Genomic DNA, 72,089 nt, shown 5'->3' with positions numbered 1-72,089 from the left:
GTACCAAAACGAGCTTTGCGAAAAATCAATTCAATATTCGTTCTTCTTACCTATATAATAAAATTAATACAGAAATACAAATCTACCCGAAAACTTACCATGAATGTAAATCCTCTTTAATAAAATGGATAAAAAACTTAACATACGATGAAGTCGAAACTCTTCTTCGGCATTCCTAATTACACATTAGCTATCACGCGCATTGCACATACGCACATACTCACACACACAGACACACTAACATACGCTCATACACACACGCACACACACCTCACCCTCTTACACACACCACACACACTACACATAGATTTGAATTAGCACAAGTCTGTCCTCTGTTAGCAGAGGTTGCTACCCACTGTTCTGTGGGGAGCAACCTCTGATCCCAAGACAATGTCGTAGGGCTAGCACACTCAGACGCACATGCATGCTCTCTCTCTACTAACAATAACAATTATTTGTTATACCTACTTAGTGTCTTTTTGTTTATTTTATGTGTATAACCTCTGCTATGAAGGAGCGGAGTTTCCTGGCACAGGCATTACTATGCTTAATAGGAAACTCCAGCTACTAGTTCTAAATGTACACTATTGTTAATGCAAATAAAATATTTTTATTTTATTTTATTTATTTATTTATTCTGAAAATCATTCGTCGACAGTTTCTGAATGTCAAAAGGTAATTTGTTGAATAATCGCACGCACATACACATACTACCAAGATTATATTTTCGTGTCCGCGGCGTTTCTTCGAAAACTAGTCTGAAGGGGTTTCTAACACTCCGAGAGTTTGAATGTACTTCAAAGGCTTTTGTAAAAAGATCAGGATGTTGTTTTACAAACACACATGAGTCATAAATATATAAGGCCGGTAGTGGCAGCAAACCAAGTTTCAGGAAGAGCGGCTTACAACTCTCAAGTGGTGGTGTACCAGTAAGAGCTCTGATACATTTTTTTTGTGATATGAATGCACGTTGTAAATTTGTCCCACTGCCCCACATAACAAGTCCATACCTCATGACTGAGCCCATATATGCATGATACGCAGAAAGGGCAGTATTATTGTCTGTTAAGTTCTTAAGGCGTCTAAGAGCATAAGCAAATTTATTTAATTTATCACTAACATATTCAATTTGAGTTTTCCAATTTAATTCTTTGTTAATTTTTAATCCTAAAAATTTAGTTTCATATACGTCATCAATAACTATATTATTATATTTTACATTTAATTTTCTTATTTTTATTGTATTATTGAAATTAATATAATTAGTTTTTTTTTAATTGATATGCAATTTGTTAGCGTCTAGCCATTGTATCACAGATTTTAATGTTGTATTAATGTCAAGTTCATGTTTATCTATTTCATCGTTGGTGATGTTATTCTTAGATGTTACAATAACGGATATGTCATCTGCAAACATCACACATTTATGTGTCAATATTTCAGGCAAGTCATTTATAAATAATAAAAACAGAAAGGGACCTAGAACACTGCCCTGCGGAACTCCACAACGGTTGAAATCATACTCAGAGGCTGATATTACTACTTCTTTCTTTTCATCTATGTTAGATATAACCACCTTCTGAGTTCTATTCTGCAAATAAGAGTGTAACCAGTTAAGAGGTACCCCACGCACTCCAATGGCTTCCAATTTTCTCGTGAGGATTTCATGCGAGACAAAGTCGAAAGCTTTGCTTAGGTCTAAAAATAGCACTGTAGTTAATTGTTTCTTGTTCAAACTTTTAAGGACGTTTTCCAGTAATGAGTGTATGGCAAGTGTGGTTGATTTCTTTTTTTGGAAGCCGAATTGCTCGGGTCTAATTATTTCAAACTTATCACAAAATTCTCTTAACCGTTTCAACATACATTTTTCAAAGATCTTTGAAAAAACTGATATTAGCGCTATAGGACGATAGTTATTAAGGTCACTTTTATCGCCTTGCTTGTGAAGTGGTTTAATAATAGACTTCTTCAAAATATCTGGAAATGTGCCAATTTCAAAAGATAAATTTATCAAAAAAAGTCAATATCGATATCATATTATGTATGGAAATTTTAATAACCCTTGTACAAATATCGCACCCTTCGTGGAAAAACGCAGTAAGTTGATTTTATCAACTTTTCAGGAGCTAAAAAAAACTGTCCTACTAATTAGTTATAAGTCCTGGAAATAACCTTCAAAGAGAAAATAATAGCAAAATGTAGCCCGGATTGACCCATATTTATAAATTTTTAATTAATAGTGTATATTTGAAAAAAAATTAAAAAAACACGATTGCGTAGATATTCCACGAAACTATAATCAAACGTTCCGTTGTAAGTACAGACACTGCTTTATTATTACGTAGTGCAAACAACATTGACAGTTGTAACTTTACCTACAACGTTGTTCACCTTCCGATTTCGCCTTACTCGGATGTTGTAAGTATTAGTTACTTCGTTCTTACACGAAAAATTTTAACAAAATATTTTGCGTAAGTTGAGAAACCTATTTGTTCCACGTGAAAGTAAATGATCTTTGATAGTGTAACTATAGAAATTGCTTTTTTAATAAGGAAATATCTCAAAATAATTGTATGTATCTTTAAATACTTGTTTGTTGCAGGGGTTAGTCTAGAATGTAGAAGTATGTATGCTCATACATTATACAGGGTGGTCCAGAACTTCAAGTTCAAAATGAAAAATTAGATAGAGTGGCTCATTGGCTACTAGAAACACCCCCATGTATGTTCAGCCATAATTTATTATTATTTATAGTTTAGGAGATATGACCTATTTTGTACCTTTTTCTAGATTTTCTAGCTTACTGCAGTAATCATTATTTTGTCACTATCCCTTACTTAATAATTATTTTACTTTACTTCATAACTATTTCTAAAAATATATACCGGTAGGTAAAAAAATAAAAACAGTCAAATCAAAGACAAAAAAAAAGTTATTGGAAGTCAAAGTGAGAAGTGGACCAAAATTGTCACAGTTGTTAAAACTTCGCCGAAGAATAATTAACACATGAGATTGGCATGGACACTGAAAGTAGGTATCTCTAAAAAACTGCTCCATTTAATAGGCGGCTTTTAGACACATCCAAAAAAAGTACCCTTAATAGAAGCAATAAACTAAGTAATTAGACCTCAAAGATTGCAAGATAGACAGATTTGAAGGAAAAAATTTCATTCTCATACAATGTAGGTAGCTGCTTCTTTATAACGTTGTTAAAGGTGCTCAAAGACACATTTTCAATAAAAAGAATCACGCTCATAATCGCTAACAGGGTAGACATAGCAACAGTCTGAAGACAAAACTTGCAGTCACTTTTGGTATTCATATTGTAATGAAGGAAAAAGTTATCCCCAAACACTGTTGGTGATTCATACTATGAGATACTAAAATAAAATCTGTCTGTCTTGCAATCTTTGAGGGCTAATTACTAGTTTTATGCCCCTATTAAGGGTACTTTTTTTGATGTGTCTAAAAGCCTATTAAATGGAGCAGTTTTTAAAAACACTTTCAGGGTTCATGAAAATCTCATGTGTTTATTATTCTTCGGCGAAGTTTTAACAACTGTAATAATTTTAGACGAATTCTCACTTTGACTTCCAACTTCCAATGACTTTTTTATCTTTCATTCGACTGTTTTTATTTTTTCACCTAGCGATACACATCCTTAGGCATAGTTATGAAGCAAAATAATTAGAAATTAAAAAGAAAAAATTAGAATTATTAAGAAAGGGATAGCGACAAAATGATGATTTCTGAAGTAAGATAGAAAATCAAGAAAAAGGTGTAAAATGGGTCATATCTCCTAAACCGTAAATAATCGCTGAACATATATGGGGGTGTTTCTGGTAGCTAATGAGCCCCTCTATCAAATTTTTCATTTTAAACGTGAATTTTTGGGCCACCATGTATATTGAAATAAATTAAATCAGTGTTATATTAAGTGTTTATTCTAATTTGTATTAAAAACATGAATATTTATTTACTAGCTGTGCCAAAAGTCGTTTGACCCGCATGGGTTTTCAGTTTTCAGGGAGTTATTTCTATTTGTAATTAAAATCCAACTTTTAATTTTAAAACGTTTATTAATTACTAGCTGGTACCCGCGACTTCGTCTGCGTACTTTTAATTTGAATATTAAGGATTATATAAAAGGAACGGTATAGCATGTGATTAAAAGAGAGTAAGTAGGTATATTTAAAAAAAATAAAAAATATCTGTTTACAGTCGTTATAAAGTACCTATGTATTCCATTGAGTGGCAGAAATTACCTAGGAATATTTATCGGTCCCTTATGTCCAAGACACTTACAGGGGTCAGCGTCACGTTGTGTACAAAAATATTTTAAAATGACCTAATTTAAAACTATTTTGTACGTTTGCTATTTTGTTATTATTTGTTAAAATGTAGAAATTGTTTGGACTCGACACTCGCGAGCAGGCCACGTATACACCACGTGCGCTCCCCCACCACAAGACAGCGCCGTTGACTGCCGCCACACTTCGGCGAATGTGCGCGACGACGAACGACGACCGACGGCAGTGGCGGCGATGCAGAGTATTCGTTAAAAGGAACTTTATCTACAAAAGCCAAATTTTTTTAACTTGATACACCCAAAACTACTAAATATCATGTTCCTAGGTTCAGTGGTTAATATTTTGTATACAAAAAGTTTGGCTTCGTAGTTCCCGTTCCGAATCCGTTCCGTTCCGTTCGAATTTCGGAAAATCCGTTTGTTGAAAAACTCTGCACATCCTAAGAGACCTACGTACCAAGTTTCATGGTTTTATCTTCAAAAATGACGAATACCCATACAAACATTCAACCCGTATTTCACCCCCATACTGGTAAAAATTTCAAAATGCTTGAACAAACGATTTTTTGTTTGTTATTTAGTGCCTAAACACAAAATTTAATATTTTTATCTTGAAAAATGACGAACCTCATAAAAAATTTCAACACCTATTTCATCCCCTCAAAGATCGAATTTTCAAAAACGCTTTAACAAATTGTTTTTTTATTTCTTATCAAGTTCCTAAATATAAAGTTTCGTGGTTTTATCCCCAAAAATGACGAACTCCCATACAAACTTTCAACCCTCATTTCACCCCCTCACTGGTCGAAATTTCAGCAACGCTAGAACAAATGTTTAATTATTTTTTATCAAGTGCTTAAATATAAAGTTTCATGGATTTATATTTTAAAATTAAAATATCCCATACAAACTTTCAACCCCTATTTCAATCTCTTCGTCCCTTCTTTTCGCAATAAAAGGTATCCTATTTTCTTTCTCAGGGTCTAAAGATTGTCTGTGCCAAATTTAATCAAAATCGGTTGAGAGGTTTTAGCGGGAAAGCGTAACAGACAGACAGACAGACAGAGTTACTTTCGCATTTATAATATTAGTAAGGATTATTTTCCCTCGTTAAATAGTAAACAAACTAAGTGTAGGTGTTATAATTTCGTTGACGAACTGATTACCTATCCGTTTCTTTGTCTAAAATGAGTATTACCTTATTACTATGATTGATTACTGGGCTTAAAGTTCGTATAAATGTCTATCGAATTACCTCCTCAAGTTTAAAGCGTAGCTAGTCATGTAGTACTATATTAATTATGTGGTGTAAGTAATTAGATTTTATCTGTATGTAATGTAATAGTTAGTTGAATAAAAAAACTTATACAAATCAGATCAATTAATTGGCGTAATGTGATTCTAGAAAGAGTTTTAATGTTAATAGATAGCTAGCTATAGCTATGTGTAGGTTCCTGTAGGAATGAGATATAACTGTTTAATAAAGACAGTTGCATCAAAATTTTATCATAAATTCCCTAAATTATGGCGCCTACCTACCCTCTAAGTTAGAAAAGTGATCAAATACTAACTTGAGGTCACTCAGTTTAAAAAAAAACATCGAAATCATTCCAGTAGCTATGGCGTCATGCGCTTCTTGACACGATCACGAAATCTAGATTTCCGCGGGAATGAGGTATTTTCCCGCCATAAAAAGTAGCCTGTGTCCGTGCCTAAGATCCTATCTTTAAATTAACTAAGTCTTATAAAATTCCGTTCAGACGTTAAGGCGTGAATGAGGCAAACTTTTAAAACAAACAATTAAAAATCACTAACCTAGTTTTCTGTCTACTGCCTACGCCTTAAGTACGATAGCATAAATATTAATAGGCCATATCCTTTTCTAGATTACTATCTATCAGCTAACTAAATTTCATCAAAATCCGTTGAGCCGTTTAGGCATGATAGACAAAACTCCCAGCAAAAACCATAAAAAAATCACTAACTCAATTCAGTTTTCTGCCTACTTCCTACCCCCTAAGTACGATGACGTGATCAATTTGATCGTACAACCGTTTTTAGATAACCAACTATTACCTTACTAAATTTCATTAAAATCCGTTCAGCCGTTTAGACGTGAAAGAGCAAAAGTCCCAACAAAAACGACTACAAATCACTAAATCAATTTAGTTATCTGCCAACTGCCTACCCCCTAAGAACGATGGCGTGATTATTTATAGCCTATGACCATTTCTAGGTTATCATCTATCACCATACCAAATTTCATCAAAATCCGTTGAGCCGTTTAGGCGTGAAAGAGTAACAGACAGACAGACAGACAGACAGACAGACAGACAGACAGACAGACAGACAGACAGACAGAGTTACTTTCGCATTTATAATATTAGTATGGATTACATGCATAATCACAAAATAATATTAATACGGTATGGCATTTGCCTTTATTAGAAAAACCTTCATTTTCAGTTATTACAGTTAATCATTAAGCGTTTTCTTGAACATTTTGCTCCTTTCCGATCACCCCCTCTTTGCTTTTCGGTAGAACCTGCAAAAGACAAAATATAAAAACTATTCAGTATGATAATAAATTACTAAAAAGAAAAACAACCATTAATACCTATTATAGTAAGCTTAGAGATGAGCCAATTTTCCAACGTATCCGAAAAGCGACAGAGTCAGTGATAAAAATGTATGTGATTGACATAAGGTTACATGTCAATCTCTCAAATCACTGTCACTGTCGTTTTACGTACTTAATCGTTGCAACTTGGCTAAAACCCCATAAAAGCCAGTTGGTTTGCATAAGAGATAACTCTAGAAAAAACTACATTAAGCAAATCAAAAATATATCTGTGGTTGTTATGATAAGAGGAAAATGACAGAATAATTATACCACAAATACACAGGCACTGACTATTTCAGAGAAAATTTACCACGCGCCGCTTCCAGGTTAGTAGGTAAATACCTATATCAATCTAGAATACAAATACTGAAAGGATATTTCGGCATACAAAACAGGGAACGTTTTCAGCTGCTTAGCTTCCCGGCCAAGTCGTAAATCAGAAATGGTACTAATATTAATTTTAATATTTAATATTAGTACTATTTCCTAATTACCGACATACATAAGTAGTCAAAGTGACACCCATATCGCAGCCGAGCGGCGAAATCACTAGGACATTGCAGTCTGGTTACCGGATGGCCCAAAAGTAAGATGATCTGTGAGTATGTGTTTCAGTCAGCTAGGTAACGCTGCGTCAGTAGATGGCGTTACTTCTGCAGTTTTCGTATTTTTTTCCATTTATTCGTTTAGTGTTGAGTTCTGACCCAGTGAAATGTTAGGTGGCGAAATCTTACATACATTATCTTTAAGTTAAGATACAATTTTGAAGTATTTACTGAAGATATCATATTGAAACATTGCATCAAAAGTTGGTGTCATTTCAATTTGTGTACAAACACGAAGCTGTCACACACACATGCGAACTAGGTTAGCTATTAAAAGAGATACATAATTTGAAGTCTACTTCTAACTTCTAAATGGCGCATTTGGTAAAGCAGTAGCCGCCATTCTTAAGGTTCACGGTTCAAACCCAACTGCATGTTTTAATTGTTTTTACTTTTTGTATTTTTTTTTACAATTGAATTTGGCGAACCCGTCTATTTGTTACGGAATTTTCAAAAAGTATCACTTTTACCAATAATATTATAATTAAGTATATACAATAATTTACTTTGCACTAAAGTACCTTCCGTAATTTCCGTATTTTTTATTTTGTAAAATTCTAACAGGCATTAATCGCATCAGTGAACATGCGGCTAACTAAAAAACTACTGAACGGATTTTCATACGGTTTTCACCAATGAGTAGAGTGATTCATGGGCGTGCTTTAGGGTATATAATTTATACAAGTATTTTTTGTTTGTATAAAATGGTTCAAAAATGATGATGAATATCAAACATAATTATCGTTACAAATATAGCCGACTTGGAGCTTTCGGCGAAAACGCTGCCTGAGCCCATTGAGATAGAACAAAACAACGTATGGTTGAATTGTTCCATTTTTGTAGGTCTACCGGAAAGTCCACAATATGTCATAATAATTATATTGTGTATAAAGAATTGTGTATATGTATTGTATGATTTTACAAATAACGATCACAGTACAGTAATAATAAGGTAGATTTTTCCTAAATTGCGTCGGTTCAAACTTTGACGCATCGCGTTTGAAAGATGTAATAGCGCTTCAGGACGTCCCGCAAGCACGGCGCTGATGTCGCAGTATCCGCATATAATTATTATGACTTGTCATTTAGTTCCAATAAAATCCGCAGGACTTCATACGTATGTCAGTGACAGCTGGTGATAGCATGCGGGACACTTAGCAGCTAATCGAATTTTATGTTGTTTTCGCGCCCAGTCCAGACTACTTGCAGCGCATTTCTGGACTTATATTTACGCGTGGTGTTTATTGTTAGGTTAATTAGTTCAGGTTAGGACGTTTTTTTTAACGAGGACGTTAAAAAATGACGAGGCTGGGACGTGTTGAAGTAGTATTTCCATATATACGCGGCCTGAAATGGGCTGTTTCGGGGACCTGAACTGGTTGCTGTCGAACTTATTATCACGTTTTCTTGATTAAAATTCATAAATAAGTCAAATAGAAAAAAGAAAAAAGATTTTCGTTAGTTTTAGATCTGTCATGATGTCTGTGATGTTTGTTTATTATACATAAGAATTTCAAAATTTATCTTATTTTTTTTCCCAAAGGGCGAGGCAAAGGGAACTATGCCCATACAGCCATGTCTTGTGTTTTTTTTTCTTGATGATGATTAATGAAATGATGAAACCTAAGCCCCCACACAGACTCTTACTCCAAACCCCAAACGAAGTAAGCGGCTTGTTGGCGCAAAGCGAAAATAGATAGGTACACTTTGTTTATTGAATATTCCGATTTAATAATACTATCGGGAATGTTTCCCGACTAACTCTTTCTTCCGTGATCGCGTTGAGAGCGGACGTGTCGCTGGCTAAACTTCTAAATCCATAATTGTAATATTCCAATTACGTTCTTAGTGCGTTAAACAGAAGTCTCAAATCGTCGTACAGTGTTGTTTCTCAAATAATAATATTTTTTCTTTGCGCTGGCGCGCAAGTGCAGCCGCAAGTGTGAGTGCCGACCCCTATCAGAGGACCCCTCACCCCCGCGAGTAAAAGAGAAAACTGCATAATTGCTATCTACGACAACCTCCACTACGTTTACGTCGGACTGTTGGTTTCGTACCTACAGAGCTACAGTAGGAGGGGAGCTCGGACTACTGGACGGAATACGAATTTGTATGCAACGGCAGCGACCTAACCAGCGAGCAAGACCCCCGCGTTCTGTGCTTTAAAACAGCGCATTCATAAACAATTTTGCATCGGTTCCTAAATACATTGTATACTTTACAAATTGTTATTACAATACAGAATGGATAGGTCTATGTCAGAATCGAACCTGGATAAAACACCACCAAACTTTGTGTACACACGCACCAAGAGAAGGCGGGATGATGAAGCAGACTATGCGCAGGAACTGTGTTCATTTAAAGAAGACATGAAAAACATGATGATTTCCTTGTTTAACCAACACAAACAGGAATCTAAAGATATTATGCCGACCCTCAAAGAGATTCAGCAAATGAACTCAAACATTAAGAACTCCATTGCTTTTCTGACCCTACAAAATGAAGAGTTCAAAAAGAGGATAAATCTATTGGAAAATCAAGCCAAGGAAGATAGAAAATACATAATGCTACTTGAAGAAAAAATGGAGGATTTACAGAAAGGACAGCGAAAGAGCAATTTCGAAATTAAAAACGTGCCAATAAAAAACAACGAGACCAAGGAAGACCTATTGGAAATGGTCTTGTGTTTAGCTAAGACTACTGGCTGTAGGATGAGTACTACCGATATAAGAGACATTTACAGAGTGCGTGGAAAAAAGGTCGAGGTTCGGAATACGTCCATTGTAGTCGAAACTAACTCGACCCTAATTAAAACAGAGCTGATAAAATCGACTAAACAATTCAACATTAAGCATAAAACAAAATTGTGTGCGAAACACCTCGGATTCCGCACCGAAGAAGATACTCCAATATACATAACAGAACACCTCACTCGACTTGCATCCAGACTCCACTTTCTATCACGAGACCTGTCCAAATCCAAAGATTACAAGTACTGTTGGACCGCGTACGGTAAGGTGTACGTAAGAAAATCTGATACTTCGCCCATTATAAATATCACCAGTGAGGCTCAAGTTCAACATCTGTTTACTAGTGAAAAGTGACTATTTCAATCTTACGATGCGATATCAAAAATATGCGCTCTAATCACTCAGACGGACTTTGACCTCCGAGCAGGTTATCGTGAATTTTTTCAACTTCCTTCTGTATGCCATTTATGCTTATTATTAATTAATCTCCCTATTGTAATATACACTTTACATTTAATCACACATAACATATTAATATATACCTTATACACACAACTATCAACTAACAAAATATTCAACACACACAGAAACACAATCATATTTAAACACTTCGTATTTTTTTCTACTTTTATACTGGTTACTCTTGTCTACATTCATAAATACATCATTCTCCAATCGATGAATAAATCAAACTCGAACCATATGCGATTCATACGTAAATTAAAATGCACCCGCTTACCTCGTAACAGAATCTTTCTACCCTACTATATAAAAAAAAATAAAAATAATTATGTAATCATGACTGGAATCTTAGTAGTAAAAATTAATATAATCCGTTTCCGTAGACTTGTGGATTATGGCTAATTCACTACATATATTGAACGAAATAGACAATTTAAATATTGCTAGAACTATTGAATGCGACTCCACTGAAGTAACAAAATACTGTAACATAAACAAAAATGATTTTACAATAATTTCTCAGAATATAAATAGCATATATAGAAACTTCACCGACTTCACAATTACTCTGTCTGGTTTTGCTTTTGACCTTGACGTCATAATATTAACGGAATGTTGTCTCAGTTCAGATAAACCTATCCCTACTTTAAATCACTACCTTTCGTACTCTACTACTAAACACCTCAATAAAAATGATGGGGTGGTTGTTTATATAAAAGACACACTAAAATCTAATGTTAGGGAAGTTGTACTATCCGGAGCATCATGTCTCCAGGTTGATATATTAAACAATATTATCTTATGTATTTACCGTTCACCCTCAAATAAAAACGCTGAAAATTTTACTACCTCACTATGCAGTCACATAAATACACTAAATTCACAAACAAACTTAATCATTGCGGGAGACATTAACATAAATCTTATAACTAAAATTAATGAACAGTATTACAATTACAAAAACAGGACGCAATACCTGGATATGCTATCACTTCTTGGAGTAGTTCCCGGACATATTCTGGCAACTAGGAAAAATAGCTGCCTCGACCACTTTATGCTAAAAATTAACATAAAAAAGGTTTCTGCGTTTATTGCCATTTTACCTACCACTACTACAGATCATTTCACAACTTTTCTATCATTGAGTAAAATAAAGAAGCGCCCGATCACAAGTAAAACTAGCACTACTATCGACTTTGAAAATGCACTTAAATATTTACAAGAACAAAGCTTATCGGATCTATTATTCTGTAAGGATCCAAATTTAGTAGTTGATAGCCTTATTAAAAAAATAACTGATTCCATAAAAAAAAACACAATAACCAAAACAATACCTAAATCAAAACGTATCATCAAGCCTTGGATCACGCCCGGAGTATTAAAATGTATAAAAAATCGGAATAAACTTCAAAAACAATCACGCTCAGACCCCTATAATGAAATTAAAAAAATTACATACACGCGATATAGAAATTACTGCAATAACTTAATCAAAAAAATTAAAAGAAAATATGAAAGAGAATTACTTACAAACTCTCTTAAAAACAATAAATTACTCTGGGAGAACATAAAAAATATAACTAATACTAATAAATCTAATAAATTGAACTTGGAACTTAACCGTATTAAACCGTCCCCTCTTGAATCGGCAAACTTTATAAACAAATACTTTGCTGATGTAGGTAGTCAAGTTTCGGGAGCGCGGGACACTATTTTTAAAAAGAAACTAATGAATTTGAATTAGTTAAATGTATATTAAAATAAAACTTAAAGTACGGCGAGACATGTGCACAGAGTCGGATGCGCTACATGAATGATTTTAATGCTAACTTAAAGTTCTAGCTAAATCTAAGAGGAAAGCGTGGGAGTCAGGCCACCGCGGTGGTCTGTCTACAGAATGTGCTGACATGCTGTTCTAGGCAGCATGCACTGTCACCGTTCTTCGGGCTAGGGGTGGCATAACTCCTCCCTCCTCAAGCACGAAATCATCCGACGATTTTGAGTCTTGGTGATTTCGTGTAAAATTGAAAACTTTAAATTTCCATATAATAATAGTAATGATACTTATAATTAAGATTACATAAAGGAATATAGTAGCTAAGCTCACACTACGAGTGTCTATTATTTCACTTTCACTGATATCACTGTTAAACCTTTCACTGTTTAATACGTTAGAGAGATGCTTCAAGTTATCCAAAGACACGCCTTTAATGTCCACCTTAGATAATTCCGTGGTAACGTTCATCTTCAGGAAGTCGGGCTTAGGTAAACCAATTACGGGTGTAACCTTGAAATGGAAATCGGCAGCAATGGACCTCCGGCGGTTTAATTTAAAGTTCTCTATGTAGAGTTCGCAGTCTTCAGCATTGGAAATAAGGTAAGTACCCTGAATCTGTCTTTTGATTGTGTCGTCATTACATTTTTCAGTAAGTATTTGGCTGCTCCTGGTGTAGACAATCCAATTGGCAGGATCGATCCTCTGGATCTTGATATCTTCCACGTGGACAGGGTAAACTCTGCAGAGGGTGAGATTAGAATGAAACCGCATCAGCTGCTCAACACAGGTTCGTTCAGGATAAATAACCTGGTCATTCTCCTTGCACAGGAACTGTCCCGGGGCTAGCTCGTCGCAGGGACTGTTGATGGGGTGGTATTTCGGACCTTTCGCCAAAAGGTAAGGATATTTAGGAATTATAACATAGGTAAGGTTTGTTGATGGCTTAAACATGGGTAATGAATAAATTTTAAAATAATTATAAATATTTCCATCTATTAAAGGAATTTCTAAAATGAACGTAATCTGATTTTCTTTCATATATGACTTAACAACTATAGTTTTTTCAATTTTTATCAAGTTATTTAGGTTTACAGGATATACTAAATTATCATACTTGGCTACAGATTCCAGTATTTTGAGAAACTCATCTGAATTTATGATGGATTGGTGTAACACTGAGACTTTACTCAAGGCTAAAACAGTTTCAATTTCACTAATAGTCAAGTATATAGTTCTGAAGTTTCCAATGAACAGTTTGAACAAGCTTAACATATATGTATTATAAACGGAGTTATTTTCTTTCGATGCTATGTATTTAACAATTTTTTCTATACGTTTAAGACGTTCGTCTAATATTAACGTGTTATTATGTAATGTCTCGGTGCTATTTATTAAACCATCTAACATTTTAGATACAATAATTAATTTCTTTTCTGTATGTATTTGATTGCCTTTAAGTTCAGAGATCAATTTGTCATATTTAATCGCGTCTTCATGGTCTAGATTCCCTGTGACTACTTTTATTAAAGAACCAAGAGGGTTTAGGATGCCTCTCTTAAATCTGCTAGACGGAACAAGTTGCCTGAATTTGTTAATGGTTATATTATACAAATCATACGCGTGTAACCTTATATTATAAAACTCATGTGAAAAAGGTTTATTAACATCTACCAATTTATCAAACTCTAAAAACTTATTAACGTTAAATTTAAGGGTTTCCTTTATATCATTCAAATCTAAAACTTTAATAACTGTCCATTTATCTTCTTGTCGATATGCTTGTCCCAACTTGACAGGCAATATCCCGGGGTTGTCCTTAATGTTTTGAAGTTGAAGGCTGTGGCTCATCTGAAGGTACAGAACCATCAGGCTTAAGCACCACCTGTGGAGGACGTTTAACATTTTTAATTGGAATCCTTGTTTCCTTGGCGCCTCTTTGTACGGGTACGACATTTCTATCTGTTGGACCTATTACCTTTACCTTTTGATACCGGGCCTTATCTTTACTTTTTCGTGTGTTAATATCTTTACTGAATATAATGTCGCCTACTTCTAAATTTGGTACAGCTTCGCCACCTTTCTGTTTCCTAATTTTTTCCTTCTTTTCTAACATGTCCTTACTAATGTAATTGTATAAATATTTCATGCGCTTGTGATGATCTTTTAGCAATTGTTGGGTATATGTTTTTTCAAAATTTATATCAAACGCCTGATTAACACTGGTGTGACCGAAAACTATTTCAAAGGGTGCGAGGCCTGTCGTAGAATGAATGGTGTTATTATAAGCTAGAATAGAATAAGTCATTATGGAGGCTGCATCAGTATATTTTTGGTCATATTTGGCAAGACGGTAAATTTCTATTAAGGTCGAATGAAATCGTTCTACTATGCCTGTCGAATTTGGATTGTTTGGCGTAGTAATGTGAAGTTCAATTTTATGTAGGGCCATAAACTCTTTCATTAACTCGTTATTAAATTCAGTCCCTGGATCACTAGATATTTTTTTTGGAATTCCATAAAAGGTAAAATACTTCATTAGAGCACGTACAACTTCGGGAGTGGAACGATTTGATATTTCGATCGCTTGACCTAATCTACTAAAAGCATCAACAAGTGTTAGGTAGTAGACTCCTTCAATACAGAAAAGGTCTATAAATAGCTCTTGAAATGGCGAATTTTGAGTCTGCGTAAGTTGTAATACGGGTTTAAGAGGTTTTCTATCATATTTCATTTTCCTGCACGCTTCGCAAGCGTTGATGACTGCTGCTGTTATCTCCATCATATTTTCCCAATAGTAGTTTCTTCGTATCCGGACTGCAGTTTCTTTGATACCACGATGGCACGTTGCTCCTTCATGGTATTTGGCGATGATTGCTCTCTGTTCTCTCTCATCTTCCACATAAATCACTCTTTCAGTGCATTCATAGAAGTCAACCGATCCCTTCTTGAACAATTCTATAATAATTTTCGAAAAATCCCTTCTGTGTGTCTCCTTTTCAAAGTAAATGAAATATTTAATATTTGGCCTGATGTATTCCTTCAGAAATTTCTTTATTAACTCGTCATTGTTTGTGGGTAAAAAGATTTCTAAAATTTTTTGCTTTTTGTTAGACAGATTTTTTACTTGGAGTTCGTTCCTAAACCACTGGTAGACTAAAATTTGGTTTGGCTTTGTATCAATCGCCTCGTGTAGAATAGGAATACCATGGGATTCGAGTTCTGTTCCCGAATGAGCTGTTTCAGTTGAACTTTTGTCAGAGACAATAGGATAGTCCATTTCTTCAATGTCGGATATTGTCATAGTAGCCGATGAGTCAGAAATAGTTATGGTGCCAGAATTATCCTTTTCTTTTCCTAACTGAGCCACTCTGTCATCAATTTCTTTCATAAATGATTTTAGGTCATCGTCAACGTTAACCACCATGGATTCTCGGTCATTGTCATCGTCAGAGTCTAAAGCATTAATCTTTATGCGAGAGAGAGCATCAGCGTTTGTGTTTTGCTTTCCGCTCTTATGGATAACCTCAAAGTCGTACTCTTGGAGTCGTAGTCTCCAGCGAGTCAACTTGCTATTCGGATCTTTAAGTGAATAGAGCCATGCAAGTGGTCTATGGTCTGTATAAATACGAAATTTATGACCATAAAGATATGGCCTAAAATGTTTTACGGCCCAAATTATGGCTAGTAGCTCTCGCTCTATTGTGCTGTATCGTGTTTCAGTGTCGCTTAATGTTCTACTAGCGTACGCAATAGGTTGGTCTTGTCCTATGGGGCCCTGTGAAAGTACAGCGCCTAAAGCTACTGCAGAAGCGTCTGTCGTAAGTATGTACGGTTTAGTAGGATCTGGAAACTGTAACAAAGGTGCACTCGTAAGGAGCTCTTTACATTTCTCGAAAGCTTCAATATATTTCTGATCAATTGTAATTCTGTTTCGCTTTTTTAAACACGCTGTTAATGGTTGTGTCAATTTTGCAAAGTCTTTAATAAATCGTCGATAGTATCCCACTAAGCCTAAAAAGCTTTTGATTTCAGTGGTCGTTTTGGGGAGAGGATAATTTTGAATTGCTGTGATTTTATCATTATTGGGTCTTAGTCCGTCTTTTGTTATAGTATGTCCCAAATAAAGCACTTCTTTTCTCAGGAACTCAGATTTATCGAGCTGAACCTTGAGATTAGTCTTTCGCAGTCTGTCAAATACAGTTCGTAATTTGTCCAAGTGTTCCTGTAAGCTGGCCGAAAATATAATTATATCATCCAAATACACCAAACAATGGATGCCTTGTAACCCGCGTAACACATTGTCCATTGCTCTTTGAAAAGTTGCTGGAGCGGTTTTAAGTCCAAAAGGCATGCGGAGGAACTCATAGTGGCCAAATTGCGTACTGAAAGCTGTTTTTTGCCTGTCCTCCTCATTCACTTCAATCTGGTGGTACCCACTAGCAAGATCTAGTGTAGTGAAGTAAGAACTCTTTCCAAGTTTGTCAAAGATATCGTTTATATTCGGCAAGGGGTATTTGTCATCGACTGTCAAGTCATTTAAACGTCTGTAGTCTATAACCATCCTATATTTTATCTCACCTGAGGCGTCTCGTTTTTTGGGCACTAAATGTACCGGGGAACTCCAAGGAGAGTGGGATTCGCGTATAACATTGTCCTGTAAAAGTTTTTCAACTTGTCTTTTAATTTCTTCAGATTGGAAAGGAGGTTGTCTATAAGGTCTTGTATAAACTGGGTCTTCATTTTTTGTACGTATAAAGTGCTTAACTTGACTAGAAAATGACAGTGGCAGTTGATCGCTGTAGAATATATCTTTATATTCTTTGCATAGACGAACAATACAGTCACGTTCTTCAGTACTCATATGGTCCAGTCTTAGTTTTGTCAAATTTTGTAAAAGTATGCTGTCATAGTAAATGTCACTGGTGCGTGTCTCGTCGCTTGTAAAATTTACGTCATTATCAATTGTTTTATATTCTGCTGTCGGAAATGGGGCTGTTACAACAATGTCAATTCCCTTTTCTAAGGTGTTCTGAATAACCGTGGTGGCGTAACCCTTGTTGCAGGTTACTAGAGCATCAGGCATTCGCACACCATCACAAAATTTTGTATGATTTAAAATGGCTTGCCCTGAGTATAAGTCAGTAGGCACTTTTACTCTCATTTCAGCTCGTGGGGGAAGATTTATTACGTACTCGGTAAAATTGTGAACAATAGGGATGTCCGTGGTTTTCGTTTTCAGTACTGCATTTTTAAGGTCAATAATGGCTTCAATTTTTGTCAATAAGTCATTACCAATTAGACCGTCATATCTCGGGTCTACTTCATACAGATAAAATTTATGAAGGTCAGTGGTATTAAAAGTTGGTGTTAGGGGAATATGAATAACCTCATTATGTCTTGAGCTGGCATGCGTGCTTACGACTTCAAACGGTTCGTGAATAACTAGTGGCAAAAAGTACTGGTAGGCCTTTTGAGGGCTTAAGAACGAACGGGTGCTACCGGTGTCGATCATAAGCTTTGCGTTAATTTCCGGTAAATAAATGTACGGTAATTTTAATTTGACGTCACAATTTATTTCTATAATTTGTCTTTCCCTACTGAGGCCCGTATGTAAAAATTTTCAACATGCTGCTCGTTTGACTCCTCCGCTCCATGGAGAGTACGAGTCGTATCTAGTGGCTCCGCCTTATCATTGCATTGATAAGAGTAGTCTTGCGTGGGCGCATCGCATTCATACGTATCGAAGGCATACGGATAGTGATCCGCCTGGCTGGGATAACTCTCCGTGTAAGTGTCAAAACATTCGATCGGATGCTCATTGTATAATTCTGTTTCATTTACACGAAAACCTTGGCCTGTTTTTTGTGGAGCGGTACGCATGGAAACATCATTAGTAAAATTTTTGGAATAAAAATTTGGCTGTGGAGGTCTAATAGTTTGTTGCTGTCCAAACTGCTGGGGCCGCATCGCTGGTAGTTGTTGTAGGCCTTGAGGTGGTCTATACCCAAAGGGGGTGGGTTGGATAGGGCGATAACCAAATTGTTGGTTGTTTTGCTGTAGGTTTGGTCGGTAACCAAACTGCTGATATTGATTTTGTAAGTTTGGTCGATAGCCAAACTGCTGGTTACTTTGTTGAGGGGGTCCGAACTGTCGGTTAACAGGTATACCAAACTTAAAATTGGTTTGAGTATTGTTAGGAATGTTTCCTATGTATTTAGCAAATCCTTGGTTTTGAGGGATATTTGGATGAGATATATTAGAAGGAAATTTAAAGGGCACTGCTGGTACTTGAGGCTTATTCGTTTTATTTTTACGCTGATATTGTTCGTGGAAATCCACTTCCTCGAGCACTACACTTAGGGCGTCCTCTAATGTTTCAGGTGATTTTAATCGGACAATGCGTAGCATCTCCTCGGGCAAGTTAAATAGAAAAACATTTAAAGCTAATCTGTTGTAAATCGTGATTTTGCTTTGCCGCATATTCTCGTCATCTATTATATTAACTTTAGCTATAAGGTTTGCTCTAATCGATTGAACATGGTTACAAAATTCATGATAGGATTGGTTTGGTTTGATTTTTAAACCTTCTAATTGCATAGCTATACTCTCTTCGGTTCTAGGATCACCGAAATGCTGAATCAATAGCGTTTTGAATTCATCCCATGTACGGATGTCCTCTCGCTCACTGATAAGGGCCGCTGCATTATCAGTAAGACGGCTGGTAATGGTATGCATAATATAAGCATTCTGAGCATCGCTCCCTCTAAATTTTTCAATAACATATTCGCACTTACGAATAAATAAATTCAGGTGTCTTTTGTCTCCGTTAAATAGGGGTATAATTTTTGAAAATTCACTCGGAATCAAATTGACCTCCGCCATTTTAAAACACAATCAAATCAATTATATCACACAAAATCTTAAATCTAGCATGCACACACCTTATCTATAATCTTAATGTAATTAATGTAACTATTTAAATATAAAATAAGAACGATTTTGAGTTCTATATTTTTAGTAAAAAAATCAGAGTACGTATCACTGAGAGAAGTCCGATCTCAGATTAATATTGGAACAAAGATAAGCGAAGGAAGGCGAAAAGTCGTACTCACCAACCCCCGGCTGCTTCCATGTCCTTAGTGTCCTGTCGCCTTAGAACACTCAGTGTGTCCCGTAAGTGTGACAAAATTTATTTGGTTCGCAGGATCCGGTCCGACGCTTTACTGCACTGGTACAGTTTTTACACACGACGATATTGAGTCCAAAAACCGCACGTAGGGCGAGTTCGAGCCCTATAAGCAGCACACGCACGGTAACGACACGGATCCTACCGGCTGCGCCAGTCAAGTTTCGGGAGCGCGGGACACTATTTTTAAAAAGAAACTAATGAATTTGAATTAGTTAAATGTATATTAAAATAAAACTTAAAGTACGGCGAGACATGTGCACAGAGTCGGATGCGCTACATGAATGATTTTAATGCTAACTTAAAGTTCTAGCTAAATCTAAGAGGAAAGCGTGGGAGTCAGGCCACCGCGGTGGTCTGTCTACAGAATGTGCTGACATGCTGTTCTAGGCAGCATGCACTGTCACCGTTCTTCGGGCTAGGGGTGGCATAACTAGGTAAAAAACTAGCTGTGTGTATCCAATCCACAGTTACTCAAAATGGTCAAAATAACTACCTCAAACATCTTCGAAATATACCACAGTCCATGGCCCTCTTGAACACTGATCCTGGAGAGGTTAATTCTATAATAATGAACCTTAAACCGGATAGTGCCCCGGGTTGGGATAATATATCAGCTTCTTTTCTTAAATTTATAGGGCCTTTAGTCACTCCTATTATAACACACTTAGCCAACCTCTGTTTTACCCAGGGTATTTTTCCTACACTGTTAAAGCAATCTATAATAACACCTGTGTACAAGGGTGGAGACAGAAACGACATAAATAACTATAGACCTATCTCCGTTTTGCCTGCTCTCTCAAAAATAATTGAAAAACTCTTAAACTCCAGGCTGCTTAACTACTTAGCTAAATATAACATACTATCCTCATCTCAGTTTGGATTCAGAACAGGTCTCTCAACTGAAGATGCGATCACATCCTTAACTTCAGTTATATCTGAACAACTGGATAAAGGTAACAAATGTATATCAGTATTTATAGACCTAAAAAAAGCATTTGATACCGTATCTCTTCCTATCCTTGTACACAAATTAGAAAAAATTGGAATTAGAGGCACCCAACTGTCTATATTTAAAGATTACCTCTCCAACAGAAAGCAAAAAGTTAGGCTGGGTCGGATCTCTGGTGAGTACACTGACGTATCATTCGGCGTTCCTCAAGGTAGTGTCCTTGGTCCTACCCTCTTTTTAATCTACATAAATGACCTCTGCAACATGAATATCAATAATGCCCAAATTTTCTCATATGCCGATGATACTGCCATTGTGTTCACTGGTAAACACTGGAATACCACTAAAGCTGCTGCTGAAAAGGGATTGGTACAAGTGAATAACTGGCTAAAACATAACCTTCTCACATTAAATACTAATAAAACTAATTACATTCGCTTTAGTATTAATAAACTTCGTAAAGAAGAACAAAATCTCAACCTAAAACTACACGCATGTAATAATGTGTCCAACAACGTTTGCAACTGTCCAACTCTAACAGAGATGTGCTATACTAAATACTTAGGTATAATAGTGGATCAAAAGTTGTCTTGGTATCCTCAAATAGAGCAAATATCAATAAGAATTAGGAAATATATCTGGATGTTTAAGACATTGAGATATGTAGTTCCTAGAAGCCTGCCAAATAAAGATAACACCTCTAAAAATCTTTTGAATGAAATATATATTGCCTTAGTACAATCGATTATATCTTACTGTCTACCGGTATGGGGAGGTGCTTATAAGACTCAATTTTTGGAAGTTGAAAAAGCTCAGAGAGCTGTATTAAAGGTTATGTATTTTAAAAAAAGAAGGTATTCCACTGACTCTTTGTATCAAATCTGCAACCTGCTATCGGTACGTAAGTTGTACATTGTAAACCTAATACTTAAAAAACATAAAACTATGAGCTATAATCCGAATGTAGAAAACACTAGACGTAAACATACTGTTGCAAAGGTTCCCAGTACCAAAACGAGCTTTGCGAAAATTCAATACAATATTCGTTCTTCTTACCTATATAATAAAATTAATACAGAAATACAAATCTACCCGAAAACTTACCATGAATGTAAATCCTCTTTAATAAAATGGATAAAAAACTTAACATACGATGAAGTCGAAACTCTTCTTCGGCATTCCTAATTACACATTAGCTATCACGCGCATTGCACATACGCACTTACTCACACACACAGACACACTAACACACGCTCATACACACACGCACACACCCTCACCCTCTTACACACACCACACACACTACTCTTTACTGTCTTTCCTCTGTTAGCAGAGGTTGCTACCCACTGTTCTGTGGGGAGCAACCTCTGATCCCAAGACAATGTCGTAGGGCTAGCACACTCAGACGCACATGCATGCTCTCTCTACTAACAATAACAATTATTTGTTATACCTACTTAGTGTCTTTTTGTTTATTTTATGTGTATAACCTCTGCTATGAAGGAGCGGAGTTTCCTGGCACAGGCATTACTATGCTTAATAGGAAACTCCAGCTACTAGTTCTAAATGTACACTATTGTTAATGCAAATAAAATATTTTCATTTTCATTTCATTTTCAACTTAATGTGATCATTAACCACAAAACACCACTTCGTATTTATTATTTAGATTATTCAATGAAGAAAGCAACCTTCCCGTTCCCGTTCCCACCAAAAAGTCCGCGGCAAAGAGAATATAAATAAATCTGTATGTTGGATGGAAAAACAATTAATTATAAATGACTACTATTTAGGCCGGCAAATGCAACAACTTTCTTTTTGATTTGGTTTTCCCCGAAGGGTAAGGCAAAGGGAACTACGCCCATACAGCCATGTCATTTTATGTATTGATTTTTTATTATAATATATGTCCTCCTTTAAAACATGGTACTTACCCATTATTTAAAAATGTTTAAAAAATATGCGTTAAAACAAAAATATTTTTCCAATATTCCTTTTCTCAGATTGTAATATTTTTAGTTTTTTATTTATTCATACAAAATCTCTTTATAAATTGTCACTGACATTCTATTACACTTGTCAAGTAGTCAAAGCCTTTAGAGAAAAAAAAAAACTATCACGCACACACACTAACATTGACACCACTACACGCTCAGCAAATACACTGTAATCTGCACCACTACAAATGTAGAATTGATCAAAATTGAGGGTCTGAAATATGGTACTTCTCGTATTCGGACCCTAAATTTTTGTTAGTTTGCGAAAATAATACACCAAAATATTACTATTTATCGGTTTTATAACAATATTCCTCTATCCGTTTTCCTGTAGCACTGCATCAACTTTTGTATGGAAAACGAATCACCTTAATTAAGTATGCAGGTATGTCGTCGTTACATGAGGCATGTCAAGGACCTATGGCGGCTCAGTAGTAACCCTGATACTAGGGTTGATGAGGTCAGTCAATTATTGTCTCAACCCACACGAGAGAAGAAGAAGTTTACTCGACTTTAGTAGGATACGGATAGGTACATACGAACCTTCAAGAGAATGTGTCTCATGTTGACTACGACGAGAAGATATCCCATAGTTTCTTGAAATATTTTTGCATTTCTGGTCATTCTTCCACTGGGTTGTACTGGATTGGGTTGCAGTATTAATGGAATCTGTTAATTGTAACATAATGGTTTAGATACATTGTTTGTAGGTAGGTACATAATAGACGTTAAGCAATAAAAATGACCCAATACCAAATCACCCTAATAATTAGACACAAACCTAGATATTTTATCGTTATTTAGGTATTAAATAGAAGGTTAGTACCAATGCGTTAATAATAAAATGCATATCAAACTCAAGCGAAAAAATAACAACAAAATCAAGGGTGTTTTTGCAAAAGTTAACTTATACTTATACCTAGGTAGATAATTCACAATCACGCCGAAATACTACAGTTGATCACGTAACAGTTTTTTGTTAAAATATCTTTATTTTATTTATATACCAGGTGCTATGCCAGGTGATAGCGAATGTATAAAAACGGCACACCCTAATTTAAATAGGTAGTTAGTTTATAGATTAAAAGCACCGAATAGGCACCTAGGCATGCTTAGTTTATTTTAATAATTAGTACAGAGCAGTGCAATCATCATCACGCATTAACCAAACCAACTTACGTCAAGTAGGTAGGTATCTGCTTCTGTGTAAACCTTACAAAACAAAATATTTATAATATTAATAGTCTAATAAATAGTAACATACTAAGTAGGTAAGGTAATAGGTACCTAAAATCTAGCTAGTCTATTTATAAGTAAATAACTCACCATCTTCGATTTTGTCCAAGTTGAGCATACATATAATCCTTGGGTTTTTTACTTCCACACAAAGATATGCACGCTTCGAGTAGCCACCATGAACAAATTAAATAGAGAGATAATTATTACATCTATCCAACATTCGTCAATCATGACTTTTTATTCTAACAAAAATCGACCTTATTATTACTACAATGCGATCGTTATTTGTAGGGTCGTATGCTGACTGACGGAATACCGTAGTAAAACTACGATCACAAATAGACCATCAGCTTTCACTCTACAAATAACGATCACAGTGCGATAATAATAAGGTCGTTTTTTATAAACTTCGTCGGCAATAATTTGGTCTATGGGTGATCTTGGTTTTACCGTGGTAAAACCACAATCAGCATACGAATAACGATCACAGTACAGTAATAATAGGGTCGATTTTTGGTTGAATATAAAGTCGAGATTGACGAAAAATTGGTGGATAGATGTAATACCTCTCTAATATCTTTCTAATACCTCTCTTTGAGTGTGCAGCCCGCCGCCGCCGGCGCGGCGTAAGTACAGTAATTAGAATAACACGACAAATGATTCAAATTACTGCCTTTAAAAGAGTTGTATTCATATTTACGAAGAGTGTAGTGTAAAATATGTCATCGAAAAATGAAGTTAAATGAAATAACGTAATAGTAATATCAAATCTTGCTTGGAAAAAACTACGTGACTATATTTACACCAAATCGTTACGCTAAAAGATTCGCAGACTAAGCAAGTAGCTGGAGTTACACCAAATAGTAACGCTAAAAGATTCGTGGAATAACAAAGTAACTAGACGTACAACCACTGTCGTGTCGTATAATGTCGTGAAACATGTTAGTACGTTTACTTACGACTCGACCATCCTAAAAAACTTTCGTGTAAAATCGACGTAAGTGTTATTATGACTTTACTATATGGGAAAATTACAAAAAAAAAAATCACGTATTTATACTTACTTTCTTATTATGGGGGAAATATAATATATTTTTATCAATGTTGCACAATTTCATTGTTTTTGTAATAATTTCTTCATTTTTACTGATATCTTAATGAAAATTTGTGAGAAGGTGTATTCGTGTACGCTGAATTGAATGGTGCAATAAAAAAAAAATGTCGCTAGTCCACTTACTGCGTTTTTCCACGGGGGGTGCGATATCATCAAAACCCTCAGAGTTAGTGTTGTTTAATGACATTACCTCTTTTAAAACCTCCCCATCGGTCAAAGGTTTTAAGAACATAGAATGCGAGTTATAACCTAATTTTATTTCGTTTGTGTAAGTATTTGTCTGACTGTTCATAGCCTTTACAAAGTGCTCATTAAATATAGAAGCAATTTTTGCCGGATCAGTAACAAGTGTGTGGTTATAATTAATAGATCTAATGTCAGTGTTATACTTTTTACCTCCTATTTCACGATTTATAATAGTCCAAGTAGCTTTATTAATGTTTTTACTTTTATTTATGTATGATCTATTATAATTTTTTTTCAGATTGTAAATACATTTTTTTAGTATTTTAGAAAAAATTACATATCTTTGTTTGTTGCGGTGAGTTTTATGTTTGTAATATTTGTATCTAAGAAACCTTTTTTGTTTACAGCTCAGTTTTAATCCCTTGCTTATCCATTTTTGTTTTTCATTATTAATTATTCTAATTTTAATTTTTATAGTTTTAGTAGTTTTTATAGTTATTTATGAATTTTAATAAAGAATCTAATAATCATTTTAATTTTTGGAAAGCATAGGTTATAGAACAGACTTATTAATTCATGATATTTAGTAAATGCTCTATTAAGGTCTGTTTCTACCAAGGCTTCATTAAAAGAAACATTTTTAATACATTCGTTAAATTTTAGAATATTCTCATTACTATAGTCTCTTTTAAAGATGTAATAAATTTTGGGTTTACTTCCTTTGGATTTAACGGGAAATTTTATTAGTTGAGCGGTATCGTGATCGGACAAATGTAGGGATAGCACAACAGATTCGGCATTTTTAATATTACTCAGTATATGATCTAGGCATGACGCTTGGCGTGTAGGTTGGTTTATGTGCATAACTAAATTATAATTGAGGGCAAGATCTTTATATCGGTTTACAAGTGTACCTGAATTCAGTGTATTTATATTGGTATCGCCTGTTACTATAACTTTTGTAGAGTGGTTATATTTCAAATTAATTTTGTTTAAGACACACTCTAGCTTATCAAGAAATAAATTAGGATTGCTATCAGGGGTTCTATAAACACATATGATGACTAGTCTGTTAACTGGACATTCAACCGCACAACATTCAAATGTTTTAGGTGTGGTATAGCTCTTAACCAGGGGTAAGTCCCTAAATGGTAAATCATTCTTCACTAATATGCAAGTGCCACCTCTCTTAATGTCACACCTAGAATATGCTGATGCTAAAGTGTAGTTATGAATATTTAAGTATTTTTCTAATCCGGATAAAATGAAAGTCTCAGTAAGACATATAACATCGGGTTCATTTTTATTCTTGATAAGTTCTTGTATTGTAATTTCAAGTAATTCTTTTTTCGAAAATATGCTGGCAATGTTTTGGTGTAGGACAATAAAATACTCCTTGGGATTTTCAATGGATTTAATGTCATTAATCTCGAAAGGAATAACTATTAGGTGTACTAGATGCCTGTAAGGATTGATCACAATTATTCGCTTTTGGTTTGCTGCATTCTGACGACCACACATTCCTGCTTTTGTAGTATGTCCTATCATAGTCAATATGATTCAGAGTATGGAGGAGTTTGTTACAGATACCCTTCAAACCAGATTCTCTAGTGTAATTATAATTAAAAGTTACATATCTGCAGTTCATAAATTGATTACAAAGGTGTTCCACGTTAGAATTGAAATTAAAGGTATCAACATTAACGTTATTAGCAACCTGCAAGATAATTACAATGTGTTCTGTTAGCAACTTTAAACATTTTCTAAGCTGATGTAAAGCTTTTTTCACATTTAAATCATGTTCTCCTACACTTAAAATAATTATATCATTAGGTAGCATCTGGTTAGGCTGTATATCTTGCAGTATGTCTTTGGTAAATGCATATGGTTTTACACTCACTAGCACTTCATAGTCTTCCTGTTTATGTCTTGAGTTCGATCTTAACAACTCTGAGCCCAAACCTCTGCATTGCTCTCCACCAAAGACCCAAATCTTTGGTTTCCGCATACAATCACTACTTATCTTATTTATTCTTGAATAGTCTGATTTGCTCTCGACTCTTTCAGGCTCATCTATTTCAATAGACTTATTTTTACTCAACACGTTATTTTGTACTAATGTCTCTATCCGTCTATTCAGTGTTGCAATTTCATCTTTGGATAAATTTAGCTGTTGTTGTAATTTAAGAACTTCTTTTTCTAGCTCAAATATTTCTGTATAATTCTCCGATTTCATTATTTTCGGTGGTGTGGCGAAAACACTCAAATGTAAACTCTGAGCAGGTTGCCTCTTCTTGGTGGTATTTGCTTGTCTTATCGGAGTAGTACAAATATTCTTTAAGACACGAACTTCTTTGTTCAGTCCAGTTATCTCCCTTTTCAGTTCATTATTTTCAAGTATCGTCTTCTCTAACTCATTCTGCGTACTAGCCAAATTTGACATCAATTCGCTTATTTCATCCTTCATTTCTTCAATAAGTCCAAAGTTATCCGTTAGGCATTCTACGCTTCTTGAAAACAGCTGTTCGGTGGACATATATAGTTCTTTTAGTGTTTCATCTTCGGTCAAAATCGTAGAATCATATGCGCTAAGACTTGAGTCAACAATGCTCCGATCATCAATTGTCACTTGTTGGGCTGTTTCAACGTGGTTGGATGTGGATGGGACACTTATTTTGTCACTCTTTGGCTTTTCTTGACGTGGTGTCGTTTTTCCAATTTTGGTACTCAACTGTGGTAACTTTTTTCTACGTACAGTTACGAAAGATTTCTCAGAGTTCTTACTATTTTTACTTTGTAAGCATAAATTGCATTTCCAATTTTTTCTCCTCTCGGGTTCCATTAAACAATATAATTTCTCTGATATACCCGCGCAATCAAACTCATAAGAATTTTTACATATGGAGCATTTTATGGCATCCCTTTGGTTGATTTTAGATTTACATCTGTAGCATATTATCTTTGCCATTTTCTTGAATATTGAATTCAATAATATTGCAAATAAAAAAAAAATCAAATAGCACGTTTTTAGCTTGTAAACAATAAAATAAAAAGTCAAAAAGGCAATGTTATATGTGAGATTCGATCCATGGGTCGGTCGTTTGTTAGTCTGCCTTCCACGTCTCCAGACCACTAGAGCCTACAATAAGAGGTCGAAATCGGCGATTACAAGCCGCGCTAGCGAACAAATGCAACTTATTGGAAGGTAGGTAAACGTTTCAAGGTTCAAAGATCACAATCACAAACAATAAGGACGTTGAGTTGAAAAATTCAAAAATAGTCCTGTATTCACTTGATAAATATATCGTAACAGTGGGGGTCGGTCGTAACATCATCATCAGAATGGAGGGTGGGCGTTAGAAGACAATAATGGCCGTCATCAGTATCACAATCATTTTATTTACTTCCACATAGTTTTTGTATCACGATTAAATAAAGTCACAGCATAAGGTACACACTCACGGCAACGTCACGGTATTCGTAACGGTTACACAGTCTCTCGTTATCTAGCGCGCATAAGGACGTTAGCGCGAAGGGGCTACTCGCCCTCTACTTGCCCTCCACCACCCATGGTTCCTATATTCGGACCGAATCATCGGGACACGTGCTCTTTTCCGATCACACTTTCTTGACGTCCCTACAAGTTATAAGTGAGCGACTATAGCACTCCACTTTCCGATCGTAATTATTCGACACGTCCGTTCATGACGAAGGTTCGCGGCAGACTGCCCGACTAGAACGGCAGTACACGTCCGCTCGACACGACGACTCTGTAGTGACTCCCGACTTCACTCCGCTCTGTTCGTACGCCACCTTTCGTCGGAGCGTTGCAACTTCATGATGGAAGTGTTGCAACTTCATTGTATTTTCCGATTTGATCAATTTCTCTTCTTTATTCATAACTAACTCCGACACGGCCATCCTGCGTGACACACGTCCTCGTGTGTTAATCTGAAACAATATACCACAGCACAGTATCCAAGTTCGCTCGGTCATTCCTGACCTAACATGAGACTCTATAAAGGACTCTACATGAGCTCTACTTGTGACTCTACATGAGCTCTACTTGTGACTCTACATGAGCTCTACTTTTGACTCTACATTAGATCTACTTTTGACTCTACAAGAGCTCTACTTGTGACTCTACATGAGCTCACATTACATCATGATAAATCATCAACTAACAATACACGGACCATTGACCAGTATTCACACACTATAAACAACCAAACTTGAAAATCCAATTACTCTTTACACTAAAATCAACTCTACAATCACAAATCATCATCTTTATGTATATCGGTCATTACTATCACCTAAACGAGCGATAGTAACTCATGCCACTCTACTGAGTGACGATATCTCACAACCAGGCGTCACTACCACCTAAATCGAGCGGTAGTGACTCATGCCACTTACACCAAGTGACGATAGCTCACACAGTCGTTGCTTCCACCTAAATCGAGCGATAGCAACTCATGCCACTTACACTAAGTGACGATATCTCAACACAGCACACAAACTTTACATTTTAGTTGGTAGAATAGTGGTCAATGGGTTACACAATTTCTTCTACATCACTAATTTCCGACTCTACATGAGCTCTACTTGTGACTCTACATGATCTCTACTTTGGCTCTACTTGTGACACTACACGAGCGGATTGCCCGCGTGCATCACCCACTGACTACTGGGTTGTTTTAAACACAGAGTAAACAATTTGAAAGAATGCCTCAATCAACAACTAATGATCAAAAAAAAAAAAAGAACATCTTAGACCGTACATTAAACACACACGTACACGGGCACACCAATACTCGGTGACAACTCAACATTGGCAACCATTTGCCACTTAATAATCATCCACCGCTTATCTGCAGCAGGAACTCTACAATCATCATCATTCACACAGCTGAATGACGGGACACACTATTCATCGTCACTTGCATCAAGTGACGGGAAACCTTAATCATCATCACATGTAGTATGTAATGGAACCCATCATCATCATTGCTCATAGTCAACAATGGAATACTTTAATCTCATCACTACCTCAATAGGTAGTGGCATACCAACAAAAGAACACCTTAATCTCATCACTACCTCAATAGATAGCGGCACACCAACAAAAGAACACTTTAATCTCATCACTACCTCAATAGATAGCGGCACACCAACAGAGGAAATAACGATATCAAGGTATGTGTGTCGTATAACATCTTATTCACTCTCTAAATCAGTAACATTTAACTCAGAAGGCAATTCGCTTTGAGGCATTTTTCCAAGCTCATTTTTCCACTTAATCATAATCCAAATCATTTTACTTCGCAATGTTTACTTCACTTCATTACGATTTCCAATTTAACTAAAGTTAACAAAAGAGAACTTTCTGCACTATATTCGTTTTCATCCTAATAAAACTTCCCATCTTTCAAATCAGGTAAAACAGATACGACTCACCAGGACTTATAAGAATTTCCAATAAAAGATAGCCAGTGGTCTTATGACATGATTTAGGTCTTCAACAGCACCAGCGCAGCAAGTCTGACTGGTATACAACGCGCTGCCATGATGTCATCACTTTACACGGTTACAGCTCAGCCCGCGCCACTTACATCGCCGCTCGCAATTCACCAGTTGCCGAACCACGTGTCAAATTATGACATAAAACAAAAGAATTCACTGTATTATTGTATTCGCATGTCTCTTTTTTAATAGGTTTAAAAAGATTACAATAAAGAATGTTGAATATTGAAAGATTTGATGAATGACGGTAGATTACAAAACACGTAATTTAACGAGACTCAATTATCATGTCATAACTAATATCTTTTTGCTTGGAGTGAGAAAATACAACTTTAACCACGCAGGTTAAGCGTGTCTACACCAATTCGAAATATTTTTAGACCAAAATACAAAGATTTGACGATGATGAAAACAGATTGGAAAACGCGGTTATGATTGACACGGATTGACACAATATGTCTCGTCAATTTTGTTTGTAAAAAAAAGGACATAGTAATTTCCAAGTTAATTTTAAATGAATTTCCACATTATTAGAAACGAAAATTCACCCAGCAATGAAGTCAACAACAATAAGGTTCCAGTATGAAAACGACTCACCGTTATAACAGTTTCCAAGTTGAGGTACCATAATTTCCAAACACGACTGCACACATTATGGAAATATTGTGATGTTCACGCCATCATATCTTACGGCATGTAGTGACGCCGATCATTAACAAAGTCCATGTCAATTCAAAGTCAGGTCCATCTCCAAATTCAGGCATGGCATCTTCATCACGTGGTCACACGAATGTGATAATCATCATAATCTTCTTCTCATTGTGATAATTGAAACTTGCATTGTCTTGTTGTGAACGTCGCATCACGTTGTCTTCATCCAAGTCCACTAATCCCACTTCTGATATCGTAACAGTGGGGGTCGGTCGTAACATCATCATCAGAATGGAGGGTGGGCGTTAGAAGACAATAATGGCCGTCATCAGTATCACAATCATTTTATTTACTTCCACATAGTTTTTGTATCACGATTAAATAAAGTCACAGCATAAGGTACACACTCACGGCAACGTCACGGTATTCGTAACGGTTACACAGTCTCTCGTTATCTAGCGCGCATAAGGACGTTAGCGCGAAGGGGCTACTCGCCCTCTACTTGCCCTCCACCACCCATGGTTCCTATATTCGGACCGAATCATCGGGACACGTGCTCTTTTCCGATCACACTTTCTTGACGTCCCTACAAGTTATAAGTGAGCGACTATAGCACTCCACTTTCCGATCGTAATTATTCGACACGTCCGTTCATGACGAAGGTTCGCGGCAGACTGCCCGACTAGAACGGCAGTACACGTCCGCTCGACACGACGACTCTGTAGTGACTCCCGACTTCACTCCGCTCTGTTCGTACGCCACCTTTCGTCGGAGCGTTGCAACTTCATGATGGAAGTGTTGCAACTTCATTGTATTTTCCGATTTGATCAATTTCTCTTCTTTATTCATAACTAACTCCGACAAATATATTTTATACAGGGTGTAACGGAAGGGGGGTATCAAGCCGAAAGGGGACAAAACTATACCTTATGTAGATCTTATCTGCAAAATTTCAATTAAAAAAAAAACACTTTTGATATTTTTTTCAATTTCAGTTAAAAAAATATTTTAATATTTCCAGCATGTAAAAAACACGGCACAGCACTATTGAGGTCACTGTTCTTAATCCACTCAAATATTGGCACTACACAAATCTCCTAGCGCGTCCTGGTCGCCTGGTACTCGCGGCGCTCGCACGGCCGCGATAGGTACGAAATTCGAGCGGGCGGCGGCTTTGGCGGCAACGTCAAAAGGAGTCGGCGGCCGATTGGAACAATCCGAGTCGGCGGCACGTCGGCGACTGTAACAAACAAGAATGACACTAAAGCATCTAATAATTGGAGTCATTTTGCTTTGACAACTATTCTCACATTATTTTATGACGTGTAAAATAAGTTAAAATTACCTACTTGTTTAGGTAAGGTATTTAATTTAATAGTAAATAGGAAAAAAAAGTGTGAAAGTGTGGGTAAGTAGGTAGGTAATTAATAATTAGACTTACGTTTTAAAAGAAAGGTTCGAAATGTCGTCATCCCCGTTCGATGCACAGACCTGCCGCTTCATCTGTCCACAACACTTTCGAAGCAAAGTCTGGTGAGCTTTCCACTTGAACTCGGTACCATTCTCAGAATGCCACACGAGGTAAATAATCAGCAGGAATTAGCTCGGGCGTACGTTGCATGTGGTAAGGTTCGCGTGGTAGTCCTTGGGTTGGCTGCACGGCTAGTACGGCTTCTTCAAACTCCGGATCACGGGTCGCCGAGCGGCCAGTCTCGGATGACGCGTGGAAAGAGCCCGTTAAATGCAGTAGGCGATTGACCATTTTCCTGAAGCAATGCAGTGAAGGCAGTTGCCTGGCTTCATCAGCTGGTCTACCTTCTATGAATCGCTGATACAAGTTCCGTGCTTCACTTAAGTTGCCATCGCCGGCACCCACACACATCATCATTTCATAATAACCTACATTACTCAAAGACACCTCGAACTATCACTGATCACAGTTATCACAACAAATCCAAATTTCGAACTTCACTCCACAGATAGTAAACAAGCACTGACAAATAATTTGACAGTTTACTTTCGTGTGCATGTTTCTATCTCTTTCGAATGCTAGTATCCTGGTACTTAAGGGTATGTTATTTCTTTGTGCGCAATAAAATATTTTTATGGTATTGTTTGAATGAATGAATGTATTGTATTTTATGAAAGTAGGTACGTATTTTACTTTGAACCTAGAAAAGTAAAAAAGTCGTTTATCTAATAAGGATCACCCGCGCTCACACTCTGGCACTAACACAGAATTGCCACGTTTCTTCGCAAATATCCCGCGCAATAGCAGAAGGCGAAATTAATCTGTCAATAATAAGACATACTATCACTCTGCCCGTATCCCTAATGGGGTGGGCAGAGTCACAAGAACATCCCATTAGCGGTACGAGCATGATAATTATTTATGTACCTATGTTATGATTACTTGTGGCTCTGTCTGCCCCATAAGAGATAAAGGCGTGATATTATGTATGTATGTTTGGTACGGGCATGTAGCGATACGAGCGTGTAGTGGTAAGTGAAATTCCGCAGTCTCTGCCTACTCCAATGGGAAAAAGGCGTGATGTTATTGTTCACTGTTGGATAATACACGACTACAATTTAGGAAGGAAAAAAAATACAAAAAAAAATAATATTTTTTATCATGGTTAATGATAACTTTCCCTTAACAGCACCGCCATTTTGAATTTCGGGTGCACTAGGGCTTGCCGATCAAAAAATGACTACTTATCGATAATCTATCCCGACCGAGAGTCGATCGATAGCAAGACTATTGATAACTCGGAAAGTGGGAACATTTTCGATTTTATTACCTAAGTGCAATACAATCGATAGTATCGTTGCGGATTAATAACAAACTATCGATAATTTTGCCCTCAGTCAGTAGTATTGCTACACTCCGATAGTATGGTTATTTTGAGTGGGCTGATTGTCTAAACTGAATTTCAATAACTCAAAAGTCCATGGATTTAGATTTTTTGAAAAGCTATTTTTTTATTTCTACCAATCAAAATCGTAGTTGAAAATGATTATGATCGATAATCGATACTGAACTATCGATAGTTTGAAACACTAGCGTGCCTTTTTCTATTCGCGAGCCCTGGCATCCTGGTACAGGGTATAAATCCCATTAACTGTCCCAATGCAATTTGCAATTCCGTGCTTCGGAAGGCACGGTTGGTCCCGGTGACTACTTACTCATGTAAGAAAGTAGTTATTACATGAGTCATGTCAGGGGCCTCTGGCGGCTCAATAGTTACCCTGACACCAGGGTTGATGAGGTTGGTAATCCACCTCACAACCCACACGATAGAAAGATTTAAAAAAATACTGTTCTGTGTTTTTAATTCCTTGTACGCAATAAAGTATTATTGTATTGTACGAAAGTACTTATTTTAAGATTACTTTTACCATGTCATAGTAAAAGTAAAGTTATGTTAGGTAGGTACTTTACTTGAGAAATTGATTTTGTCTTTACTATGTTGTAAACGTAACATTAATGTCTCGTTAATAAGATACACAATCACTTGCAGCTGCTCGTATCCCTAATGGGGTGGGCAGAGCCATAAGTAATCAGAACATACTAACATAATATCACGCCCGTATCACTAAGGGGTAGGCAGTCACAACGGTACTTGAGAAATTTATTTTGCTTTTACTATGTTGTAAATCCCCAAGGAATTCTAAGAAGCCTCTGACGTTGCCGGTCGCCTCAGGGAGGCACCCCGTCTGGCCAAGGTGCCGGACCCGGTAGTTGGCGGCTCCTTCACACTCCAGTAGCACATGGGCCGCTGTCTCGTCCATGCAGGTTCTGCACAGGGGCTTGTCGGTGACACCTAGTGTAAACAGATGTTTGTTGATATCACCGTGACCACACAGCTACACCTGCTACCTGCAGCTGTTACCTGTATTAGTGGAGACCTCTTCACATTTAGAATTCTTTTGGAGAGACAACTATTGATGTTGGGTAGTGCCATCTTAGCCTGCCTGCATTTATTTACGGTGGTTCATAGTCTGGTGTGTTTGTTCATTCCCAAATACCCTAATACCGAACTAGCTTTATTTGCGGATGATACAGCCATCTATTCTTCGTGCCGTGGTCGAGTTATGATGACCGGAATTCTCCAACGCGCCAATGCCTTGGGCAAGTAGTTTCGCAAATGGAGAATCAAGGTAAACCCGGAGAAAAGTGCAGCGGTGTACTTTTCAAAGGGCTATTATAATACGTCACGGTCACGTTGTCAACTTAAGTCATCAAGATGTCTGGCAAGCCGATCCCTTGGGAGGAGCAAGTCAAATATCTCGGCGTAGTCTTAGATAGACGTCTTACTTTCAAGGCCCAATTCAAACGTGTGCGCGATCGCGCCACGTTTGTAATGGGCCGTGTTCATTGTCTCCTTAACAAGCGTAGTAAATTATCCCTTTGGAATCTACACGACTTGCATCCGTCCGATCATGACCTATGCAGGGGTAGTTTTCGCTCACGCGAGTCTCTCTCAAATCCACCGTCTACAGGAAATACAAAATCGTTCGTGGTTCCATCGCAATGAAAATCTGCACATTGACCTAAGTCTGCCAACCATTGCCCAATGGCTCAAATTAGTTTTTTCGATTCTGCTCCGCACCAACCAAATCCCCTGGTAGTTGCGGCTTCCGAATACATCCCGCTTAGGAACGGTACTGAATAGCATCGGCGTCCGAAGTATGTAATACGATCCCGACGACCCGATTACTCTAGCCATAGAATCAGCCAATCAGCTCGCGACAACAAACATTTCAGGACCCCGATACCGACACCGCCGGCGTGGTCGACGACTTCCCTCAATCAGCGCTTATCGCTATCGACTTACTAGGGTCGTTTAATTCTTTCAAATATTTTTCCTCTCAGACGACGCCCTGAGCCGAGGTTCGCGCCCAACTGGGCACCCTCAGGCCTGTTGTCTTAAACGTTGTACCGGGTGAGAGCCTTCAGCGCTCCCCATTTGTCCGGCAAAGTAGTTAATGTCATTTGCGGCAAAACTTCGATAAGTCACGTCAAAAAAAGGTGTGTTTGTTGGCTGCTCTCGTTCGTAGCAGCGAGCGGACCTGTCCGAATGAGATCGGCAATATCGGTTCCGGACCGATGGCTGTTACCTCCCGTTCCCCTTCTGGCCAACTCGTCCGCCGCGTCGTTACCTCTTGAATCACTGTGTCCTTTGATCCATTGTAAAGTGAGGTGTTAGTATTTGCACACCTTAGTCAGTGATTGGTGGTAACTGTGTATGAGTAGTAGTAGTTGTTTAGGGCCTGCAAAACTCTGAAAGTATTCTAATGAAACTGTCCCGTACCTAGCTAGCCATGAACGCATTCGCCGCTAGTGTGATGCCCATTTGACCTGGATGACGGTGTTAAGGGAGCCTGATATTACGTAATCATAAAATAAAGCATACTACACAAGGAGACGAGATGCATTGTAAAGTACATTTCTTTATCAACTATTAATGTAGGTAATCGACTACATTTTTGGACAAAACTTGTACAACAAAGTGACTCTGCCCACCTCAGTAGCGCAGTAAGTGTGATATTAGATATGTGTAATTACTTGTAGCTCTGTCTGGTCCATTAGGGATAAAGCCGTGATTTATGTATGTTCACATCTTGTTCTATCCTATTGGTTGTGAGGTGGATAACCAACCTCGTCAATCCTGGTGCGAGGGTTATTATTGAGCCGCCAAATGCCCCTGACATGGCTCATGTAACGACTACTTATTACATCAGTAAGCAGTAACCGGGACCAATGCCCATTGTTTTTTTAACAATTGTGTCTGGAAATCTTGGCCTCACAAGGATGAAACAAAACAATTTAAAAAATATTGATTAATATGGCCATCACTGGCACGTTTACCCTTTACTAGGGCAGGCATAAATAAAAGAGGTGGTAGCTGTTCACTCAAAAGTTAAATACCTTGAACAGCTGATTGCTACGTAGTGTTGTGCAAATTTGAATTTATTACATGAAGACCTGGAATTCAATTGCTCATAACTAATGCAAATATGAATTTAGGCGGCCAATACTCTCGCATGTGATTTGTAGATAGTGACAGAGTAGGCACACTTCGGGTTGATACCCCCGTTCCGTTACACCCTGTATATCAATTTCCTGGTTCTTGTTATATCATAGAATGATCTTTATGCACTTCTATTGTATTGATGTTTTATTTTACACTGTTTTCCACTTTATTTATATTTTTTGCAGTTATGTCACTATATTTGCTTATTACTTTACGCCAACAATACTACACGCAAATCACAACACTTTTCATAAGATTTTATTAAAATTCGGTCATTACATTTAAGATATCAATTTTAAAATAAAGTTATTTACGGACGTGTTGTACACTAGACCGCCACCTAGCGGGCCACTCAAATAATATTCCACCGATTCTGTCGCATGTCGTATTAATGACATGCGACAGAATCGGTGGGATAATCTTTTGAGCGGCATTGAGCCCCACCACCAGGCCATCTGGCAGCCGTCCAGGTCTCTTCAAAAGGATACGGTTGTTCCTACTCCTCCTCTCAATAGGCCTAACCAACCCCCCGCTTTTGACGATGACGAAAAAGCCGAATGCCTTGCCGACAGTCTCGAAGCCCAATGTTCGCCCAGTACTCTCCCTATCGATCGTAGGCACCTCTCGACGGTGAACTCTGAAGTTCAGCGTAGGGCTTCTGTACCTCCCACCGATCCTCCTCTTCCACAGGTTACTGAGGAAGAGGTACTAGGTATCATCAAAAGATTTCATAACCGAAAAGCCCCTGGCTCGGACGGTATCACGAATCGTGTCCTTAAAAACTTCGGTGCTCCCCTCATCTGCTTACTAACGGCAATATTCAACGTCGCCATGAGCAACTGCGTCTTTCCACAGCAGTGGAAAGAAGCAATTGTAATTGGTATACCAAAGCCTGGGAAACCTAAAAACGAACCTTCCAGTTACCGCCCTATAAGTCTCCTCAATACCATGGGGAAGATTTATGAGCGGCTCATATTTGCCAGATTACGGGACTACGCCGAATCCAATAGTCTTATTCCACCAGAGCAGTTTGGTTTTAGAACCAAACACTCCTGCGTTCAACAAGTGCACCGTATTGTTGAACATATCTCCAGTAGATTAAACTTAAAAAAACCTGTCGCTACGGGAGCGCTCTTCTTCGATGTGACGAAAGCGTTCGACAAAGTCTGGCACAACGGCTTGATCTACAAGCTTTATTCACTGGGAGTGCCAGACCGTCTCGTGCACATCATACGAGACTTCCTCTCAAATCGAACCTTTCGCTACCGCGTAGAAGGGACGCTCTCGTCACCGCACCCGATACATGCCGGAGTCCCACAAGGCTCCGTCCTCTCCCCTTTACTATTTTCATTGTATACTAGTGACATTCCCAAATCCCCTAATACCGAATTAGCTTTATTTGCGGATGATACAGCCATCTATTCTTCGTGCCGTGGTCGAGTTATGATGACCGGAATCCTCCAACGCGCGGCCAATGCCTTGGGCAAGTGGTTTCGCAAATGGAGAATCGAGGTAAACCCGGAGAAAAGTGCAGCGGTGTACTTTTCAAAGGGCTATTATAACACGCCACGGTCACGCCGTCAACTTAAAATCATTAAGATGTTTGGCAAGCCGATCCCTTGGGAGGAGCAAGTCAAATATCTCGGCGTAGTCTTAGATAGACGTCTTACTTTCAAGGCCCATATCAAACGTGTGCGCGATCGCGCCGCGTTTGTAATGGGCCGTCTTCATTGTCTCCTTAACAAGCGAAGTAAATTGTCCCTTAGGAATAAGGTGAAAATCTACACGACTTGCATCCGTCCGATCATGACCTATGCAGGGGTAGTTTTCGCTCATGCGAGTCCCTCTCAAATCCACCGTCTACAGGTAATACAAAATCGTTTCATGCGGAAAGCCACGGGAGCTCCGTGGTTCCTTCGCAATGAAAATCTGCACATTGACCTAGGTCTGCCAACCATTGCCCAATGGCTCAAATTAGCTTCCAAACGTTTTTTCGATTCTGCTCCGCACCACCCAAATCCCCTGGTAGTTGCGGCTTCCGAATACATCCCGCTTAGGGACGGTACTGAAAAGTATCGGCGTCCGAAGGACGTAATATACGATCCCGACGACCCGATTACTCTAGCCATAGAGGCAGCCAATCAGCTCGCGACACCAAACACTTCAGGACCCCAATACCGACCCCGCCGGCGTGGTCGACGATTTCCCTCATTCAGCGCTTATCGCTATCGACCCACTAGGCTCGATTAATTCTTTCAAATATTTTTCCTCTCAGACGACGCCCTGAGCCGAGGTTCGCGCCCAACTGGGCACCCTCAGGCCTGTTGTCTTAAACGTTGTACCGGGTGAGAGCCTTCAGCGCTCCCCATTTGTCCGGCCAAGTAGTTAATGCCATCTGCGGAAAATCTACAATAAGTCACGTCAAAAAAAAAAAAAAAAAAAAGAAGCACCTAAATCCACTATGCTGATTTTAATTAACTTGGTGGCTTTCTCCGCGTTCCGATTTTGCACAAATGAAGATGACTGCTTCCATTTTCCGCATTTAACTTTAGATTTAATTATCTTCCTCTTCTTCTTCTTATCACTTTTCAGCTTTTGACTCTTGTTATCATGAGGCGCCGTCGATTTTGTGGTAGTCGCTTGAACAGGATACCTTTCATCGAAGTCAGCAAGCGAATCTTGCGCATAAGGGTAGAATAAATCATCTTCGTTAACGTTTGTTAAATTATTCGACATGTTCTGAAACAATAAAACTTATCACATTAATTTATGTATAAAATAAAAATAAACCACAGTACTTACCAAAGTACTTAGCAGGCATCGCTTTTAGTGCTACACCTTCGAAATTATGATGATGATTTTTAACCGTCAACGGTGTCTACGTCTTTCTCCACTTCACTTCACTTTTTAAAGTTTATGGCTGCATCGTTTAGAAACGATGATTCTGCCAACGTCAAGGTACCGAAGAAAAAAAAAAACAGTAAAAAAAAATAATTAAAAAAAATAAAAAAAAATTAGTCGGTAGGTTAATTTAAATTATACTGAAGACTGTTCGGTGGGAAGTCCAATGATGTAGTCCAGAAGTTCCCTAAAAATAAAGACAACACTATTGTTAATTAACTTCACAGACATATAGGTTAGAAACACACAAATATATATATATTTTTTGGACCAAATTATATATACATACTTATACTTACATTACACATGGACTTGCACATATATTAGCATACAATATTTACAATTTTAGATTATTCCGTTTAATAAACGTACAAAGGATATTAATGAAGGGGGTAGAAACTAAAGTTAAGAGAAAGTTGACATTCACAGGTCGGGGAATACAAGGTGGGAGAACATCATACATAGAGACAACTAAATTAGGACAGGAGAAAAATAGATGATTAACAGTGCCATCCTCATCACCACATTCGCAAACGGAATGATCTCGGATCCGTAACTTAGCCAGAAAAACAGGGGAGCACACGTGACCCAGACGGAGACGGATAATCACAGAAGTAACCCACTTATCAAAGTTTCTAAATTTAAAAAACCAAGGTCTTATAGGTATAGAAGGCTGGATAAGTCCGTAAAGTTTACCTTTTGCTTGCTTAGATGTTTGCCAAAGCTCATCCCAAGATTTGAATAGATGTGATTTAGCGAGAGCCCGGATATCTCTGGAGAAAGTCTTGTTGTAGATCTCAGTACCCAAGCGGACAGCTTCTTTAGCACATAGGTCGGCGTTCTCGTTGCCACGAATACCGCTGTGACTGGGAATCTAAGCCAGGACAATTTCAAGACCACTCTTTTGGCATCTATAAAGAACTTCCCTAGTTTTAAGGGTGAGATAAAAATTTTCTCTAGAGTGAAAAGGCAATTTTAAAAGGTCTTGCAAACAGCTAAGGGAATCCAAGAAAATTATTGATCTATTCAATTTGTGAGATTCCACATAGGAGACAGCTTCTAGAAGGGCAATGGACTCACCTGTGAAAATGGAGCAGCTAGCAGGGCATTTATAGTTTAGGATGATATTAAATTTAGGGATCCAAACAGCAGCTCCTACGTGACTTGTATCTGATAATTTAGAGGCATCGGTATAGAGTTGAAGCCAATGCTTCCAGTTCTTTTCCACTAAGCTATTAAGCTCCTTATCAGCACCCTGCGAGTTCTTGACTATCCCTAGATTAAGTATTACCTTAGGACAAAAGATTAAACTTTCAAAAGGAAATTCAAAAATAGTGGCCTTAGGGGTCTGATATATTGTAGAAGGGTTGATTTTATTAAAAGACTTGACGAGAGGCGGCAAGTCTTTATGTCTCCAATAATTAGAACTAGCTACCAAACAAAGAGAATTTAGTTTCTTATGAAGGGGATGAGATGATGTTTGTAAGGTGTTGAAATAATACCTATCCGAGAGATACTGTCTACGTAATTGGAGTGGAGGTTCCACACATTCCACTTGGAGCGCATTTGTAGGGGACGATTTCATCGCACCTGCAATAATACGTAAACATTTAGCCTGAATCCTGTCAAGTTTATTAAGAGCAGTTTTGTTGCAGGGCTCGAGGATGAAACTGGCGTAATCAAAATGACTGCGTATAATGGCGTTGTACAAAAGCTTTTGGCTATACGGATGGGAGCCCCAACGAACCCCTGATAAAGACCTAAGCACGTTGATATTTTTTTCGCACTTATTAGCTATGTGTTCAAGATGAGGTAATCCACACATTTTGCTGTCAAGGATTACTCCTAAAAATTTTACTTTGTTATAGACGAACACTGGCTGTTCATCAATAACTAGCTCTATAGCTGGGATCACACGCTTGCGGGAGAATACCACAGCGCTGCACTTAGGGACAGAGAGTGAGAGGCCGTGATCGCTTAACCAGGTGCTTAAATAGTACAGTGCAGAATTAAGGCGAGAACATGCATCCGCAAACGAGGAGGAGCGGGCGTAAAGGGCAATGTCATCTGCGTATTGCAGGATACTACTAAAGCATAGGACAGTTCTATCAAGGTCATAGGTGTAAACATTGAACAGTAGCGGACTAAGAACGGAACCCTGAGGGAGACCTTTCCACAAGGTTCTGGGAGGAGAAAGAGAGCCTTGCACTCTCACCGTGATACTGCGAGCCATGTAAAGGTTGCATATGATGTGTACCATCCTCTCCGGGATATTAAGCTGTTGCATTTTTTGCCTGAGTATTGGGAGGAGGACGTTGTCATAAGCAGAGGAGATGTCAAGGAATACACCAATAACATGTTCGTCACAGCTGAAAGCGTTCCTAATGTCAGTAGTCAAGATGCTAAGACTATCCAAAGTGCCCATACCTCTACGAAACCCAAACTGAAACTTCGATAATAATCCCTTATTCTCCAATAACCACTCCAAGCAGTTCTTTAAGAGATGCTCCAGGATCTTAGCCAAAGCGGATGAGAGGGCAATAGGTCTGTACGAAGAAGACTTACTAGGATCTTTGCCAGGTTTTAAAATTGGGACAATGATTTGAGTCTTCCAGGAGTCGGGAACAGTCCCTGTTATAAACACTTCATTGATAATGCAAAGAAAGTACATTTTCGCCGACATTGGAGATTTAGAAATTAGAGAATAAGAGATCCCATCCATGCCAGGAGATGTATCTCTAAGGTTATCTAGGGCACAGGAAAGTTCAGGATATGAGAAAGGCTCGTTAAAACTATTATAAGAAGACAAGGAGGAGGACGAGGAAGGGAAGCAATCCTGGAAAGGAACAGATGGGGGAGCTAGCTTGTCAAAGAAGTCCGGCAGCCAAGTGGACGTGTCGTTAGCTATAGAGTTACTGTCGTCTAACAGATACCTTCTGAATGATTTAATACGTTTCCACACCAAAGAAGCAGGAGACCGGGGAGCAAGAGCAAAAGTCACGCCATCCATTAACTTTTTTCTTGGCGAGGAATCTCTTGGAGCGAGCAGACGCCTTCTGGAAAGACAGATATTTTTGCATGGAAGATAGATCACCAGCAAAGCTATTCTCAGCCTCATCCCGTTGACGCACGCTTTCCGTACATTCCGCGTCCCACCAAGGAGGCGATGATATTTTGCCTCGTGCTGAGTTTTTCAAAGGGATAGAGCTATCGGCGGATGAAGTGATACACGATGTAAATTCCTCGTAGCAAGTAAGATAGTTAGATGAACAGATCGGGGAAAGAGACGGGATCTTACCATTAACCAGCTCCGCATACTTTTGCCAATCGGCCCTGTCCAGACGGTATTTCAAGAGAGGAGGAGGGTTCTTAGCCGGAGGGCTGGGGGTAAGAAAGGAAATAATAATAGGGAAATGATCGCTACCGTAGCAATTAGGTAACACCTTCCATGAAAGGGTCAAAACCATGCTAGGCGATACCAAAGACAAATCCACCACGCTAGAGCCACCAAGAGGTGAAACCCTACGCGTCGGGGAGCCATCATTCAGCACGCACAGGTTGATATTGTCCAGGAGATCAAATAAATGAGGAGCCAGGGAGTCACACTTATAGGAGCCCCAAAAAGTGTGGTGGACATTGAAATCGCCAAGAATTATAAATGGTCCAGGGAGAGAAAAGAGGATATTATTCAGTTCCGAAATAAGAGAGGAGTTGGGGTGTGGGAAGTAAACTGAAACAATAGTACAATTTAAAGCTTTAATTGCTACTACGTGTAGGTCACGATCATGCGGTGGGATTAGGATTTGAGAGAAGGTAATATTTTTATTAACAAGAAGGGCCGAACCAGCATAACCATCATCTTTGTCATCCCGGATACAGGAGTAGCCAGGCATCCTAAAAATGGACCCCGGCTTCAACCATGTCTCAGAGATGGCACAGACAACAGGCTTGAATTTGTTAATTAATAATATTAATTCAGGTTTTTTGGATCGAATACTTTTACAATTCCATTGAAGGAGACAATGACCCGCCATTTTTATTTATTAACATTGACATGAATTGCTTCAATAGAGATACGACATTGTTCGGTAAGGAGTCCGAGAACTTAGAAATAATATTAATTAAGGAACAAACCAACAGCTCTATGAGGTTGTCATTGGGAGTAAGGAGAGGAGTAGACTCGGGAGGAGGAGGGAAGGCACAACCATTAGGTTGTGAGGATATGGGAGAACGGGTTATGTCAGAGTGAGCCTGAACATCATAAGACCTACCTAATTCTGGAGGAGGTCGGCGTTCCCGGTATACGGTTTTACGATACGAGGTGGTGGGATTTTGACTCGAGGATGGAGAAGACGGAGAGGGAGGGAAGAAACCTGGTTGTAAAAGTTTAGGAGGTTGCTGAGAGGCAACTTCGGCAAAAGGTCTCCTCACAGTGGAAAACCGGGCGGAGGCTTCTAGGTAGGAGATGTTTTCCTCAGACATGACCATCTTGATCGCCTTTTGCCTGGAGTGTTCGGGGCACCTTGGGTCTGTGGATTTGTGATTACCAGAGCAGAGTAAACAGGTCACATGTTCATCTGGGATATTACAGCTCTCACCAAGATGGGGCTGTGAGCATTTGAAGCAGCGGGCTTTTGATCGGCATTGAGCTTTGATATGGCCAAATCGGCAGCAACCTCTGCATTGAATTGTGGGCAGATGGTAAACATCAACGGGAAGGGACGTGTGGTAGCAATAAACTTTTTGGGGCAATGACTGTCCTAAAAACGTCAGGACAACCGTGTTAGAAGGAATCCAAGTAGCGGATCCATCAATAATTTTCTTGGAGTTTAGACGCCTAGCTTTAATAACTTGGCCACAATTGGAGGGGTACTGAAGACCTGAAACAAGCTCCTCCAGAGTCCAGTCTATCGGTATGTTCCTGACAACTCCCATTCTGGAAACTTGGAATTGTGGGATGGTAGCACATAACTTGTTCTCCGCAAGCAAAGGGTTGGTTACGAAGTTGTTAGCAGCTGAGGAAGAAGCAAATTCAACCGAGACGCGGTTGCGTCCCACAGAGTTTACTCCTCCATTGACTATACCTGGTATGTTATTTCTGTGAATAAGTTGGGCAAATTTAAGAACCCTAATAGTAAGTCCCGCTGAAGGATCGCTTTCCATCCTGGTGACATGCACAGAGAAGGGCCCCTGGTCAGCATCCGTGTATTTAAGTTTCTCGCCAGCAAATTCCGGAACAGTATAAACGTCCTGAACAGAGGCAGACGGAGAAATATTTTTCTTGGGCGTAGGATTACCGATTTCCGATTCCGCATGGCGTTTCATGGATCTCTGAGAACCAGAAAGCTCCCCTTGACTTTGTACGAAAGTCTGAGGAGTCATTTCTAAGTCAGGTGGAATACCACCTCCTCCCGGAGGAGGATCGTCCCCCATTTTAAGGGCAAATGCGAAATTACATACACAAAACACTTACCACGTAAACACAAATATATACCACCACCTATATAAATACTATAACTGAATAATTTTGTAACAATCAGAGGAATAAACCAAAGATTCAAAACAACTCGGCTGCAACGTGATTTCTAGAGCACGATGACAAGCAGAATCCACGTCTTTCTCCACGAGTAACTGAAAATACAATGACAGATTAGACTATACCCCTCAACACATATAAAATAAAGTAATAGGTAGTTTATGCACACAATAACACAATAAACGAATATTACCTGTTCATACTTATTTAAGCTACAAGTTTCAACTTGTTCACCCAGCTCCTTTGACATCAGGTAACACGAGTATAGCGCGGATGCCAGCACTCGATCTTCTTTATCATACGCGCCGTATATACTTCTCACTTATTTTGGTCTGTCCGTGTTCGAATCAAGTTTTTTCCTGTAAGTCAAATTCATTAGCAGATTGCTTCATGTCTCTATACAATTTGCTGTCCTGTCATCCAATACCAGATTGGCTCAACGATTTCCAGAATTATGACATAAAGTGATAATATAATTTGAGACTCACAAAGTACCATACGAAAATATCAGAAATTCTATCCAGATTGGCGCGAGTCGTCATTGAATTCAAGAACAGCTTCGGTCCTATCATTTAATACCAGATTGGCTCAACGATCTCTAGAATTATGACATAAAGTGATAATATAATTGAGACTCACAAAGTGCCATACGAAAATATCAGAAATTCTATCCAGATTGGCGCGAGTCGTCATTGAATTCAAGAACAGCTTCGGTCCTATCATTTAATACCAGATTGGCTCAACGATCTCTAGAATTATGACATAAAGTGATAATATAATTGAGACTCACAAAGTGCCATACGAAAATATCAGAAATTCTATCCAGATTGGCGCGAGTCGTCATTGAATTCAAGAACAGCTTCGGTCCTATCATTTAATACCAGATTGGCTCAACGATCTCTAGAATTATGACATAAAGTGATAATATAATTGAGACTCACAAAGTGCCATACGAAAATATCAGAAATTCTATCCAGATTGGCGCGAGTCGTCATTGAATTCAAGAACAGCTTCGGTCCTGTCATTCAATACCAGATTGGCTCAACGATCTCTAGAATTATGATATAAAGTGACGATACAATGTATGACCCAAAAATTACCACAAGGATGTCAGAAATTCTATCCAGATTGGCGCGAGTCGTCATTGAATTCAAGAACAGCTTCGGTCCTGTCATTCAATGCCATATTGGCTCAACGATCTCTAGAATTAGATATAAAAATGACGATACAATGTGTGACCCAAAAATTACCACATGGGTGTTAGAAATTCTATCCAGATTGGCGCGAGTCGTCATTAAATTCAAGAACAGCTTCGATTCTGTCATTCAATGCCAGATTGGCTCAACGATCTCTAGAATTAGACATAAAAGTGATGATACAATGTGTGACCCAAAAATTACCACATGGGTGTCAGAAATTCTGTCCAAATTGGCGTGAGTCGTAATTAGATTCAAGGACAGCAAATTGTAATAACATAATGAATTTGACTTGCATGATATAATTCCCATAGCGGAAGCTTTTTCGTAATAGTGTGATCAATTAATTTAACTATTTATAAAAGAATCAAAATCACTCTCTAGCTCACTTGTCATGCCCGGTCAAGGCAAGAATCTATACTGAATTACATTACACATTGCACAGATTGTGCCTCGTATGCATTGAGGAATGTGGGCTATACTATACCATATATTATATCAATCAGGTATCCTCTGACTCGTGGGAAACTTTTTTATAAACAACTAGTTTCAGTTACTGACTTCGCTTGATAAATTATTTTTATTGCAGGGTACAGGTTTACCTACAATACATTATGAAGAAGGTGAACAAGTTTTCACTTTTGATTCATCATGCAGAATCAATGCTTTGCGTTTACTCAAATATTGTTATGTTTTTGTTCAACTGTAATGATGATGGTGATTATAACGTTCGACTTACTGTTCGATTCAAAGCAGGTTGAAATAAGGTTAATATTATTTAAAATATCAGTATTGAAACGTTGCACTCCTTGTTCAGTACAACTTAGGTACCTACCTAATGTACAACTAGATCGTGATTACATAATCATCACAACCAATATGCAGGTATATTCATGATATTCCTCTTCGTAAGATTATCGTTTATATTCAATGTACATAATGTAGTCAGAAAAAAAATGTATGTAGAGAATCGAACTTGTAACATATACCTACATTGAACATCAAACTCTTAACCACTGAGCCATCGTCGTACTGCGTCATCGGAAATAGGTGTAAGTTTACGTCTGTGTAGTAAATACCTAATTAATATGAATATGCGGTGTATCATTTTACAAAGTGTTGCGACTAACTCGTTTGTTCGTGAGAATAGCAACTAAGCATTTTAGCGATGACTACGCGTCCAAAATGCTAAAATTTGAAATATGCAATGCATAATCCGTTATTGTCTTGCATTTAAGGTTTTATTTTGCATAATTCAGTTTTGCACGGATTTGTATTGTTTTTCTATAAAATAGGAAAAATCATTAAACTTTACTCATTCCTTTGATCGATTCCCAATTGTCCACAATTGTGGTATCCTCATCCGTGTTATTTTCATCTTCAGTGCTTTTCTTCAAGAAAGTTTGTTAAAATGTTAGTAAGTATTTACATTTAAGTAAAGTAGTAGTAGTAGTTCATGTATTGTGTTGGAGTTTTTTACATAATAAATTTACACAACATTTTAAATACCATATACCTAACCGATTTCTTAATTTTCAGGTCTAACTACGAATATTCATCCGGTTCGGACTCCCAACTGCCGCTGGCGCCTACGCCTGCGCCGAAAGTGTTGAAAAAGAAGCCTGCGAGCAAGAGGAAGCCGGCGGAGTCGACCCCAACGCCTACTAGGTAAGATTAACATGATTATCTTTAATCTTGTGTGCTTTTGAGAGAAGTTAATAGTGAGACAGTCGTGCCCATCAGTGGAACATTAAATAGGTACTTTAATATCTATCACTTTACTTTTATTTTATTCGAGATAATTTTACGCTATTTGCAAATACAACTTACATATCCCCTATCTCTACCCTTTTGAGATACATGCAGAATTATATGTTATGTTATGTATCTTGATTAAGAGTAACAAAAGTAATATAAAATAATGTAATGGGTATAATGAGCGTTCTAATTGGAAATCGTAGCGCACGGCGGTAACACTTGCATCGTTTCAATATAAACATTATTGTTACAGTTCTAAAAAGAAGTCGCGGTCGAGCGCCAACGACGAGGCAGGCGCGACCGCAACGTATTCATCGAGGTATGTAACAAAACCTAATTTTCTACATATTTTGTCTACATTATCCATACTAATATTATAAATGCGAAAGTAACTCTGTCTGTCTGTCTGTCTGTCTGTCTGTCTGTGTGTCTGTCTGTCTGTTACTCTTTCACGCCTAAACGGCTCAACGGATTTTGATGAAATTTGGTATGGTGATAGATGATAACCTAGAAATGGTCATAGGCTATAAATAATCACGCCATCGTTCTTAGGGGGTAGGCAGTTGGCAGATAACTAAATTGATTTAGTGATTTGTAGTCGTTTTTGTTGGGACTTTTGCTCTTTCACGTCTAAACGGCTGAACGGATTTTAATGAAATTTAGTAAGGTAATAGTTGGTTATCTAAAAACGGTTGTACGATCAAATTGATCACGTCATCGTACTTAGGGGGTAGGAAGTAGGCAGAAAACTGAATTGAGTTAGTGATTTTTTTATGGTTTTTGCTGGGAGTTTTGTCTATCATGCCTAAACGGCTCAACGGATTTTGATGAAATTTAGTTAGCTGATAGATAGTAATCTAGAAAAGGATATGGCCTATTAATATTTATGCTATCGTACTTAAGGCGTAGGCAGTAGACAGAAAACTAGGTTAGTGATTTTTAATTGTTTGTTTTAAAAGTTTGCCTCATTCACGCCTTAACGTCTGAACGGAATTTTATAAGACTTGGTTAATTTAAAGATAGGATCTTAGGCACGGACACAGGCTACTTTTTATGGCGGGAAAATACCTCATTCCCGCGGAAATCTAGATTTCGTGATCGTGTCAAGAAGCGCATGACGCCATAGCTACTGGAATGATTTCGATGTTTTTTTTTAAACTGAGTGACCTCAAGTTAGTATTTGATCACTTTTCTAACTTAGAGGGTAGGTAGGCGCCATAATTTAGGGAATTTATGATAAAATTTTGATGCAACTGTCTTTATTAAACAGTTATATCTCATTCCTACAGGAACCTACACATAGCTATAGCTAGCTATCTATTAACATTAAAACTCTTTCTAGAATCACATTACGCCAATTAATTGATCTGATTTGTATAAGTTTTTTTATTCAACTAACTATTACATTACATACAGATAAAATCTAATTACTTACACCACATAATTAATATAGTACTACATGACTAGCTACGCTTTAAACTTGAGGAGGTAATTCGATAGACATTTATACGAACTTTAAGCCCAGTAATCAATCATAGTAATAAGGTAATACTCATTTTAGACAAAGAAACGGATAGGTAATCAGTTCGTCAACGAAATTATAACACCTACACTTAGTTTGTTTACTATTTAACGAGGGAAAATAATCCTTACTAATATTATAAATGCGAAAGTAACTCTGTCTGTCTGTCTGTCTGTTACGCTTTCCCGCTAAAACCTCTCAACCGATTTTGATTAAATTTGGCACAGACAATCTTTAGACCCTGAGAAAGAAAATAGGATACCTTTTATTGCGAAAAGAAGGGACGAAGACATTGAAATAGGGGTTGAAAGTTTGTATGGGATATTTTAATTTTAAAATATAAATCCATGAAACTTTATATTTAAGCACTTGATAAAAAATAATTAAACATATGTTCTAGCGTTGCTGAAATTTCGACCAGTGAGGGGGTGAAATGAGGGTTGAAAGTTTGTATGGGAGTTCGTCATTTTTGGGGATAAAACCACGAAACTTTATATTTAGGAACTTGATAAGAAATAAAAAAACAATTTGTTAAAGCGTTTTTGAAAATTCGATCTTTGAGGGGATGAAATAGGTGTTGAAATTTTTTATGAGGTTCGTCATTTTTCAAGATAAAAATATTAAATTTTGTGTTTAGGCACTAAATAACAAACAAAAAATCGTTTGTTCAAGCATTTTGAAATTTTTACCAGTATGGGGGTGAAATACGGGTTGAATGTTTGTATGGGTATTCGTCATTTTTGAAGATAAAACCATGAAACTTGGTACGTAGGTCTCTTAGGATGTGCAGAGTTTTTCAACAAACGGATTTTCCGAAATTCGAACGGAACGGAACGGATTCGGAACGGGAACTACGAAGCCAAACTTTTTGTATACAAAATATTAACCACTGAACCTAGGAACATGATATTTAGTAGTTTTGGGTGTATCAAGTTAAAAAAATTTGGCTTTTGTAGATAAAGTTCCTTTTAACGAATACTCTGCATCGCCGCCACTGCCGTCGGTCGTCGTTTGTCGTCGCGCACATTCGCCGAAGTGTGGCGGCAGTCAACGGCGCTGTCTTGTGGTGGGGGAGCGCACGTGGTGTATACGTGGCCTGCTCGCGAGTGTCGAGTCCAAACAATTTCTACATTTTAACAAATAATAACAAAATAGCAAACGTACAAAATAGTTTTAAATTAGGTCATTTTAAAATATTTTTGTACACAACGTGACGCTGACCCCTGTAAGTGTCTTGGACATAAGGGACCGATAAATATTCCTAGGTAATTTCTGCCACTCAATGGAATACATAGGTACTTTATAACGACTGTAAACAGATATTTTTTATTTTTTTTAAATATACCTACTTACTCTCTTTTAATCACATGCTATACCGTTCCTTTTATATAATCCTTAATATTCAAATTAAAAGTACGCAGACGAAGTCGCACTTCGGCGAATGTGCGCGACGACGAACGACGACCGACGGCAGTGGCGGCGATGCAGAGTATTCGTTAAAAGGAACTTTATCTACAAAAGCCAAATTTTTTTAACTTGATACACCCAAAACTACTAAATATCATGTTCCTAGGTTCAGTGGTTAATATTTTGTATACAAAAAGTTTGGCTTCGTAGTTCCCGTTCCGAATCCGTTCCGTTCCGTTCGAATTTCGGAAAATCCGTTTGTTGAAAAACTCTGCACATCCTAAGAGACCTACGTACCAAGTTTCATGGTTTTATCTTCAAAAATGACGAATACCCATACAAACATTCAACCCGTATTTCACCCCCATACTGGTAAAAATTTCAAAATGCTTGAACAAACGATTTTTTGTTTGTTATTTAGTGCCTAAACACAAAATTTAATATTTTTATCTTGAAAAATGACGAACCTCATAAAAAATTTCAACACCTATTTCATCCCCTCAAAGATCGAATTTTCAAAAACGCTTTAACAAATTGTTTTTTTATTTCTTATCAAGTTCCTAAATATAAAGTTTCGTGGTTTTATCCCCAAAAATGACGAACTCCCATACAAACTTTCAACCCTCATTTCACCCCCTCACTGGTCGAAATTTCAGCAACGCTAGAACAAATGTTTAATTATTTTTTATCAAGTGCTTAAATATAAAGTTTCATGGATTTATATTTTAAAATTAAAATATCCCATACAAACTTTCAACCCCTATTTCAATCTCTTCGTCCCTTCTTTTCGCAATAAAAGGTATCCTATTTTCTTTCTCAGGGTCTAAAGATTGTCTGTGCCAAATTTAATCAAAATCGGTTGAGAGGTTTTAGCGGGAAAGCGTAACAGACAGACAGACAGACAGAGTTACTTTCGCATTTATAATATTAGTAAGGATTATTTTCCCTCGTTAAATAGTAAACAAACTAAGTGTAGGTGTTATAATTTCGTTGACGAACTGATTACCTATCCGTTTCTTTGTCTAAAATGAGTATTACCTTATTACTATGATTGATTACTGGGCTTAAAGTTCGTATAAATGTCTATCGAATTACCTCCTCAAGTTTAAAGCGTAGCTAGTCATGTAGTACTATATTAATTATGTGGTGTAAGTAATTAGATTTTATCTGTATGTAATGTAATAGTTAGTTGAATAAAAAAACTTATACAAATCAGATCAATTAATTGGCGTAATGTGATTCTAGAAAGAGTTTTAATGTTAATAGATAGCTAGCTATAGCTATGTGTAGGTTCCTGTAGGAATGAGATATAACTGTTTAATAAAGACAGTTGCATCAAAATTTTATCATAAATTCCCTAAATTATGGCGCCTACCTACCCTCTAAGTTAGAAAAGTGATCAAATACTAACTTGAGGTCACTCAGTTTAAAAAAAAACATCGAAATCATTCCAGTAGCTATGGCGTCATGCGCTTCTTGACACGATCACGAAATCTAGATTTCCGCGGGAATGAGGTATTTTCCCGCCATAAAAAGTAGCCTGTGTCCGTGCCTAAGATCCTATCTTTAAATTAACCAAGTCTTATAAAATTCCGTTCAGACGTTAAGGCGTGAATGAGGCAAACTTTTAAAACAAACAATTAAAAATCACTAACCTAGTTTTCTGTCTACTGCCTACGCCTTAAGTACGATAGCATAAATATTAATAGGCCATATCCTTTTCTAGATTACTATCTATCAGCTAACTAAATTTCATCAAAATCCGTTGAGCCGTTTAGGCATGATAGACAAAACTCCCAGCAAAAACCATAAAAAAATCACTAACTCAATTCAGTTTTCTGCCTACTTCCTACCCCCTAAGTACGATGACGTGATCAATTTGATCGTACAACCGTTTTTAGATAACCAACTATTACCTTACTAAATTTCATTAAAATCCGTTCAGCCGTTTAGACGTGAAAGAGCAAAAGTCCCAACAAAAACGACTACAAATCACTAAATCAATTTAGTTATCTGCCAACTGCCTACCCCCTAAGAACGATGGCGTGATTATTTATAGCCTATGACCATTTCTAGGTTATCATCTATCACCATACCAAATTTCATCAAAATCCGTTGAGCCGTTTAGGCGTGAAAGAGTAACAGACAGACAGACAGACAGACAGACAGACAGACAGACAGACAGACAGACAGACAGAGTTACTTTCGCATTTATAATATTAGTATGGAAGTATGGATGGATTATACAGTTGCTTTCTGTTTAAAGTTACCTCTATAACACTCATCTGAGAACATGCACCAATCACCCACGAACTCATTCCTGAAATCCGCATTGAAATCAGACAATACGTTTTAATTTTAATAATATTGCAATATAAACGTTTCACACTAATATAGCAGCGCCTCCTAGTGAGTTAATATCATAAGACTTATCTTAGACCATGCACCATTCAACTACGAACCCATTGCTGAAAACCGCATTGAAATCGGACAATTCGTTTTAATATTATTGCAATACTATTTTTCACTAATATTGTAGCACCCTCTAGTGAGTTAAAGACGTCATCATCATCATCAGCCGTATGACGCCCACTGCTGGGCATAGGCCTCCCCCAAGGATCTCCACGACGATCGGTCCTGCGCTGCCCGCATCCAGCGGCTTCCCGCGACCTTCACCAGATCGTCGGTCCACCTTGTAGCGGGCCTACCCACTGAGCGTCGTCCGACACGTGGTCGCCACTCCAGAACCTTTCCGCCCCATCGACCATCGGTTCTCCTCGCTATGTGTCCTGCCCACTGCCACTTCAGCTTTGCAATTCTCCGAGCTATGTCGGTGGCTTTAGTTCTCCTGCGGATCTCCTCATTTCTGATTCGATCCAGCAGGGAAATACCGAGCATAGCTCTCTCCATTGCCCGCTGAGCGACACCGAGCCTCCTCACGAGACCCATAGTAAGCGGCCACGTCTCACTGCCGTAGGTCATCACTGGCAACACGCACTGGTCAAAGACTTTCGTCTTGAGACACTGAGGTATTCTGGACGAGAAGATATTCCGCAGCTTCCCGAACGCTGCCCATCCGAGTTGGATCCGACGAGAGATCTCTTTCTCGAAGTTGGACTTACCTAACTGGATTATTTGTCCTAGGTAAATGTACTGGTCTACAACTTCGAGTGTAACGTTCCCAACCTGAACTGGAGTGGGTGCGACATGGTCGTTGGACATAATTTTTGTCTTTGCCATGTTCATGCTAAGACCCACTCGTTGGGATGCGTTACTGAGATGCTCGAGCATGGTGTTCAGGTCTTCCAGGGTCTCAGCCATTAGGACTATATCATCGGCAAATCGAAGGTGCGTCAGGTACTCGCCATTGATGTTGATGCCAAATCCTTTCCAGTCCAGAAGCTTAAAAATATCCTCCAATGCAGCAGTGAACAGTTTCGGAGAGATGACATCTCCCTGTCTCACTCCTCGCTGCAGTTGGATCGGATTAGAGCTCTGGTTCTGTACTCGAACTGACATAGTGGCATTTTGGTAGAGGTCCCTTAGCACTTCGATGTACCTATGGTCCACTTGGCACCTCTGAAGAGACTGCAACACAGCCCAGGTCTCGATCGAATCAAAGGCTTTTTCATAGTCCACAAACGCCAAGCAAAGTGGCAGATTATACTCTTCGGTCTTCTGTATAACCTGCCGCAGCGTATGGATGTGGTCTATGGTGCTAAAGCCTTTTCGGAAACCGGCTTGTTCGGGAGGCTGGAAGTCGTCAAACCTGCAAGCGAGACGATTCGTAATGACCCTCGAAAACAATTTGTAGACATGGCTCAGAAGCGAGATAGGTCTGTAGTTCTTCAGTAGGGCTTTATCACCTTTCTTGAAGAACAAGATCACCTCGCTTCCGCTCCATGCCCTCGGCGTTTTGCCCTGAAATATGACGGAATTGAAGAGCCTTTGGAGGACTTTAAGTATTGGCGTTCCGCCCGCTCTCAATAGTTCTGCTGTGATTCCGTCATCTCCTGCCGCTTTGTTGTTTTTGAGTTGTTTGAGGGCCATCCTAATCTCGTACAGGCTGACGTCCGGGATATCTTCAGTGTAGTGTCGGGTAAGCTTGGCTCGAGGGTCTCGAGCCATGCTTTCGCCTGATGTTTTCGTGGAATATAGCTGTCTATAGAAACTCTCAATCTCCCTCAGGATTTCGGGAGTCGACGAAATGATTCTGCCGTCCTCAGTTTTCAGTCTCGCTAGTTGACTTTGCCCAATAGACAGATCTTTTGCGAACACCTTGGAGCCCTTGTTCCGCTCTATAGCCTCTTTAATACGTTTAGTATTAAATTGGCGAAGGTCGCTCGTCAAAGACTTCGAGATCTGTCTATTAAGTTGTCTATAACGTAAGACATCCGCTGAGTCCTGCAGCCTCATTTCGTGTCTCTTATCCATGAGTTCGAGTGTGTGTGCGGAGAGTTTCTGCGTTTTGGTACGGCTAATTTTTATTATTTGGGAACATGCAATAAGCTACCACGTACACATTGCCGAAAACAGAATTGTAATCGGACATTTCGTTTTGATTATATTGCAACATTGTTTTGCACTAATATTGTGGCGCCCCTAGTGAGTTACAGCCATGACACCTGTCTAAGAACATGAATTCATCAAACACAAACCCGCTATTGAAAACCGCCTCAAAATCGGATCATTAGTTTAAAAGATAGGTGGTAACATTACTTTGCACAAACGCACACACAAACATCTCTCACCCTAAACGCATATAAATGCTCCGTTCCGTCGTGGGTAATAAATGTAATTAAAATTATACTAACCGTAATTAACAACACTTTGCTTTACTTAATACATAACATACATAAACTGCCTATATACGTCCCACTGCTGGGCACAGGCCTCCCCTCAATCAACCGGAGGGGGTGTGGAGCATACTCCATCACGCTGCTCCACTGCGGGTTGGTGGAGGTGTTTTTACGGCTAATAGCCGGGACCAACGGCTTAACGTACCCTCCGAAGCACAGAATCATCTTACTTTTTCGGACAATCAGGTGATTCAAGCCTGAAAAGTCCTTACCAAACAAAGAGGACAGTCTCACAAAGTGATTTCGACAATGTCCCCATCGGGAATCGAACCCGGAACACCAGATCGTGAGCCTAACGCTCTAACCACTAGACCACGGAGGCTGTTTACTTAATACTACCTGATTATTGAGTGATGGGTTCAACTTTATGAATTAAATGAGGATTAATTGGATGAATTTGATTCACTTGACCACACAATCCACGTGCCACTTATAGTCGATCTTGATTTTTCTTTAATCTTCTCTTTAATCTTCGCCAATCACTTCGTATTAATTTATCTACAATTTATTGATTGTGATCTGGGATCTTCTCTGAAATCTGGCTCGAAGGACCATGAATATGCCATCAGGCAAAAAGGCATATCAATGCCTTTTTACTGATTTTTAAGGGATTTAGGTAGCAATGAAACAGCACCGTGTTCGACGTAATTACGTGTAATCAATGGAACCGAAAAAAAAAACGCCTGTCAAAAACAATTAACTAATAAAAACTATTGCAAATAAATTGCTATTATAAATTGAAGAGGCGTTTCGAATAATATTTATTCTAAACACTAATATTGTGGCGCCCCCTAGTGAGTTACAGACATGACACTTGTCTAATAACATGAACTCATCAAACACAAACCCGTTATTGAAAACCGCATCAAAATCGGATTATTAGTTTAGAAGATAATTAATAACATTTCTTTGCACAAACGCACACACAAACATCTCTCACCCTAAACGCATATACCTGCTCCGTTCCGTCGTGGGTAATAAATGTAATTAAAATTATACTAACCGTAATTAACAACACTTTGCTTTACTTAATACATAACATACATAAACTGCCTATATACGTCCCACTGCTGGGCACAGGCCTCCCCTCAATCAACCGGAGGGGGTATGGAGCATACTCCATCACGCTGCTCCACTGCGGGTTGGTGGAGGTGTTTTTACGGCTAATAGCCGGGACCAACGGCTTAACGTACCCTCCGAAGCACAGAATCATCTTACTTTTTCGGACAATCAGGTGATTCAAGCCTGAAAAGTCCTTACCAAACAAAGAGGACAGTCTCACAAAGTGATTTCGACAATGTCCCCATCGGGAATCGAACCCGGAACACCAGATCGTGAGCCTAACGCTCTAACCACTAGACCACGGAGGCTGTTTACTTAATACTACCTGATTATTGAGTGATGGGTTCAACTTTATGAATTAAATGAGGATTAATTGGATGAATTTGATTCACTTGACCACACAATCCACGTGCCACTTATAGTCGATCTTGATTTTTCTTTAATCTTCTCTTTAATCTTCGCCAATCACTTCGTATTAATTTATCTACAATTTATTGATTGTGATCTGGGATCTTCTCCGAAATGTGGCTCGAAGGACCATGAATATGCCATCAGGCAAAAAGGCATATCAATGCCTTTTTACTGATTTTTAAGGGATTTAGGTAGCAATGAAACAGCACCGTGTTCGACGTAATTACGTGTAATCAATGGAACCGAAAAAAAAACGCCTGTCAAAAACAATTAACTAATAAAAACTATTGCAAATAAATTGCTATTATAAATTGAAGAGGCGTTTCGGATAATATTTATTCTAAACACTAATATTGTGGCGCCCCCTAGTGAGTTACAGACATGACACTTGTCTAATAACATGAACTCATCAAACACAAACCCGTTATTGAAAACCGCATCAAAATCGGATTATTAGTTTAGAAGATAATTAATAACATTTCTTTGCACAAACGCACACACAAACATCTCTCACCCTAAACGCATATACCTGCTCCGTTCCGTCGTGGGTAAAAAAACGTGTTGAGATTAGGTATCGTTAGGTTTTCAAATCAAAAATACTTAATAAAACACAAAAATGACTAAATAAAAGGACGTCGATGAAGAGGAAGACCAAGGCGGAACTAGTAAAAGTGGAAGTTGTGGTGTATCAGAACGACGGAACTCGCTGTGAATGCACATTAAAAGTCCTCAACCAACAAGACTCCTATCTTCTTCTTCGTCGTTCCCACACTGCTGAGGATCGCGACCACAGGTTATGGTTTTCCACTTGGTACGACTATATGCTGCGTGCACCGCCCTCTGTATGCTGCCGCCCACCGTCTTCTTCACGATGTCAGACCACCTCGTAGGCGCCCTTCCTCGCGCACGTTTGCCATCCATTTGCCCAACGATGATCTGCTTCTCCAGACTGTGCTTCGGAGACCGCATAATATGTCCGAAGAAGCTTAGGGCACGACTCCGGCATATTGAGGACAGCCGCGTCGTGATCTTGAGCTCTTTTAATATGGACTCATTCGTACACGTAAATCGCCTTAAATTACCAAGTAGAGAAAGTCCACCATGAGGTGAGCACGAAGTTTTGAAGACAGGAGTGATTGTATTAGATTTCCTCCTGAGCAGTTGCACTACAAATTTAGTGATGAAGAGGTGAGTGATTGAAAAAATATGTCATAGAAGAACTTGTAGACATCATATTAATCTGAGTTACTTGTATTAATCAGATTTTTTACTAATTTTCAGGCAATACTTGACAGAAACCTTAAGTGGGATGACATAATTATAAAGAAAATCAATAAGAGGATGAACTCTTTTAATGTTTATAAAACAATAGTATGGAAGAATTTTGATGCATCTTGGAGCAATGGCAACATGTAAGCATATTCCTAGTTAAAAATATATTTTTTAAGTGAGTGTTGCTCGTTTTAAGTGGATTTCCTTTATGGCTGATTAGGCTCAGGCCTAGGACGGCCAGATATGAGGAACGACTAATCCTGTTTTTTTCTCTAACGAGGTTTGTAAGATCAATGACCAACCTCATCAACCTGCTGCTGTGACTATTTGGGTGTCTCGGACTAAAGGCCCTTGACGTAGCTTATTTATCTAATGAAATGACTATATAGGTACTTAAGTAATTAGTAAGGGAGTCAAGACTCTCTTTGTGAATTTCCCTCTTATGTATGAAACCGTTTATCATGCCAGTCATAGTAACTAAACACATAACGGCCTCCGTGGTCCTGTAGTTGAATGTTGTGCTCACAATCCAGAGGTCCTGGGTTCGAATCCTGGTGGAGAAAAATCACAGAATCACTTTGTATTCCTTGTTTTGCTAGGACATTACAGGCTGAACACCTGATTGTCCAAATGTAAGATGATCAGTGCTTCAGAAGGCATGTTAAGCTGATGGTCTTGGTTACTACTTACTAATGTAAGTATGTAGTTGTTACATGAGTCATGTCAGGGGCCCTTGGCGGCTCAATAATAACCCAGACACTAGGGTTGATGAGGTTGGTAATCCATCTCATAACTCACATGATAGAAGAAGAATAGTAACTAAGGAAGGGATCTTCTTCAGTATTATAATGGGCTAGGTAACGGACTCCAATGTGGGTTGGTGGAGGTGTTTTTCTTTTTTGGAACAGCATGGTGGAGTATGCTCCATACCCCCTCTGGTTGATTGAGGGGAGGCCTGTGCCCAGCAGTGGGATGTATATAGGCTGTTTATGTATGTATGTAGGTAACGGACTGGTATCTATCTTAAAAAACTGACTGCATGTTGTCTTGATTTATTAAACTTTAGAGAGATGGAAGTGTATACAGCATTTATAATATTTGTTTTCTCTTCAGATTTGGGAGTTGTGAGTGACAACGAGCAGATTACATAACAATGGGAGGATAACAAGGGCCTTAACTGAAAAAACTGGTGAATGTTCCCAAATAAACCTCACAGATGTAGAAGAAAGACAAAATAAATTTGTTTATTTATTTTATTTCTGTTCCCTACTAAACTAGTAATAAAACATACTTGTTACAAATACTTTTTGATTGTATTTTATTTATAACATCAAAACTTGCACAGAAATATTTATATCTGTGATGGGTTGCTTATCTGTCACCACTCTGGTCATTATGTCCATCACAAGAGGCTGCAGTTGGTCTTCTTGGTAGTGCTCGGCTCAGTCCATCCTGTTATGGTGGTGTGACTATGTATGTATGTACATCACCACAATGGTAGGTATGTATGTAAGTATTTTTTTATACTCCTGGGTTCTTCTTTCTTTATTCGTCACCATCTAAAACAAGTATAATGCTTAGATAATTATTCTAATAAGAAACAAACATAAATAGCCTATTTATTATGTCCCACTGCTGGGCATAGGCATCCCTTAAATCAACTGGAGGGGGTATGAAGCATACTATATGCTGCTCGACTGCAGATTAGTGACGGTGTTTGGGCTAAATAGCCCGGGAATAACTGCTTGACGTGCCTTCTGAAGCACAGAATCATCTGACTTCTTTAGACAATTGGATGATTCAAGCCTGCAATTTCCTATCCATACAAAGGACCTTGACAGCCTCAAAGTGATTTTGACTATGTCCCCATCGGGTATCAGACCCGGATCTCCAGATTGTGAGCTATGGTTAGAGAACCATTAGACCAAGAAGGCTGTTACTCATAGGTAGACAGATTTGCATTCATATTTAATGTACTTACATACCTGAGAGAACATTAGGGATCCATGTCACAGACGTCTTTTTTGTTATTGGTGACTCATAATTACAATTCAGGATGCAGTGGCTATTAGGACTACTTGCAAATGTCAAAGTCAAAGATTTATCACCTGAAATAAAAAAGGATTAATTAGAATACATACATACATCAATTCATGCTTACATTTCCTAACGGGTTGGACAGAAACAAATATAATGATCAGAAGGATGTAAACAAAAAATGTGGGTTCCGTCACATTCCCAGTACATTTAGCATGCCATGATATTCGTGGAAACTGAGACAAAGCAGTAAAGAGCTTGTAAAATAAGTTTTTTAGCCCACCTTTTGTTACTGCTAACTGGTGATTTTGTTTGGTTCACATCATAAAGTATTTTGAAATAATCTAAAGGAATAATTCTATCTAAAGGAATAAACCAACAAGTTAGGTATCTACCCAGAGCGGGATCAAGTGTGTTAGTAATTTGACTTGGGCAATAAACTGTTTGGTTGCTGCCATGTTATTTATACCTGATAACATTTACCTTGCTGTGGAGGCCTTCCTTCAGTGTACTTCTGTAGTTCCATTCCATAGATAGGTACATTACTTTTGTAGTAATTTTAAGTCCTTCAGGTCAAAAGGATAAGAAGAAGCAGGCAGTGCAGCCTGCACTGCGCGCCTGGTAGGAGTCATTACAGTTTTGACACACACAGAGCTAGGTATGTGTTGATGTTACACGTTAATCGTTAATATTACTGGCACTGCATTGTTTCAAGCATCCACCACACGGTCCAGTTGAAAGTAGTGTTTAAGATTGACACAATTAGATTGTCCTCTTAGATAAATATTTGGATTAACTTTGAAGATGATACTCATGCCAGAGACATCATCATACCAGCTAAGAGTTTTTTGTTTCGATGGGGCCTCCTCGCCGTGTTCTTTCTTTTACTGGTCTTCGACGGTAAACGACGTAAAACAAATATATCTCGTTGATCCTTCTATTCGTATATTTAGAAGATTCTTTATCGCTATTTAAGCTATTTTGAGAGCGGCAAGGTCTTCCGAATGATTTGCAGGTGAAATCAGTGGCCGGAATTCACAAAAAGCGCCCAATAAGTGCCGAAAAACTGATTCATGTACTTAATTTTAAGAAGTTTAATTTTATCCGGCAAGTTTAGAAAACCGTATAAAATTAATTTAGAATAAGAGTTTAACGTCAAATTAATGTTCGCTAGAATAGCTTTTTGTCGCCTAAACCTAAATTGAGTAATTTAGAAACGTCATTCCTAAATTTAAGAATAGGCGTCAACTAAAATGTGCCGCCAGAATACAAATTCAGTTTTTGACATTTAAACCGTAATCTTAGCTAACTTAAATTTAAGTGTGCCTGCCGGAATCGGCACCAAAATCTTACTATCCCGATAAAAAACACTTTAATTTGCTTACTCGAAAGGGCGTATACCCTTACGATTATATGTGTAACTGGGAACGATATAAAGAAAAGTGTTTGCCTCCCAAAGACTGTTTTTACAATTCTCTTACCAATGAACCGATCTCAGATGAGGATTATGAGCACGCTCAATCAGTGTGGTTAAAATTTTCATTAACCAATATAGGTGAATATACTGATTTGTACTTGATAACAGATGTACTTTTGTTGACAGATATCTATGAAAATTTTCGACTTACATGTAAACAATATTACCAACTCGATCCTGCATTCTATCTTACGGCTCCGAGTCTATCATTTGATGCAATGCTCCTTAAAACAGGCGTTCGTTTAGAACTTGTAACTGATTTAGAAATTTACCGTATGATACAGCAAGGTATACGCGGTGGCGTTTGCATGTGTTCTAAACGACATGTTAAAGCAAATCATAAATATCTGGAAACATTTGATCCATCTCACCCAAGTTCATATATTGTTTACTTTGACTGTAACAATTTATATGGATACAGTATGTGCCAAACATTACCACATTCAAACTTCAGATTTGTGAACGATTCTGAATTAAAAACTTTAGAGTCGAATATTTTAAATATTATGGATGACTCTGAAAATGGTTTTATTCTTGAAGTGGACTTATCGTACCCTTCACATTTACATGATGAACATAATGATTTTCCATTTTGTCCTGAAAAAATTATTTCACCCAGAGGAAAATCGAAAAAATTAATACCTAATCCATACTAATATTATAAATGCGAAAGTAACTCTGTCTGTCTGTCTGTCTGTCTGTCTGTCTGTCTGTCTGTCTGTCTGTCTGTCTGTCTGTCTGTCTGTCTGTTACTCTTTCACGCCTAAACGGCTCAACGGATTTTGATGAAATTTGGTATGGTGATAGATGATAACCTAGAAATGGTCATAGGCTATAAATAATCACGCCATCGTTCTTAGGGGGTAGGCAGTTGGCAGATAACTAAATTGATTTAGTGATTTGTAGTCGTTTTTGTTGGGACTTTTGCTCTTTCACGTCTAAACGGCTGAACGGATTTTAATGAAATTTAGTAAGGTAATAGTTGGTTATCTAAAAACGGTTGTACGATCAAATTGATCACGTCATCGTACTTAGGGGGTAGGAAGTAGGCAGAAAACTGAATTGAGTTAGTGATTTTTTTATGGTTTTTGCTGGGAGTTTTGTCTATCATGCCTAAACGGCTCAACGGATTTTGATGAAATTTAGTTAGCTGATAGATAGTAATCTAGAAAAGGATATGGCCTATTAATATTTATGCTATCGTACTTAAGGCGTAGGCAGTAGACAGAAAACTAGGTTAGTGATTTTTAATTGTTTGTTTTAAAAGTTTGCCTCATTCACGCCTTAACGTCTGAACGGAATTTTATAAGACTTAGTTAATTTAAAGATAGGATCTTAGGCACGGACACAGGCTACTTTTTATGGCGGGAAAATACCTCATTCCCGCGGAAATCTAGATTTCGTGATCGTGTCAAGAAGCGCATGACGCCATAGCTACTGGAATGATTTCGATGTTTTTTTTTAAACTGAGTGACCTCAAGTTAGTATTTGATCACTTTTCTAACTTAGAGGGTAGGTAGGCGCCATAATTTAGGGAATTTATGATAAAATTTTGATGCAACTGTCTTTATTAAACAGTTATATCTCATTCCTACAGGAACCTACACATAGCTATAGCTAGCTATCTATTAACATTAAAACTCTTTCTAGAATCACATTACGCCAATTAATTGATCTGATTTGTATAAGTTTTTTTATTCAACTAACTATTACATTACATACAGATAAAATCTAATTACTTACACCACATAATTAATATAGTACTACATGACTAGCTACGCTTTAAACTTGAGGAGGTAATTCGATAGACATTTATACAAACTTTAAGCCCAGTAATCAATCATAGTAATAAGGTAATACTCATTTTAGACAAAGAAACGGATAGGTAATCAGTTCGTCAACGAAATTATAACACCTACACTTAGTTTGTTTACTATTTAACGAGGGAAAATAATCCTTACTAATATTATAAACTAGCTTTTGCCCGCGACTTCGTCCGCGTGGCGTGTTATATAAGAGAGAGATCTTTGTGTGTGTGGGAGTGCATATCAAATTTCAAGCATCTAACTTATGCAGTTTAGATTTTTTCATACAATTTTTTTCCCAATAACTCCCATTTTTCAAAATACAGCCAAAAATAAACTTTATATTTACTAAGGTATGCATGCATGCTAGATTGAATCAATTGATTGAATTGATTTTTTTTTAATTGATTGTTCATTGAGTTTTAATTTTAATACACACTTCCTCTCTTCCCTTCAACGTTGCTGTGCCCTACAGGGTCCATGTTTTAGTTCCTATGCCTATGTAACACCCCATTGTACTACATGGAATGCAATAAATAATTTAATTGAATTGAATTGAAAACATCTATCTTACGCGGTTTCGATTTTTTCATACAAATGTTTTTTTCCCGCTAACTCCCGTTTCCGTGGGAATTTTGCAATATCCTGTTGCAACTAAGGTTTAAGTTAACTAAGGTACCTGCATGCCAAATTTCAAGCGTCTAACTTAAGCGGTTTAGATTTTTCATACAAAAGGATTTTCCCGCTAATTTCCGTTCCCGTGGGAATTCCGGGAATTCCTTTCTTAGTGCACCTCTACGGTACGTAAGCTATGTCCCTTCCAAATTTCAAATGCCTACATTTAGCCGTTCAGGCTATGCGTTGATATGTCAGTCACTGAGTCAGTCAGTTTCTCCTTTTATTTAGATTTGATTTTTTCATACAAATGTTTTTTCCCGCTAACTACCGTTCCCGTGGGAATTTTGTAATATCCTGTTGCAACTAAGCTTTAAGTTTACTAAAGTACCTGCATGCCAAATTTCAAACGTCTAACTTGAGTGGTTTAGATTTTTCATACAAAAGGATTTTCCCGCTAATTCCCGTTCCCGTGGGAATTTCGGGAATTCCTTTCTTAGTACACCTCTACGGTGTCTAAGGTACCTGCGTGCCAAATTTTAAACATCTTACTTGAATGGTTTAGATTTTTCATACAAAAGGATTTTCCCGTTAATTCCCGTTTCCGTGGGAATTTCGGGAATTCCTTTCTTAGTGCACCTCCACGGTACCTAAGGTACCTGCATGACAAATTTCAAACGTCTAACTTGAATGGTTTAGATTTTTCATACAAAAGGATTTTCCCGCTAATTCCCGTTCTCGTGAGAATTTCGGGAATTCCTTTCTTAGTGCACCTCCACGGTACCTAAGGTATCTGCATGCTAAATTTCAAATGTCTAACTTGAGTGGTTTAGATTTTTCATACAAAAGGTATTTCCCGCTAATTCCCGTTCCCGTGAGAATTTTGGGAATTCCTTTCTTAGTGCACCTCTACGGTACCTATGGTACCTGCATGCCAAATTTCAAACGTCTAACTTGAGTGGTTTAGATTTTTCATACAAAAGGATTTTCCCGCTAATTCCCGTTCCCGTGGGAATTTCGGGAATTCCTTTCTTAGTACACCTCTACGGTATCTAAGGTACCTGCATGACAAATTTCAAACATCTAACTTGAATGGTTTAGATTTTTCATACAAAAATATTTTTCCGCTAATTCCCGTTCCCGTGGGAATTTCGGGAATTCCTTTCTTAGTGCACCTTTACGTTATCTAAGGTACCTGCATGCCAAATTTCAAAAGTCTAACTTGAGTGGTTTAGATTTTTCATACAAAAGGATTTTCCCGCTAATTCCCGTTCCCGTAGGAATTTCGGGAATTCCTTTCTTAGTGCACCTCTACGGTATCTAAGGTACCTTCATGCCAAATTTCAAACGTCTAACTTGAGTGGTTTAGGTTTTTCATACAAAAGGATTTCCCTTCACTACTCTGCTCCTATTGATTGTAGCGTGATGAAAAGTATACTATGACCTGTCCAGGAGTGTGAAGAATAATTGTACCAAGTTTCATTAAAATCCGTCCAGTAGTTTTTGTTTCTATAAGGAACATACAGACAGACAGACAGACAGACAGATAGACAGACAGACAGACAGACAGACAAAAATTTTACTGATTGCATTTTTGGCATCAGTATCGATCACTTATCACCCCCTGATAGTTATTTTGAAAAAATATTCAATGTACAGAATTGACCTCTCTACAGATTTATTATAAGTATAGATGCGAAAGTAACTCTGTCTGTCTGTCTGTCTGTTACGCTTTCCCGCTAAAACCTCTCAACCGATTTTGATTAAATTTGGCACAGACAATCTTTAGACCCTGAGAAAGAAAATAGGATACCTTTTATTGCGAAAAGATGGGACGAAGAGATTGAAATAGGGGTTGAAAGTTTGTATGGGATATTTTAATTTTAAAATATAAATCCATGAAACTTTATATTTAAGCACTTGATAAAAAATAATTAAACATTTGTTCTAGCGTTGCTGAAATTTCGACCAGTGAGGGGGTGAAATGAGGGTTGAAAGTTTGTATGGGAGTTCGTCATTTTTGGGGATAAAACCACGAAACTTTATATTTAGGAACTTGATAAGAAATAAAAAAACAATTTGTTAAAGCGTTTTTGAAAATTCGATCTTTGAGGGGATGAAATAGGTGTTGAAATTTTTTATGAGGTTCGTCATTTTTCAAGATAAAAATATTAAATTTTGTGTTTAGGCACTAAATAACAAACAAAAAATCGTTTGTTCAAGCATTTTGAAATTTTTACCAGTATGGGGGTGAAATACGGGTTGAATGTTTGTATGGGTATTCGTCATTTTTGAAGATAAAACCATGAAACTTGGTACGTAGGTCTCTTAGGATGTGCAGAGTTTTTCAACAAACGGATTTTCCGAAATTCGAACGGAACGGAACGGATTCGGAACGGGAACTACGAAGCCAAACTTTTTGTATACAAAATATTAACCACTGAACCTAGGAACATGATATTTAGTAGTTTTGGGTGTATCAAGTTAAAAAAATTTGGCTTTTGTAGATAAAGTTCCTTTTAACGAATACTCTGCATCGCCGCCACTGCCGTCGGTCGTCGTTCGTCGTCGCGCACATTCGCCGAAGTGTGGCGGCAGTCAACGGCGCTGTCTTGTGGTGGGGGAGCGCACGTGGTGTATACGTGGCCTGCTCGCGAGTGTCGAGTCCAAACAATTTCTACATTTTAACAAATAATAACAAAATAGCAAACGTTGTGTACAAAAAAGTTTTAAATTAGGTCATTTTAAAATATTTTTGTACACAACGTGACGCTGACCCCTGTAAGTGTCTTGGACATAAGGGACCGATAAATATTCCTAGGTAATTTCTGCCACTCAATGGAATACATAGGTACTTTATAACGACTGTAAACAGATATTTTTTATTTTTTTTAAATATACCTACTTACTCTCTTTTAATCACATGCTATACCGTTCCTTTTATATAATCCTTAATATTCAAATTAAAAGTACGCAGACGAAGTCGCGGGTACCAGCTAGTTTTAGCTATAATTCTGAAAATGTCTCCATAAAAATGGGGGACAAAAAAGTAACGCAGTAGTTTAGTAAGTAACATAATGGTAAACTTTCCGCATCTATGGTGTTTAACTTACTGAAAACAATTAAAAACAGAATACAATTAAATTGAAACCATAACAAATTAAACAAAACTCTCTTAGAATAAAATAAAATCAAAACTTCTCAAAAAAACAGTATTAAACATACATTAGTTTCTGTCTGAGTCTCTCTTCAGTCTTATTTTTCAAATATATTTAATGGGACATCAAATTCATTCAATACGTTTTCAGCAAATGGAATTCTATAGTCTCTGCTTACCCCGGTGGGAAATAGGCATGAGTTTATGTATGTATGTATGTCATCATCGTCATCAGCCTTACGACGCCCACTGCTGGGCATAGGCCTCCCCCAAGGATCTCCACGACGATCGGTCCTGCGCTGCCCGCATCCAGCGGCTTCCCGCGACCTTCACCAAATCGTTGGTCTACTTTGTAGCGGGCCTATACTGAGCGTCGTCTGACACGTGGTCGCCATTCTAGAACCTTTCCGCCCCAGCGGCCATCGGTTCTCCTCGCTATGTGTCCTGCCCACTGCCACTTCAGCTTTGCAATTCGCCGAGCTATGTCGGTGACTTTAGTTCTCCTGCGGATCTCCTCATTTCTGATTTGATCGAGCAGGGAAATACCAAGCATAGCTCTCTCCATTGCCCGCTGAGCGACACCGAGCCTCCTCACGGGATCCATAGTAAGCGGCCACGTCTCACTGCCGTAGGTCATCACTGGCAACACGCACTGGTCAAAGACTTTCCTCTTGAGACACTGAGGTATTTTGAACGAGAAGATATTCGCAGCTTCCCGAACGCTGCCCATCCGTGTTGGATCCGACGAGAGATCTCTTTCTCGAAGTTGGACTTACCTAACTGGATTATTTGTCCTAGGTAAATGTACTGGTCTACAACTTCGAGTGTAACGTTCCCAACCTGAACTGGAGTGGGTGAGACATGGTCGTTGGACACAAATGTTCGTGCTAAGACCCACTCGTTGGGATGCGTTACTGAGATGCTCGAGCATGGTGTTCTGGTCTTCCAGGGTCTCAGCCATTAGGACTATATCATCGGCAAATCGAAGGTGCGTCAGGTACTCCAATCTCAATCTCCCTCAGGATTTCGGGAGTCGACGAAATGACTCTGCCGTCCTCAGTTTTCAGTCTCGTTAGTTGACTTTGCCCAATAGACAGATCTTTTGCGAACACCTTGGAGCCCTTGTTCCGCTCTATAGCCACTTTAATACGTGTAGTATTAAATTGGCGAAGGTCGCTCGTCAAAGACTTCGAGATCTGTCTATTAAGTTGTCTATAATGTAAGACATCCGCTGAGTCCTGCAGCCTCATTTCGTGTCTCTTATCCATGAGTTCGAGTGTGTGTGCGAGAGTTTCTGCGTTTTGGTACGGCGGGTTCTAAAGTGTTTAGAACCTACCGTACGGACAGCATCCACCATCAGGTCGTTTATATCGTCCACTTCTGCGCAGTTATCAAGGTACTCGAAGCGGTTTTGAAGCTCGAGCTGAAAGCGCTCGGGTTTTTGGATCTGGGCTGGCGCCGGTCGGAGCGTGGATTTTATCACTCGTGATCTTTCTAGCTTGATATTAATATTCAATGTGCCTCTTACCATGCGGTGATCACTTCCCGTCTTAACGGCATTGATCACAGAGACATCATTGAATATGTGCTTTTTTGTCGACATGATAAAATCGATCTCGTTTTTATAATTTCCACTGGGACTTATCCAGGTCCATTTGCGGGTGCGGGCTTTCTGAAGAAGGAGTTCATCATATAGAGGTTATCCTTCTCCATAAAGTCCGCCAGCATCCGGCCTCTGGTGTTCCGGACCCCAAATCCAAATTGCCCCACTCTCAGCTCGTTACCGCAACGCTTCCCCAACAGTGCATTAAAGTCCCCTATCACAATCGTGTAGTGGCTTTTATGGCTATTAGAAATCTCCTCATACATAGTCTCCACTTCGTCATCGTGGTGTCCCGAGGTCGGAGCGTATGCCTGGATGACAGTCAGCGAATATCGAGATGATATTCTGAGTATCAGGCACGCTACCCTGCTCGAAACACTACCGATGGTCAACACGTTGTTGACTAGGGACTTGTGGACGATAAACTCGACACTCTGTAACGAAATAATTATAAATTAAATTATTAAAACCATTAAATTTGTAAATATTGAGCAAAAACTTTGAGTATTTCCACTGCGTTACGATTGCTACAACTGCGTTACATTTCGCAGTAACGCAGTGCATCGGTAACTCAGTTGTAGAAACCACGTGTATTCTAAAATAGCACTCATATGGTAATTCATTTTATAAAACAGATCGTGTACAATAAATATTTGCTCCTTTTTTTTAAGATATAACGTAAAAGATTATTCAATATTCAAAAAACTCACCTATCACAGCGGTCACTCAGCGGTCTCCCAATTAATACACGCACCTATCCCGCCGGCGTCCTCGTGACTGACTCGGCGAATTTCAAAGCCACGCACTCCCCCCGCGCCCCAATAATATTTGATTATATGTTATACGACTTTTGTCGCAAATGCATACAAAATTCTAATTTTAAGACTCAGTTTCGTATGGTAACATAGTGTTCGTAATTTTTCGGTTTGCCGCAGGGACACAATAAATATTTTGGAATAATTAAAAACTGATAAAGGAAAATAATATTTATTATTGTTAAAGTAAAGATTAAATTACGTGTTATTACCGCAAATATTACATTTTAATAGTAATGTATGTTTATATGGAGTAAATATATGAGAGGGACAGTGGAATTTTGTAGGGAAACAACTGCGTTACTCAAAAATTAAGCAAAATTAAAAATTTTGAAAAAACCCACGACGGTAAAAATCTCATCGAAAAAGAATAAAATAACTCAAAACCCCCGACTTAACCCAATTATTATGTAACGAAATATTATATTAGACTTAAAAATACTTTCTAAAAAGAGTTGATATCTCGAGACATCGGTAATAGATATACTTAAGTACCTAAACAATGAATATGGATGTTTACAGTTTTTTCCTAACGTGTCTGTTTCTCGAAAATATACTTAAATGTAGCGATAATAATTTTACCATAATAGATAACCGAGGAATATCCGTCGGGGGCTGCCATTAACCCAGCTAAAGTTTTTCTAGTGACGTGAATACAATTATTGAAGAATTGTAGATGTTTAACGACGACATAAAATACACTTATGAGTATGATTAAATTTTTGTTGAAATTTCATATAGAAAAGGCAGCCCCCGACGGATATTCCTCGGTTATGTATTATGGTAAAATTATTATCGCTACATTTAAGTATATTTTCGAGAAACAGACACGTTAGGAAAAAACTGTAAACATCCATATTCATTGTTTAGGTACTTAAGTATATCTATTACCGATGTCTCGAGATATCAACTCTTTTTAGAAAGTATTTTTAAGTCTAATATAATATTTCGTTACATAATAATTGGGTTAAGTCGGGGGTTTTGAGTTATTTTATTCTTTTTCGATGAGATTTTTACCGTCGTGGGTTTTTTCAAAATTTTTAATTTTGCTTAATTTTATTTCAGACTTTTTAGAGAGCATATACGAATCATAATCTATATAATGTGTAGGTAAGATCTCGCAAAACAATAAGTGTGATTCATCCTACCACATAATATTAAGTCCCTTATTATATACTAGCTTTTGCCCGCGACTTCGTCCGCGTGGCGTGTTATATAAGAGAGAGATCTTTGTGTGTGTG

The 72,089-nt window shown here is 38.1% G+C and overlaps 1 protein-coding gene and 3 long non-coding RNA genes across 4 annotated transcripts; 1 reads left to right on the top strand and 3 right to left on the bottom strand.

The window, feature by feature from the left end:
• Positions 1 to 12,517: 12,517 nt before the first annotated feature.
• On the bottom strand, positions 12,518 to 20,114 carry LOC126381074 (uncharacterized). The gene is made up of 2 exons (XM_050030615.1): positions 19,639 to 20,114; positions 12,518 to 14,408 (listed from the first exon to the last, which is right to left on the bottom strand). The coding sequence occupies exons 1-2, from the start codon at positions 19,656 to 19,658 to the stop codon at positions 12,665 to 12,667; spliced, it is 1,764 nt and encodes a 587-aa protein (XP_049886572.1). The 5' UTR covers positions 19,659 to 20,114; the 3' UTR covers positions 12,518 to 12,664.
• A 20,278-nt stretch (positions 20,115 to 40,392) lies between these two features.
• LOC126381079 (uncharacterized) lies at positions 40,393 to 41,520 on the bottom strand. The gene is made up of 3 exons (XR_007568662.1): positions 41,397 to 41,520; positions 41,013 to 41,182; positions 40,393 to 40,503 (listed from the first exon to the last, which is right to left on the bottom strand). It is a non-coding gene; the product is annotated as an uncharacterized LOC126381079 (long non-coding RNA).
• A 17,595-nt stretch (positions 41,521 to 59,115) lies between these two features.
• On the top strand, positions 59,116 to 60,642 carry LOC126381078 (uncharacterized). Its single transcript, XR_007568661.1, has 3 exons — positions 59,116 to 59,255; positions 59,349 to 59,479; positions 60,453 to 60,642. It is a non-coding gene; the product is annotated as an uncharacterized LOC126381078 (long non-coding RNA).
• A 71-nt stretch (positions 60,643 to 60,713) lies between these two features.
• Positions 60,714 to 62,093, bottom strand: LOC126381084 (uncharacterized). The gene is made up of 3 exons (XR_007568669.1): positions 61,860 to 62,093; positions 61,325 to 61,447; positions 60,714 to 60,898 (listed from the first exon to the last, which is right to left on the bottom strand). It is a non-coding gene; the product is annotated as an uncharacterized LOC126381084 (long non-coding RNA).
• Positions 62,094 to 72,089: the final 9,996 nt, after the last annotated feature.

This window comes from Pectinophora gossypiella, unplaced genomic scaffold, assembly GCF_024362695.1.
Source record: "Pectinophora gossypiella unplaced genomic scaffold, ilPecGoss1.1 Pgos_35, whole genome shotgun sequence".
Lineage (NCBI taxonomy): Eukaryota > Metazoa > Arthropoda > Insecta > Lepidoptera > Gelechiidae > Pectinophora > Pectinophora gossypiella.
Note: the sequence above shows the minus strand (reverse complement) of the source record. Positions and strands in the feature narration are given on the sequence as shown.

Bases quoted from the DNA above. Each gene is read 5' to 3' on its own strand.
- LOC126381074 (XM_050030615.1), bottom strand. From the start codon at position 19,658: ATGGAAGCAGCCGGGGGTTG. The intron at 14,409-19,638 runs GTGAGTACGACT...CGTCCTCCACAG, and splicing joins ATGGAAGCAGCCGGGGGTTG to GTGGTGCTTAAGCCTGATGG.